Genomic DNA, 72,089 nt, shown 5'->3' with positions numbered 1-72,089 from the left:
CACATTTAAAGTACCATGTTACTAAGGTAAGGATGTTCTGAGACAAGTTTATTACGCATTGGCAGAGTCAAATCTGAGATATGGCATACTTGCTTGGGGAAATGCAGCACCAATACACATCAAGAAACTTCAAAAACTTCAAAATTCAGCTCTAGAAATAATAAAACAAAATAAGAGACACTATACTAAAAACAAATTCCGAGTACTTAAAGTCGAGCAAATTTTCAAGATGACCACAATACTAGAATATCATGGTAAAAATCGATTTATCCCGATTCGATGATTCTGTAATAAGACATGGAAACACTTCTGTAACCATTTAATTTTGGTCACGTTTTGAATTGATATTTTGTACCAGGAACATGGTTTGTCTTTTTGTTTCTAAAGTTTATACGCTTCGATTTTATTTCGTTTAGTTTGATGCTCCATTTTCCGTTCAATCACTAACTGTATTGACTGCGTTTTACTGTAGCTTTGCGGTTTTATTAATATAGTTAACCATGATGGCGTTGATGGCCAGTGGAATATCTCTTGTGTATAGCAGATACAAGATTGGTCCTAGGGCACTTGGTTGTGGTACACCGGTTTCACTATTTCAACGTTCTGAGTAATTTGGTAGTTCCGTATTTTGAAGAAATGGTTCTTAACAATGGTTCTTATTTTCAGTATTTTGCAGTACTGCCTGTTATGATCCCAATATAGTTTGTTCTCAAGTGAAGCAAGTGTCAAACCTTATCAAAGGCTTGAGAAACATTACGAAAATATCCGATCATACATGTTTTCCTCCAAGGGCTTTCTCCACTACAACAGAAAACTTACTTCAAACAATAATGAATTAAAAGAAACCAACACACCCTAGTGATTGTTAAATCATAAATTTCTCCGAAAAAATGAAACAAAATTGTTTAAGTTTTCTTGTTTTGTTGAAACAAAACATTCTTGCCTTATGAACAAATATGTTTTGACTTTCATATTTGATGAGTGTTTTCACCCAGTTTTTGCTGAGCCCTATTTCGCTCAATGTTTTTAGGTATAACATCGCTGTAATTTAAAAGATATCCAAGCGATGACAATATTCAGACTTTCTCATCGGTCTTCGGTCTTCGTTGCCATCATCATCATCATCATCATCCTCATCGTCATCACACATGCAATCAAAGTGATTTGTAAATACATATTTCCATGTCCAATGTCCATATCGTTCTCATTTTAAGCTCCATCACTATCTCCCTGCTGTATACGAGAGTTTATTGCAGGACTAGAGTCTGAATATAGAAACAACGTTTATAGGAATATTGTCACTCGTTTTCGAACGGTATAAGCTTTCCATTTCCATGTTTCAAAATTTTAAATTCCATGACGTAGACTTTGCAATGACTACAAACATATATAGAATCTACAATTGGTTCGTATGTAAGGTGGACTCTTGGAGCATCGCATCGGACAAAATTGGGGAGCATTATCTTTCAACATGCGTCCGGTTGAATGTGAATTGATGCGTTTCCATCGTCCGTCGGCGTCAGAGTCGTCGTCGTCCTGGGACATATGTATATATAGAATCCGATAATACTCATCTCATCTGGTTGTTGTTTCGATTGCACTTGTCTGTTCTAATGGAATTCCTAATCGGGTGGCTCCATATTCTCGTACTTTCCGTATATGAGGACACATGGAGTGATGGAATTGACTCTCTATCGAATCGAATGCGAGCGACATCTAGCTACCCAATTCCCGTTCCAACCTTAATTGCGTCAATAACCGATTTCCGGTGCAATTCAGAATTGTGTGTTCCGAAATTTACTCCATTGAAGGCGATGCGAGACGAGCACTTAACTATCGCATCAAGCATTAAATAGAGGACGACAAAATGAAACGACGACGGACTCAACACATAAATGTGCCTTTATGCATAAAAGTTGCATCAAAATTAGCATCGGCGACGTCGGCGGCGCGGCGGCCAGCGTCGAGTTAATTTGCATATCGCGCGATCGCGCGAATACATCATCTTAATGGGATGGCTTGGGAGTTGCAACACGGATTAAAAATAATGGTTCAGGTTGGGTAATAGAGCCGATAAATCCAAAACTCCAGCAAATCAGTCTGCATAATCTGACATAACAATTCCGATGATTTTATTTTTATTCTTATCGCATCGCAGGCACCAGGAATTGTTTCTTTTTTAACCTTTTTATTAAATTTTAATTTGTATTCCTTTTTTCCTGCTGGTGCTGCTTGGTGCTGCTTGGTGCTGGATGGAGCTTCCCCACTCTGGTTTGACGGTGCTCTGATGGTCCAATGGAATGGAAATTACTCACCACAATTCATGGGCAAATTAACTATGCGATGTTTTGCATAATTATCCACAAAGCCAAGCATATGAAACATCACATCCGAGGCCCCACTCCAGATTTAGATACATTTTACATAACATACTTGTTGGATCTTAGATAGGCTGTCGCATATTAATGGTATAGTCTCATCAAGTGCAGTTTACAGGTGGATAAGCCTGGAAGGGAATAGATAGATGAAAAGATAGTCCGTTTAGGTTTAAGATGATAAATGGAGTAGGAACTACTTAAATGCAAAATTAATTCAGCTTCAGCGAGATTTATGAGCGGGATATCAAATTTTTACCTAAACGTTGATTAAAAAAAAAAACGATTAGACTACACTATTTTAGAATATAGGGTGTTTTTATAGATGCATAATAAGTTATGATGATTTTTGTCTGTGATTTGACAGTTGGGAATATCAAACTGTAGGTTTGGCAATTCATCATGAACCGTTTAATGTCAGAACAACGCTTCAAAATTGTTAAGATATATGTGCTTAAGACAATCCGTTTGCGAAGTTCATAGAGCTGTTCGTGAATTTTACGGTATTTGGTACCATTCAGAAAAATTGCGGTATTTCGAAAGAACACAATCCCTTAGCCGTCAACGAATAAGCATAAATTAACGATAAATTAACAATATAAATAAAAGAAGTAAAAAATATGGCTTAAAAAATGATTAAACTTTTCAACCATTTTCCATTTGGAGTGACAATCGCAATCGTTCAGAGTTCAAGTTCGCCTGGTTTCACTTACATGGAAACCATACCACCAACCAAGGTTACCTGTCATCGAAAAATATGGTTTTCTCCACCGTACTGAGGAGAGAACCGATAATTGGTAAGCCCGCTCTCACGCAGCAAAGTGACAGCTTCCTTCAGCTCAATTGTGAAGGAAAGTGTGTATATATTTTAGAAATAAAATTTCCGCAACACGGCTTAAACGCTGGTGGCATAATCAGACCTTATTTCTTTCTTCCGATAAACTACTTTTTCGCTATGCGTTCTACCTTGTATAATGAGGATGCAAATAAAGTTCCCTGGAGCGTTTTTGCTACAATGTATGTTGAAGAAAACTCAGGGTTGCCCTCCACATGAAAAACAAAGACACTTTTTTAAAAATAAGCACCACGAAGAGATTGCTGTTGATTTGATTCCCTAATCCATTGGTGCATTGATAGTATCCTTTATATTGTTCTTCAACGCTAGCGAAACCACTGCCAAAGCTTTTTTTGTTTTGCTCGCGTTAATGGAAAACAATATTACGTCCCAGTTTTGTAAAGCCCCACAAGAAAAAGTCTAAAGGAGTCAAATCACACGATACTTAAATTATGTCTTGAGCTGTTTGGCACGTAGTACCATCATGTTTGAACTATATGTCTTCAGTGTCCATATCAACCAATTCAGGCCACAAGAAGTAAGTGAACATCTAACCTAAGAGGTTGTCTTTGACGGTGATAACCTGACCAGCTTCATTTTCAAAAAGTACGAACCGATGACACCTCCAGCCCAAAATCCACCCTTTAGATTAACTTTGTTTGGATGCATTGGGATCAATTTCAAACTCTACGAAAATCAAATAAGCGAACATCAAGCAAACATCATGGCCCAGTAGCTGTCAAAATCAACCCATCTCTGTTGGAAAACCATTTCTAAAGTCATTATCTGTCAGAAACCATAATTCAATCCTCATTTTTGAACAGGTGGCCCAGGAACACCCTTGGACCGAATTCAAAAAAAGACTTAAAAAAGGGATGATTGTTGTTTCACTGAAAAATGTATATCTTTTTACCGTCGCAATTTTTAATGTTTATCATTATTTTATCGTTATTTATTTGTCTAAAAAGTGCTCTTTTAAGAAAGCCACTTGAATTCCTCCCCAAAACAATTCCACCGTAAACCTAATACTTTTAGGAACTCCCATCAGTTAACTCTTGAGCAAAACTTCTGACGTACTGTTAAGTTACTTAGTTAGCTAAAGCAATCAGAGTTAAAAAAGATATCTTGAGTTGAGATAACCTAGTCACTCAATATCCATGCCACACCTGAATGACAGACATCGTTGCCTTGGCTCTTGAATCTGTAGTTTGTCGAAGGTAGTACAAATCACCAACTCGGTCAGCTACGAGCTTGACCTGGCCATTGTTGTCGCGTACTATTGCACTGTTTCGATTGGCACTACTTCACATGCTTCATCAGCGATTTTAGCAACTGAAAGGAGGTTTGTGCGAAGATCAGGAACTAATAAGTTATTTTCAAAATGTACTGACCTTCATTCGACTCCAACGATGGCCTGGAGTCTGACAGTTTCTTGAGCCTTCACAAAAGTAGATTGATTACTCGCCAAGTTGAGCTTGCCACTATTAGTTGGCAGCAGTGTTTCGAAAATTTCTTCTTGACGGCACAGGTGGGATGTGCATCCACTATCTAGACACCAGCTTCGTTGCAAATCGACTGGCTCTGCCCTCAAAGTATATTCAACACCTGATTCTATGTAAAATAATTCCTTGACGCAGTAACTTTGTGAATTAGGACGGTTAGTACGACAATTAGCAGCCTTATGAACACGCTTCTTCAAGAATTTTGACCTTGAGCTTTTCGGCGGCAGGTAGAGCATCTTGTGTTTCAATCGCACAACAAAAATTTTCGAAGAATTCTGGTAAGCTGAACAAAAGCATTATGCTTAACAAATCGTACATCCATTGATTCCAGCTTATCAACAGCATCAAAAAACTTCTTCACATGCTCACGAACATCATCCCCTTCATTCATCTTTTGTAGAGTCAGTTTCTATAGTAGAGTTGCCTTCCTGGATGCACCTGACGAGGCATATATGGATTCTAGCTTTTTCCATATTTCTTGAGAAGCTTCACAGCCATGTATTTGCTTAAGCTCAGCTTGTGCTTTCTTGTCTGCTCGCAGCCACGAGTTAATAGCAATTTGATTCATGAAATCGTTAACATCAGGTTTAGGTATTGCGCCAGAAACGAAATCCCATGTGTCATTTTTGACCAGCAGTGCCTCTACTTGAAGGCAACATGTATCGTAATTGTCTTTGGACAATACTTCAAGCCGTGGGGTATAATTTGATGTGCTCGCCATTATTGATACAACCAATCAAAAAAAATTACGCGGGTGCAATGCATATGAATTTAGATTAATATTAAAGAAGAAATATAAATGAAATTTCTGGTCCCCTAACCTGTAAAACAGATTGGTGAAAAGTAAGGGAATCAGGTAGATTATTTAATGAATAAAAAAGAACAGTGATTACTTTTACATTTAAAGATAAATTCAGTTGTTGTATAACTTTACACCTCAAAAGATCAAATTAGAAGAAAGAATACAAAAGTTGAATTGACAGAATTAAAATTGGCGAGCCGAATGAATAAACGTGTGATTGTGAGCAATTTGTAGTACCGTTGGCGAATTGAAAACCGTTGAAGCGATTTAAATGTCATAAAGTTTTCGAAGATTGGTCTCACTCTATTGTCGATATCGAATGTTCGTTGATTTGAGATACATTCGTGTTTGTCGAACGTTCATATTGTGTGAGGAAAGGTCAGAAAATAAAACAATGTAAGTACACAATGTATATTTCATTTCTTTTATAAAATAACAATAATCAATAAATTTTTATTTAACTGCAAAATAACTAATAAAAATCAGTTCGAAAAGCTATTCGAACTGATGGAATCGAGCCCGTATCTAGCGAAAGGTGTTGGAGAGTTTGGTCTTCCAATTTCTACAACCCTGAACTCACCTGGGCCCCTTACTCGCGATGGAAAAGAGCGGCACAAGATAATATGAATTTGAAAAAAAAATTTCCAAATAAAACTTTTATTCATTTAACAGGTTTGGCTGGATTATAAGCTTAAAATCAAAAGAAAACTTGTGATGAATAAAATGGAAGTGGTGCCAACTGGTGCGGGTAAATACTCTCAAGTTTCTTTAACTTCTTTAAAACAAGCTGTGGTTGAACTGTTTCAGAAAGTACGTGCTTTGGTTTATCTAGCCAAATTTTAGAGGACTTTTTTATAATAAACGGGCACTCAAGGGGTTATTAATACCCTTAACATGTTTCAAGTTTAAACACAGTGCTAGTTTTAGGAAAATGGGAAAGGATGAAAGAGGAGGTACCGATGGACATTGGTCTTAAAGTTTTAAAAATCAAAATAAAAGGGGAAAAACAGAGCTGGGTAAAGCATTGCACATTCCCGATGTGCGGTTAAAAAAAGAATCTCTATACTTGACAGTTCGTCCGAAATTGAGCTCAAGTTTAATTTGATGTGCATTCCTAGAAGTACGAGTATTACGGCTGAATTGTTTCAGGGGAATGCAATTGGCTAATTCTACAGAACACTGTTTATAAAAATATCTGTAGATCAAGGAAATTCATAATTGTTTCCGTTGTAGTTCTATCGCCTATTCACATCCGAAGGACAAGGATGAGAATCTAAAAACGATTATAAAAAGCTGAGGGTACTGTCATCTGCGAAACAATTTAGTTGCTTAAAAGTTTCAGACAAAGGATCATTTATAAAAATAAGGAAGAGCGTCGGAGACAAAACGGAGCCCTGGGGCTCTTTCTCCAAAACGATATAAAGATTTGTTTCACTATGTTGTTAGATTAGCCATGAGATCACCAGTGGACCTATTGCTACGAAACCCATACTGCTGGTCATTAAGAAGCTTCCGTTGTTCAAGATATATCTTAAACTAATAATTGATCAGCGTTTCTATGACCTTGGAAAGAAGTGACGTGAGTGCTATTGGACGATAGTTAGAGGGGGAGGATGATTCGCCTTTTTTAGGGACAGGTTGAACAAATGCTGTTTTCCATCCGCTCGGATAGAGACCTGAAGAGTAGGAGGGATGGAAAGTTTACACAGTGGTTTTCCCAGCGTTGAAGCACCCCTCTTTAGAACAATAGGGGGATACTATCCGGACAGCAGATTTGTGTAAGTCAAGGTCTTTCAGTACTATTGCAACTGCACGAGTACGAAAAAAGATTTGTCCCATAAAATCGTTTACGCTCTCAAGAACAGGAGGACTCTAGACACTCTCAGGTAGAGTCGAATTAACAGCAAACTATGCTGTAAGCAAATTGGCTTTATCAATCGAGCTTGCATAGGGAATGTCACTGTGGGCGAGGGTTTGAACCGAGGATGACGTGGTGTTTCGTACGTTTTTTACAAATGACCAGAAATTTGTACTACCTTTTAGGACATTGTAGTAGTTTTTTCCTTAATTTCTGGTCATGCAAAAATTTGGTTCATCGAACGTGACCATTACAGGTCTTTCTAGCTTATTTAAACTTATTCTGGTTCTCCTCAGTAGGATTGGCTTAATAAATCCGGAAAAAAACATCTCTGATCCTAATTACCTCTTTAAAGCTCGAATCAAAACATAAGTTCTCTTTCGGGATAAAATTCTCATTCCACAAAGAATAACATTTCTAACCGTATCTGCACTGGAATCTACGTCACTATCGAGGAAATATAATGACCAGTATGGAACCGGCGGCGTCTCCTAAATTATTATTGAACGACGAAATAAAAATATAAATACTTTCAAGGAACATTGAACGTTCTCCTCTTTGGTACCACGTTTCAAGAAACGACTTAAGATACCTTATCGAACGGGCCTCAGATGCGTTTCTGTCGTACAAGATGTGACCATATTTTTCTAAAAGTATATCAAACTTTTTCCTCAGCAGGGTTCAGCAGGTTGTTCATTTTGAGTTACTATCAGATTTATACTGCAGGTATCCACCAAACTTTCCCATTCCGTCGCCATATGTCCTGCCGCCATAATTGAACATTTCAATATGATTTTCGGTATTCTTGCATCATTCATTTTTAAGACTTTGAAAATATAGTTGAAATGTATGCTAAGAGTTTCCAATATCATGGGAGTCAGCCCTGTTTGCAGATACAGCATGTAGTTTGGGGTATTTCTCGAAAGCCGGAAGATTCTTTTAATACAGTATCGGAGAAACTTTTCGATTGCTTCAAAAGAACAGTAACCCTAAACCTGAGCTCCATACAATAAAATCGAGTAGCTGTGGAGTGGAAAAGTTTGTGTTTTGTACTTTGGTCTATTCATCATCATTTGCAGTCCACCTACCGTCTCTGTAGTTCCTCCAAACACAATTCCGCCTTTGATCACATCTGTTTTGTAGTTTATAAACAATATAAAGAGTACAGCACTCAGTATACAGCCATGCTCGAGACCCATTTTCATGCGAAACTCTGCTGAGACAGACGCTCCATCCCATATGTATTCTGTATTCATTGTGTACAAGGCTTTCAGAATGTTCATTGTTTTACTCGACAGTCCAATGGCATACAGCTTATAGAAAAGCGCTTCATGAACGATAGGGTCGAATACTGCTCGAAAGTCAACAAAGAATACATATAGTTTTCTTTTTCTCCTGATATATAAATCGGCAATGTTGTACAGTGAGAATGTGTGATCCGTTCGGGAATACTTCTTCCTGAAACCGGCCTGATATTCAGAGAGTATACTTTTTCTCCTCACCCATTCGGACATTCTTTATTCTCAATAAGCCCAGCGAAGAGCTTTGCATTTGTATTTAAGAAAGAAATACCTCTATAATTTGATGCTTCATCATAATTTCGTTTTCTGAAACTTTCGGGAACTATAGCATTTTCCAAAAGTCGGTTAAATACGACCATCTCCTGGCGCCTTATTCACTTTAGCTTGCTCAATAACTTCTTTTAATTCATTTATTGAAAACATTGCATCTAGAAAGTTAACTATGATTAAAGAGGCTGCATATAGTAGCAATGGTGATCTTATCGTTGCGTTCAGAAGCTATTCGTGGTTCCATTTAAGGTTTTCACAGCCTTCCAGAATTCGGCAGAGCTACGGGTGCGATTGATAACCGATACTGTCTCTTGCCCAAAGGCAGATTTTTTTACTGCACATTTTCTTTTGAATTCAATATTTGCCTCGGAGTACAGTTTTCTAAAAACAGGCAAGTTTTGTGACCGAAATAGCTTTAAAAATTTGAATGATAGATCTCTAGCTTTTAAGCATTCAGAATCAAACCACTTTTGCTTATATTTGGTTTTTTGTTTTGCTTGTTGGTTTTGTGGGTTCGCCTTTTTGATTATCTGCGTTAAAACCGATATATCTACAAGTTCGTTTAGTTCTTGAAGTTCTCTTATTTCTTTCCTCATATTTCCTTGGAACTTGCTCCTATTTCTTTCATTCCATCGCATTTTCTGGATAAGATTAAATTTTTTTGCGCCGGTTGTTGTTTCGGTTCGCAATGTTTTAAAAGTAACTTCAAGCGGCATGTGATCAGAGAAATTCTGAGTTCCTCATAATATTGTTCGACAATCTAGATACAAAACACTAGTCTATTAAGGAGCTAGCTTGACCTCTTATAAATGTAAGCTCACCCTCTGAATCTCCTGTGCAGATACAATATTCAACACATGACAGTCATATCCATCTAAAAGTTCCAAGATTTGTTCGCCTTTTCGTGTACTCCATTTTTCAAACTCATCGAAATGTGGTGTGTTCATCAATATTTTAGAGAGTTTGTCAAACAGAACTTTTCATCAATATTCATTAAATACCTAAGTTTAAGTTCCAACTTTGTTAATGAGTATAATTCTGTTACGCGTTACTTAATGTGTTTCTTGTTAAATATTATCTCCTAAACTCCTCCCATTTCTGGTTCCCATCGAATTTTTCAAAAGATTGTCCTAAGTTCAAAAAGATATCTACAGGTTTTCCTTCTCCCATCCATCATCTACGACCCATCACGATCTGCCTAATTCCCAAACAGAACTTTCTCCTTTTTGTATATAGAATAAATTGATGAACTCAAATTTACCCCCTAACATAATAACTACCCCAAAAAATAATAATGTCCATTAAATCCTACACCAACTTCCTATTCCTATTCCTATCTGGAATATTCATTCCCTTATAGAACATCAATATTTGCAATAAAGTTACAAATTTCTTTACCAATACATTTCCAACAGGATACAAATTCGTCATTTTTGTGGACTTAACTTTGAAGGTACTTTCTACTTTTAGTATACTCCTGGAACCAATACTCTTATGTATATTATGAACTTTCAATATCTCTGATGGGCTTGGCCTACAAAAATGATGCTGAAGCTGATGATCCCCTAAAGGCCAAATCAAATTCTCGAAAATGAAAATGAAAATGAAAAAGAAGATATTAATTTGGTCATGTCCGGATGATGGAGATAGGAACTTCTTCTTTCCTATCAACATTTATATTATTCTCTTTATAAAAGTAAAACTGGAATGAGGTCCTTTGGGTGCGGTGCGGATATAAGCACGCACTATACTATATACCTCCCCCATTTCCATACTTTTTCCAACCCCTCCCTCCTGCATAAAAAGGCGGAATGTGAGTATTGTATAGAAGTAGAATGGAGGACTTGATAGGTGTGGGGTTTCCTCATTCAATTTCATAGAAAAACAAAAATCAATCATCGGCAACTGTGGTATTCCGCTCTATTGCTTCTTTATTTTCGCTCCGAAAAAGCCGAAATTAAATCAGAGGAATAAGAAAAACAGAAAAGAAAAGAAAAATAACAATCTTAAGGACAATAATTCGAATTGAATTTCGCATTCTAGCGAACGAACGTACCTATATACTCGTATTCCCAATTCCAACTCCAACCCTTATCCCAATTCCAACTCAAACTCCAAGCCAATATACGGCATCATCCTAATCAATCGACAGGACCGGTTGAATTTCAGTACAAAACGCGTTACTTTTACGTGTGCTCGGTTTTCTTATAAGCGTTGTTGGAGTTGGAATTGAATTGGAGTGATGCTGATGTAGCTGTGGCAAAAAGAAAAACCAATAACTTTCATCCCCTAATTCGAAGCTTATTGACACCCTTCAATGTTTATTCATGAATGAATCGGCAATAAAACCGAATAACGAATCAGTAAAGATATATTCTCGCTCCGGCACCCAAGTACCCTCTCTCCCCCTCCCCATCTGAGGAGTGCGTCGTCGTGCGTCTCTGGTTGTACAGTCAGCCTTTTAGCGGGAATAAGACTTCTTCAAGCCCGTTGCCGTCACCGTCACTGCCTTCGTGAATTGTATACAAAATCCTGACATTGATTCCATCGATGCGAAAGCGAATTCCCGTGCTGCCGCCGCTGCTTTTGCTGCAGCTTAGAAAGCGTTTTTTTGTTGTTTGTTGGCTTGATGAAAAGAGGGGGTGGTAAAATCGTAATAACAATAATAATGTAACATTACATCAATTGGGGGGTGGCGCAGTGTTGAATTAATTTTTTTTAAGGATTCATGTTTTTGTTTGAGCCAAGCAACTGACGACGAGGGTGAGGGTGGCAAAACATCACAAGGGAATTACTTTACGCGTATAAGAAACGATACGGCTATAAGGGTGTGATTGTTGGAAGAAGGCGGGCGAGCGCTGCGGCCATTGATACATCTACATCTGTCTACGTCAGTGGAAATTACCAGCAAGACGTCACGTTATAGTCGCGTCGTCGCTCGTTTGCTTAAGATTTGATAAATTGAAATTTTATTGAGTTTTTTCGTTATTACCGTTGGCAAATTGATGACAGCTTGACAGCTAATAAAGTTGATTTTCTTTTCTGTCGGCAAGGTAGATTTGGCAGTCTTATTAGAAAATTAGAAAAATTGTGCTTTGTTATTGGTCAAACATTCGATTGCACATGAATTGAGCTTTGAGAAAAGATAAGCAAGCTTAAATGGTTAAGCAAAGCCAACTTTTTGAATTGAAACTTGTGACCTTAGACCTACTTTTTAAGCAAAAATAATCAATTGCAGAGATGGGAAACCTTATATTGTTGTATTTGTTATTTCGTCATCATACCACGTCATGCTCACATTCCCTATATGTATGTAAGCTACATTGATAAAGACAATTTGCTTGCAGCACAGTTTGCTGTTAATTCGACTCTACCTGAGAGTGTCTTGAGTCCTCCTGTCCTTGAGAGCGTAAACGATTTTATGGGACAAATCTTCTTTCGCACTCGTCGAAAGACCTTGACATACACAAATCTGCTGGCCCGGATAGTATTCCCCATGCTGTTCTGAGAGGTGTTTTTCAACCCTGTACCGATCAGCTTTGTTCTGCATCCATTTTATTTTCCGGAAATTGTCTGAAACACTTTGTTGTTCTCGTTCTTCGAAGTCTGTTTCAACAACAATTGGCCAGTAGCACCTTAAAATCTCTTATTGCATTGCCCCATTCTCCAAACGTTGCACCGATTTTCCATGACCGCTTATAAATGTAAATTCACCCATTCAGCACGAATAGACCACAGTTTTCGAAAAATTTGAAAACTTAATTTTAAGAATTTCTTGTACTCTCGAAATTAAGTTGATTTTGTAAGAAGTGCACAGATGAATTATGATAGTCACCAATTCGAGCATTGAAATCTCCAATTACTTACTTACTTACTTAAGGTGGCGCTACAGTCCGGGCGGACCTAGGCTTCAACCAACATGCGTCTCCAGCCAACTCGGTCCCTAGCTAGCTGTCTCCAGTTTCGCACCCCAAGTTGGTGGAGGTGAGTAGCGGTCTTCCTCTATACTGCGCCGTCCCTCGGGATTGGATTCGAAGACCTTCAGGGCTGGAGCGTTAATGTCCATCCGCTTTACATGACCTTGCCATCTAAGGCGTTGGACTTTTATTCTGCTAACTAGGTCAGTGTCGCTGTACAGCCCGTACAGTTCGTCGTTTTTTCTTCTGCTCCATTCTCCATATATGCGTACGGGAGCAAAAATCAACTGAAAAATTTTTCTCTCGAAGCATCCTAAGACGCTCTCATCTTTCATTTACAGGCTCCAGGCCTCAGCGCCATAAATAAGAACCGGGATGATGAGTGTCTTATTTATGGTGATTGTAGATGCTCGGGAGAGGAAATACTTCTCAATTGTCTTCTAAGTCCAAAGAAGTAGCGATTTGCAAGAGTTATTCTTCGTTTGATCTCAGCGCTGGTGTCGTTGTCTGTATTAATAGCGGTGCCTAGGTAGACAAAGTCCTAAATTACCTCAAAGTTGTAGCTTTCCATGGTGATGTTTTGTCCAAGACGTCGTCTTGCCCTCAGTGATAACTAAGCCCATCTTCTTCGCTTCCGTGCGTCGCAATGCTCAAAAACGCTCCACTTCTGTGCAGCGCCGCGCCGTTTTGTATGCCTCTTGTGTCGCAGCGTGCGCTTGCCGGCATTCGTCGTCAAACCAGGGGTATCGCTGTGGTTGCCGTGTGAAACCTAGCACTTCAGAGGCGGCATCTCTGATGGCTGCAAGGCAATGTTGCCACTGGTTTTTAATGCTTAATGCAGGCAGGATTAGAGACTCGATCGGAAAAGAAAATGGCAATCTCTTGCGATTGTAGCCGTCTAACGTCGAATCTTCTCACAGTACTTCCTTGTTTTGGCTTGGACCGGGATATCCGTAGCCGTACCATGGCTACCACGAGGTAGTGGTTCGAGTCAATGTTGGCCTGTCGGAATGTTCGGATATCAGGTATACTATAGAAGTGTCGTGCGTCGATCGCAATGTGGTCATTATGGTTGACGGTTGATTGATCAGGACATATCATGTCCCCTTGTGGATATTGAGATGTGTGAACTGCGTACTAGCTACCAGAACGTCTCACCCCCCAGCGAAATTGACCAGCCTGAATCCGTTGTCGGAGGTAGTGTCGTGCAGGCTGTATTTCTCGATTGTGCCACCAAAGATATATTCGCTTCCTTAAAACATCCTAAGACAATTTTAATATCATAGCCAGGGCAGTGCTTATAAGGCTTGTCCAAGAGCTCGAAGATTGTGTCTTCGGTGTCTTTATCTTTCTCCTTTGTTGGGGCATTCGTGCATATTAGGCTTATGTTGGCGAATTTAGCCTTTATGCGGATTGTCGTGATGCGCTCCCTTACACTGCTGAAACTCAAGACTTTTTGCCTGACCCTAGTTCCAACAACAAATCCACACCCAAATATCGCAGTCTTTTAGTTTGCGTTTGCCCGGTCCATCCCATCGCACTTTTTGGATGCTTCTGCCTTGCAGCAGTTTAGGGCTTCCGCTAATTGTTCGGCTGCACGTGGTCTGTTAAAACACCTAACATCCCACGTACATATCCGAAGTTCGTTGTCCTTATTTTGTTTGCGTAGGTTATCAACATAGTTATTCCGTCAGTATCCAAGGCTTGTTGGTGCTTCGCAACTAAAGCTTTTGTTTACGTAGGCTGGACGTCACTCCGACGGCAGAACCCCCAACCTGGAGAAGCATAGTATTTTCTAAGAAAGAACTGGTCATGAGGTTACACAAGTTGTCAATTAATCATTTCCAAGTTATTGCAGTTTCAATATCCCGGAATATTATTGTACTTTAAATTGTTACATGTTATATAAACTACCATTGTGCTTTCGGTGTTTTTAAATTCTACAAAATGAGAAATTTTACACTTTCAACCGGAACTAGTTTCACTCCCTCGCTGCTGTCAAAGAACTCAGAAGAACTGTCAACAAGCATATTATTTACAAACGTCATTTCCGTCGCCGATTTGACAAGTAATCCTCGTGAAATTTTATAAACAGAGAGATGATTGATTATTTGTAATTTATCACCTTAAGGTTGATTGTCATTGTATTGACAACAAAATAATTTATAATATTGTTATAAGATGCGGACTTCACTTTAATTAACTATGAAGAATTTCGCAAAATGGTATCAAGGGTGTGTTCGAATATCATGAATCTAAGGGCGAGAACACAATTTATTCAAACAGATTTGAATTATATAAGATAATTTTAAGATAATATAAGATTGATTTATTAAATTCTAGTTCCCATAAAGTCTTTTTTATTTAACAATTAAGAATTGCATTCATTTTTAAATCCGAAAAAGGTAAAATACATGATTTTCATTTCAGTTATAAATAAAATCTAAACGATTACTAACAGAAAAACATACTGCAACTAAAATTATAAATATATAAACGCTGTTGTAAATTTGTTTATATTACACCACGAAATTCGTAATGTTTAACACATTAAAATTCGATCTTATGAATGGAATTTGAATTCGTTCATATAGCCACCGCGGCACTTTTGTAGCGGTAGATTCGTTGGATCCAATCATCAATGACTCGGCCACTCATTTCTGAGGAAATATTGTCTAGCTGGCTCTGAGCTTTTCGAATTTTCATTGTCTAGTTGTTTTAGCCAATGACTTACAATAGCCCCAAAGAAAATACTTTGCAGGTGTCAAATCCCACAAATGAGGTCTCCAACCAACTTGGCCACACATTGGAAATGACAGTTCGATAATTATTGAAATGGTGCGTTCAAAAATTAAAATTGGATAGTGCAATTAAGCAGCGAAAACTGTTCACAAATCTTTCAACTTAAGACCCTGTCTACACTTGAGATTATTTTAGTTAAAAATGCATTGTCTTTGAACACACCCACGAAATTAAAAAAAAGAAGCAATTTGATTGGTGGGATAACCGAATTCAGAATGTGTTTAGTTTGGCTTGATTTTACATATACTTTCCGCAGCTTAAAGGCATACCGAAATGTCAGCCTGGATTTCCCATCTTTGTAATTTAAAGGTTTTGATTTCATGTGACGAAAGAGGTTCCTTGGGGATGTGTGACTGCACCTTCTATGAAACCTTTTTTTCCAAAAATCACTGTTTTCTTTAATATTCTTCGAAAAGGAATTATGCCTAGTTCAATACGATTATTTTGGAATAGATTAGAACTTATCAGTTTAATGAAACATCCGTCAAATTTGTATTTATCATTTAAAACCAATTAACTGAACTTTTCTTCAATTTGAAGTCACAACCTTCTAAGTAACCATTTCATATCGACCTTACCTTTCCGTATAGGTCTCAAAGCCCTTCTTTTCTTTGGTAATTTATGCCTTTGAAGTTTTAAGTAATGTCAAGTTTTAAGTAGAAGAGAAGTTTTGTCAGCCATCATCAGTGCGTATATGTTGTGATGAACGGGCTTCAGATTTTTACCTGCAAGTGGAGTACTATGAACTCTTCCTCAAAACCATCAACGACTCACATTCTTCTTACGGTCACCGAAAATTAAATCACGAGCTTCATCATTACCGAAAATGCTTCTCTGGAGCGGAACAAGGAGCCGGTAGTCGATAGCCAAGAGAATATCATGGACGGACACAAGCGGCAAGAAGCAACTATGTATATTTATATACGAGTACACTGAACCAAAAAGGTACATGATTTTCATGAATATGTGCCTGTTTTTCATGTAAAAATACATAAAAAACGAGCTAAACATCGCGTTCATGTAATTTAGGTATAATTGTATGAATTCATTCCTACGAGTAGGAACGATTCTTACGATGTAGGATTCATTCATAAAATGTAGGTATTTGATATTCCTAAATCCAATGTTTGCATACTTAAGTTACAGGAATTACGTTCATGCAATGTGATTTTTATGCAATTGCTATACATAGAACTTATGAATATGTGCCTAGATTTTATGAATGCATTCCTAAAATCTATGTATAGCAAACATGAAAAATATGTATCTATACATAAAACCCAAAATTCTGTCCCTAGATTTTATGAATGCATTCCTAAAATGTATGTATATCATACATGAAAAATATGAATTTATACATAAAACCCAAAATTCTGTCCCTAGATTTTATGAATGCATTCCTAAAATCTATGTACACCATACATAAAAAATATGAATCTATACATAAAATCCAAAATTCTGTCCCTAGGTTTTATGAATGCATTCCTAAAATCTATGTATAGCATACATGAAAAATATGAATCTATACATAAAACCCAAAATTCTGTCCCTAGATTTTATGAATGCATTCCTAAAATGTATGTATATCATACATGAAAAATATGAATTTATACATAAAACCCGAAATTCTGTCCCTAGATTTTATGAATGCATTCCTAAAATCTATGTACACCATACATGAAAAATATGAATCTATACATAAAACCCAAAATTCTGTCCCTAGATTTTATGAATGCATTCCTAAAATCTGTGTATAGCATACATGAAAAATATGAATCTATACATAAAACCCAAAATTCTGTCCCTAGATTTTATGAATGCATTCCTAAAATGTATGTATATCATACATGAAAAAGATGAATCTATACATAAAACCCGAAATTCTGTCCCTAGATTTTATGAATGCATCCCTAAGAACTATGTATAGCATTCATGAAAAATATGAATCAGTCTTTAATTTTATAAATACCTATTCAGAAAACGCATGAATTTTTCATAAAATTTATGAATCCTTTACATAAAACCCAAAATTATGTCCCTAGATTTTATGACTGCATTCCTTAAAACTATGTGCTGCCTTCATGAAAAATATAAATCGGTCATTATTTTTCTGAATATCTTGTCATAAAATGTTTGCATAAAGCTTAAGTTTTATGACTAAATATTTATGAAAATAAAGAAAGATTATATTATTCATAAAATGCTTACATAGGAATAATGACTGCCGACACAAAAGCTTAGAAAAAATATTTTAGGTTTCATAAAAGTTATAAGTTTCATAAAATTTTTAAAAAATGCATACGTATTATGGCTAAATATTTATAAAAATAAAGCAAAAATTATATTATTCATTCAACTTACATAGCCTCAATGGATGCATCAAATGTTCCTATATCTCCTTAAAGTTTTGTACTCGTATCAAGAAGGAAGCTGAAGTCATCTAAAATTGAAAGCAGAATTTTGTTCCATTTTTAATAAACTATAAAATTATTTCAAAGAGCATTGTCGAAATGTATAATAAATAAATAGCTCAAGGTTTTTGAAATCTAAAGTGGATTTCTTCCAAAACTATACTTACTTTTGTTCCCCAAATAAATATAATTTATACCTTACGTCATTCAGTAGGTATACGTATATAATTGAAATTCGTGCCACACCTGAAACATTTTCTCAAATAAATTTAGTTCAATAAAAAGAATTAATTTAACATTTTAAACTTATACAAGCCCATAATATATTTTATATTAAAATAATTTATAATAGAAAGAAAGTATTTAACACTTAAAATTTAACATTTTAAATAAAATAATTTATAATTGATTCTAATTAAACAATTAACAAAAATTAATATGTGTACATATGTATATAAAACTTAATTAAATATATCCGAGGCCGGCTTCTGAATCTGCAACTTCATCATCTTGAGTCAGAGCGCTGTTATAATGAAAAGAAAAACAAAAGAATTAAATTTGTATTTTAAATAGTTATTTTTTTGAAGTTGTTTTATTTAAATTATCATTAACAAAAAAAGAATTAAAAGCATACATATTACAAATATAAAAAATCGCTCATAATCATGAAGTGAAAAATGAATTTATAAATAAATTAATCACCTTTTTCTTAACGCTTCGATGAGTAAATACATTTTAGGGGATTTTGTTTTAGAAATGTTGAGCTCGTAGAAGTAGTGCTCAATAAATGTCCATAATTGTGAGCACGCTAACGGATACTCCAAATTAAACAAGTTGAAGCACTTGAAACATATATCAATTGCTCTCAAAAAATTTGAAAACACGAACTTAATACCATCAAGGTAAACGTAGTAGTTCGAAAAGTTTTCAAAATCCTTATCCCCAACGGCAAGTATAAATGGTTGTATATTTTCTGACTTGCTTTTCAAAAATGCTATATGGTCATCGAGTTCTTGTACGCTGGACCCAATAAAAAGGAAAGCCTCTTGAGAGCTTTTAATAGTAAACCTTACAGTACTACTTTTTCCAGAGTTATCTTTCCGGCTGCCCTTTTGTGTTGGTATCAAATAGCCGTGGAGACACCAAAATAATTTTACTGCTGCACTATCTATAAGAAAACGAAAAAAACACATTAAATCTTAAACCAAGGGCAAAGATTTTAAGGATTTTATTGAATTAAATTTTAATTTATGAAAACGTTAGTGGTGTGATAAGTAATTATAAAAAATTACTTGAAAAAATATTTCTGAGTTAGAATTCAAAGGAAGGTAAGGTTAGGAACTTTTAATTTACAGAAATGTGCGTATCTATCAGTATCTCAATCCATTATCTGCCAGCTCACCGCAGCTCAGAGAAATGAATTCCTTAGTTACCGGGATTTGATTGGAAATCCCCAAACACATACAGCATTATGTTTCAAACCGAAATATAAAAAAAAAAAACAACTAAAAGATGAAATGTCTCGCTTTACGAAAAAGTAAAACATGAAATTTCAAGTACATACTACCATTGTTGTTAAATACCTATAAAACTCTAAAAATCTTACCAGTTTTAATATCATTTTCGTCAATTTGGTTCACCATATTTCGTAAATTTTTGTCTCGCAGGTGATCTTCATCTAGTAAAAACTTTCTCAGATTGCCAGCCTGCTCTGGATACTTCAAAAGAACTCCTGGGGAATTTCGAAAAACAACCCCAAAATCCTTGTCAATCTTAAGATAATATTTTTTTTAGGTTCATAGTTTCAATATAATTTCTTGAAATTAAAGCTTACCAAACGATAACCTCCTGGCTTCTTGTAATCCGGCCATTCCTCAAAAATGGTGTGTAAAGTTGTCTCTTTATATATTTGATCCAGTCTAAATTGGCTACAAGCTTGCCAACAGCTGTCGAACTCTGAAGTTGACAAGTTATCATATTTGATGCTCCTAATACACTCTTCTGCATCAACTTCCGGAGCTGATGGCAAAATGAAGGTGAAGAAAGATAATTTAAAAAATTGTAAATAATATCTGTTACATTTTAGGCTAGCTTTAAATTTATGTGGAGGTGAAGGTGTAATATTCGATTCCGGTATGATTTTAAAATCATCCCAAAACCTTAAGAGAGTTCCGGAGTTGATACAACTTAAATATACAGTGAAGGACAAAGCCATAAGACCAGTAGGGATACCTTAACAATTAGTCTCTATTTTTTTGGAAATTAAATAATTATAATTTTCAAGAATTCTCAAGAATTAACACAACATATTATGTAGGTCGCAAAGTACATTGTTCCCAAACTTTGAGGAAAACTATCATCAAACTGGTGCTTATGACAATTGTAAAAAAATCTCTGGCTCTGGTGAAAAATCAGAAAATAGAGATGAACTCGTTAAAATAAGTCGTACAATAAAAAAAAAATATGAAAAAATATTTAAAAAATAGTTTTTTTTTTTAAATAATTGAGAACTATAAAAATGTTCCTATTGTTTAATCCATCACTGTATAAGACCGTTTTTAAATTTTTTGAAATGTTAATTTCTTAAAAAGAAATAAAAAAAACTTACTGAATTCCATCAAATGTTTTTTATTTGATTTCTCAGTTACTTCAGCATTTTCAGCTTTAGGAAAGATAGATCTTTTAACAGCCAATCTAGAGGAGGTCTTCGAATTGCAAAACTTGGCATATATTTTACCTCTTTTACCAGTGCGGTAAAACTCAAGCTTTTCCCCTTTGAATCTTTGCAATATTTGTTCCTCTAGCATGTAGCTAGTGTATAAATTCAAATGAAGATGGTTGTCGATAAAATATTCACATATTAATGTGATCAACGCCTGTCGATGTATATCCTGAAGCTTGAAGTTTTGTTCATAGAATTTTTCTATGTCTCTCGCCTTTGGTGAGTTTTTTAAAATTAAAGAAAGAGATATAGCAGGCGCAGATGGATCTTCTCTTATTGACGACGTTGGCGAAGATGAAAATGATGAGCTGCATGAATTTTCCCGCAAGGTAAACATATCAATTTGCTGCTCTCCGATACCTAGAGAGGATCTCCACTCCATTAACTTGTGTTCAAACATTGCCAGATCTCCAACTGAACTGTTTTTGAAAAGCATAGGAAAATGTTTTTCCTTTAAAATTTTAAGCACTTCAACTGTTATGCGCTCAGCTGTTGAAAAATGAATAAGTCATTCAGTTTATTTAAGCATATGCTATTAAAAAATTCAATATGTAATCGAAATTCGACCAAATATTGATGTGCTACATGAAAACACATGTGATTGTGCTACTAGACAACAATAACACAGGTCAATGTACATGGGTCAAAATATTATTTTTTTGTGCCTTTCCATAGCATCTTTTAAATTATATCTTATGCATTGCACAAGATCTATTGAAAAATTGATCAGGATCATAATAAATCAAATAAATGTGAATGTATGTAAGTATTTTTCTTACAATTTCGGATCGAAAAATTGCAAAACTTTTAAGGCCTCCAGTTTATTTAATAGTTCCCAAGGAAAGCCTTTTTGGCATTGGTTATCATATTTATAATATAACGCATAAAACAGATAGAAAATCGGTATTTACAATTTTAGTTTTTTTTGAAAAGGAACTACTAACTAGGCTATAATTGATAATTGAAAAAAATAATTTGACTTACAGATAAACAAATCTGACAGGTGTCCAAGATTCCAACTGCCCAGAAGTTCTTTTATTTCCAACTGGGACTGCGACTCATCTGACATAGTTGCTGTTTCATGAACAATTGTATAAATTATTTGTTCTTCCCCGGCCTCCGCAGAAGTTGAGGGTTGTTCCAATGATATATAATTGTTTGTATCCTTTCTGAAACCTAAAGTTTTTTTTAGAAAATATTCAGAACTAATAATATAGAACTGTATAATTAGTGTATATCCCCTTTTTTTGTAGTTCAATTAATCTTCGTAGAATTGCATTAAATTTGAAAACATTCTCTATTTTTTTATTTATTTTTTTTATTTAAAAGAACAACTAAGCAGGGGAATATACATATCGTCACCTGAATGCAAGAACCAGTTAACTTGATTTTCGTAATTTAAAAAAAAATGCAAAAAACATATTCACATTTTTCTCAGACTTCCTTTTTTCCAGAAAACCCAGTTATCTCAAATTAAGAAAATGGAGTCAGCTGGTCCTTGCATTTAGGTGGCATACATATCACGATATGTTATATTAAGTTTAAAGTGGTACCACTGATAAGCATCCTTACAGTTTGATATTCATGTAGAGTGCTTCCGAACCTTTTGAAAATGATTGGCTTGTATGCACAATAGAATTGTTGTTCTAAAAAGATTCAACTGCATCTGGATTTAATTTCAGTATCAAACTCGTCAGTTGCTTTATATTTGTCTATCTCTTGTAAAGTGTAATCTTTTATTCGAATCATAATTCTACCTTTAGCTGTTTTTATAGCTGTTATTGGCGGCCCAACAATTTCATCGGGATCAATAATAGAATATTTTCCTAATATAGAAGGATTTATATCATATGCAGTAAAATGGGGATCATAGAGTACTTCACTTACTTCCTGACAAAAAAGAACAATTTTTTTTAGATGTTGGACTAAAGCTACTATGACGAAAATTTTATAATCATTTAAGAGTTTGGATACGTAATAACCAGTTTGAAATTTATAGCCATTGATTTCAGTCTTACTTAAATATTCTAAGTTTTCTTCCTGGATACCCATTTTTTTGCTTATTAAAGAAGAAAAACCAGTTTTAATTTTGTTTTCTTTAAAAAATTCATGTTTGTCGTCATCATCATTAGAATTTAAAATCTTGTTTGCAAAACCTAGTTGAAATTTTTTGGCCAATGTTAGACAAATATTTTTTCTGGAAGTAATAGCACGTGAGTAAATTTTGAAATTTTTATGTTTGGCCTCATATTTAAAGCACCAAAAATTTCTAGGTGGACCTGATTTTTTTAAAATCGTAGGATAATGAGTGAGAATATGAAACTTAGGTTTTAAACTATCTTTGAAAAGTAAAAGGTACTGCTCATGGTGTAGTTGTATTTTGTTCTTTAAAGAAGAAATAGAAAAGTCATTTATTTCAAAGCATAACGTTAAATCAATTATTTCTATTAAATTCAACAAAAAATGCCAAACATCATCATCTATTGGAACTAGATCACCATCATGATTGGAAGGTATTGAATAAAACAAAGCATTTCCCTTGCAGACATGCGTAAATGTCGCTTTTGGAGATGTGTCTGTGATATTTCATTTGATATATTGCCTATTTCATGAGGACCATATTCAAACGTTTGTTTCCGTTTGTTTAAAACTTGCAACGAAAAGTATTTCTTTATTTGTATAAAATTTAATAAGATATGGCAAAGATCATAGTGGCATATACCCTCAAACAAGTCATGCATTACATCAACACTGTAGTTTTCAATGGCATGAAATGAAGGGATTGCATTAAATGGACAAAAGCTTGATATGCCAGTTAATTGGTTATTATTTTGTAGGACATCTTCATTATAATTAAGTATATTTCGCATTTTATTGGGATCCTCAAAACACATTGTTTTACATTTATCTTTATCTAATCGACAAAACCTGCAAAATACGCCAGAGAACGATTTGTTAAAACCCATTATTGAGTTAAGTCCTAAGTTATCACCTAAAACCAAGCCTAAAATAAAATGAATGCGATATACTTGACCATCAGATGCCTCAATAGAAAGCCCTTCTTGTTCAAGAAATTTCAACTCATTTACTAAAGGGACTAAGCATTTACTATTACCAAATTTTTTCATATCTCTTGTTCTTATTACAGCAGCTAAAAATACATTATCCAATTTAGACTCTCTAATAGGCATACACGGAAAGGAATAATAAAAGTTACATACTGAATGAACTGAAGAATGGGATCCAAGAGGATTATTAATTTCAAAATCATCCCCATATAAGAAGTAAGGAACTAATAACTTATTTGGGTACATTTTGACCTTTTCTTTCCATAACTCCCCATTGATAAAGCTTCTAATTCTATCACTTTTTTCCAACATTTCCATGTACTGTAACATGGCTTTAAGAAAATTGTTTGTCTCAAACAAAAGTTTAAACTGGGATCTTAATGGAAGAACGACGCCTTTAGTTAAGTTTTCGTCCAAAGATAACTCTCCGCAATGAAAAACCGTTTCCATTTCGTTATTTATAACAAACTCTTCAACATCATTCATGTATCCACTCTTTTTAAGTTTTTGTAATAAGAGATAATCGGATGCACAGTCATCAAACAGGTGTTTACAAGAACTAATTAAAGTTGAAATTTCATTTAAAGCCTCATGGTCATGACAAATTCTAGTTTTAGAAAAGCTATCAAAGATTTGGAGCAAGGGTGCGACAATTTGAGTGGATACACTTTTTTGAATGTTTACTACATCTTTTCTAGAGAAATTGTCATTTGTATGTAATGATAAAGAAAATTTAAACGCACTTTCGCGCATATTTTTTATTTCTTCGTCGAAATTCTCTTTTTTGGACTTTTGACATGATGACAATGAGGATGGAAGAACTAGTTTCTCTTCGACGCTTATACCTTTTACGTTGATACAACTAGATTGTTCTGAGGAAGTAGTTACTCTATTTGAATCTTCCGGTTTAATACTACACGCCTGTGCTTGAAATTCGTTAGAATTTGAAATGTTTAAAGTGGAATGTAATCGTAGCATATGTCTTTTATAACTTGAGGAGTTATCAAACAATAAATTACATTCAAGGCAACGATAAGTACTAGAGCAATTAAGATTATGTCTCTTTTTAAGGTGATGCATGAGTAATGAAAAATTTGTACACTTATTGTTGCAGACCAAACAAAGCATTTTGGCGAAGAAGCTAAAGAAATATAATATTATGAATATAAACTAAAAGATAAAAAGATTCCTGAAGTTTCTGACGGTTTGATATAGCTAATGAACTTAATTGAAGTTCCCAACTAATTAAAGCCACAACCTGTTAGAATAGAGAAAATATAAGCGAATTTTAAAGCATCTCTATTTTTTAAGGTTATTGATTTTTTTGGAAAATATATCCATGCATATGTACATACGTGTGCAATTTACCTTAAATTAATCAACAGCTCCCAACTAACAAAAACAACAGCCTGGTAGAACCTTAAAGTTACCAATAATTAAAGCAACAACCTGTTAAAAAAGGGAAAATGTAAGGGTATTTTGGAACATCAGCATTTTGTTTTATGAATAATTGTTACCTACTCTAAATGCATTAAAATATCTGTTTTCAAAATAATTATCACAAAATACAATATTTCAAATAAATTGTATTCTGTTTCGCAAAATCTCCTTTTGTGGAGCCCTAGATTCTGATTAGCAAATTCAAGCAAATTCTAAATGAAGTAAAAAAATTCCAGTTCACAATTCACAATTAACTTTTAATTCCAAATGAAGTAAGAAAAATTCAAATATGAATATTTGTAACCTACTCTAAATGCCATAAAATATCTGCTTTCAAAATAATGATCACAAAATACAATATTTCAAATAAATTGTATTCTGTTTCGCATAATCTCCTTTTGTGGAGCCCTAGATTCTGATTAGTAAATTCAAACAAATTCAAAATGAAGTAAAAAAATTGAAATATGAATATTTGTAACCTACTCTAAATGCATTAAAATATCTGTTTTCAAAATAATGATCACAAAATACAATATTTCAAATAAATTGTATTCTGTTTCGCATAATCTCCTTTTTTGGAGCCCTAGATTCTGATTAGTAAATTCAAACAAATTCTAAATGAAGTAAGAAAAATTGAAAAATGAATATTTGTAACCTACTCTAAATGCCATAAAATATCTGTTTTCAAAATAATGATCACAAAATACAATATTTCAAATAAATTGTATTCTGTTTCGCAAAATCTCCTTTTGTGGAGCCCTAGATTCTGATTAGCAAATTCAAGCAAATTCTAAATGAAGTAAAAAAATTCCAATTCACAATTAACTTTTAATTCCAAATGAAGTAAGAAAAATTCAAATATGAATATTTGTAACCTACTCTAAATGCATTAAAATATCTGTTTTCAAAATAATGATCACAAAATACAATATTTCAAATAAATTGTATTCTGTTTCGCATAATCTCCTTTTGTGGAGCCCTAGATTCTGATTAGTAAATTCAAACAAATTCAAAATGAAGTAAAAAAATTGAAATATGAATATTTGTTACCTACTCTAAATGCATTAAAATATCTGTTTTCAAAATAATGATCACAAAATACAATATTTCAAATAAATTGTATTCTGTTTCGCATAATCTCCTTTTGTGGAGCCCTAGATTCTGATAAGTAAATTCAAACAAATTCAAAATGAAGTAAGAAAAATTGAAAAATGAATATTTGTAACCTACTCTAAATGCATTAAAATATCTCTTTTCAAAATAATGATCACAAAATACAATATTTCAAATAAATTGTATTCTGTTTCGCAAAATCTCCTTTTGTGGAGCCCTAGATTCTGATTAGCAAATTCAAGCAAATTCTAAATGAAGTAAAAAAATTCCAGTTCACAATTCACAATTAACTTTTAATTCCAAATGAAGTAAGAAAAATTCAAATATGAATATTTGTAACCTACTCTAAATGCCATAAAATATCTGTTTTCAAAATAATGATCACAAAATACAATATTTCAAATAAATTGTATTCTGTTTCGCATAATCTCCTTTTGTGGAGCCCTAGATTCTGATTAGTAAATTCAAACAAATTCAAAATGAAGTAAAAAAATTGAAATATGAATATTTGTAACCTACTCTAAATGCAATAAAATATGTTTTTTTAATTAACTTACATGAATATATTAATTCCGCTTACTTATTTGGGGAGCTCCTTTTTCTAATTTTGATTTTCCAGTTCACAATTTCTTATTTGGGGAGTTCCTTTTTCTAATTTTGATTTTCCAGTTCACAATTCACAATTTATTTTTCGTTCTAAATGAAGTAAAAAAAATGAAATATGAATATTTGTTACCTACTCTAAATGCAATAAAATATCTGTTTTTTCTAAATAAATTACCTGAATATATTAATTCCGCCTTGTTAATTTCTTTTCTTATTTTAATTTTCGTTTCTAATTCACAATTCACAATTAATTTTTAAATCCACGAAGTCGACACGCAAACGAACCACTTTCTACTCTTGACCAAATGAAAATGCCAAGCTAATGCTACATTGCTACCGAAATATATATCCGACGCGATTGAAGAAAATAAAACGGTAAATTGGAACAATCTGGAAATAATTCGATGGCGTTACCTAAAAACAACGGTAGTTTCATAATAATACATGTAAAATATGCACGTATTCCTACAAAGTATGTATCCATACATACACGAAATTTTTTCTATGTATGCATTCCTACACTCAATGTTCTATTCCTATGGTTTAAGACTGGAACATAAGAGTGTAGGTATGCGATCTTACGTTCTATGTATGAGATACATACTCTTCACACAAATTCTAAACTCACCACAGGGAATTGGGCCTGTTCAGAAACATTAATTTTTTTGTTTATTGGACTCTGTTTAAATGGTGGCTACTCACTAAAAATGTCCAATCCATTAAACAATCATGATTTGAGTAATTTTACTACTTGGGCATGAGTATTTTTCCAAGATGTTCATAAATCGAGCAATATAACATTCATTTTTACTTTCATAGGGAAAATTATGTGCTCCCGAGGCACTTCATCAAATTGAATATGAGAATAAATATCAATAGATATCATAATTTTATACCTTGAATCATGAAAACAGCTCCTGTTACTGAGACTGCATATTAAAACTAATAAATATAACTCATTTCCAATATTGTACTAGAAATGTTATAGTTATGTATTTTCCTAAAAAAAAAATAATGTTTATAAAGTAAATTGTATTTTCTTCTCATAATCTTGTTCACATTAATTTGTTGATCAAATCCATAGAAAATATGAAGGCATTCTGATATTATATGATTAAGGGTTTGATTTTATGAAGAATTCCATTCACGCATAATTTTTTCATAATTAATAAGAAACCTTACGCATTTTGCCTTACGATTTACATATTTTTAGAAGTTTATAAAAGAGAAAAGTAAAATGGTATTTTTGATTTCTTGAATCTTTAAGGCCCCATTCACATAGAGTCCACAATTATATTCGTGAAAAATGTAATAATCCTTCCTTTTCCTGTGTTTTGCAATTTTCCAACACGTCAACGAAATGCTTACCTGGGGTCTCCATTGGACATTTCCGATGACAGGACTATCGGCCAATGGAGACCAACAATCCAACATCCAGTCCATGAACCGGTCATCGCATTTTGGATTTTTCGAGCGGATCAAAATCTTGTCATACAACCCACCGTCATTTCATAACTACTCTCTTGATTGGGATGGTTCAAACGGTTCGGAGTTTTAATTTATGTCTGCTAACTGATTCCGTAAACTCTATTAAATTCAAAAAATTATTTCAAAAAATTTCCTTCTAAAAATTGTTCGATTTTTTTTTTTAAACAAAATATTTTATAAACACTTTTACATGAGAATTTTTTGAAATAATTCTTTAAATTGAAAATGGTTTTAAGAAACACTTAGGTGACATAAATTAGAACTCAGAACCGTTTTAACCATCCCAATCAAGAGAGTAGTTTTGAAATGACAGTGGTTTGTATGTAACACTTCCAAGAATTTCGAGAGAAAATCATACAAAATTCTTAAAAGTGTTACATACAACCCACCGTCATTTCATAACTACTCTCTTGATTGGGATGGTTCAAACGGTTCGGAGTTTTAATTTATGTCTGCTAACTGATTCCGTAAACTCTATTAAATTCAAAAAATTATTTCAAAAAATTTCCATCTAAAAATTGTTCGATTTTTTTTTTTGAGAATCAAAAAATTTTATAAACACTTTTACATGGGAATTTTTTGAAATAATTCTTTAAATTGAAAATGGTTTTAAGAAACACTTAGGTGACATAAATTAGAACTCAGAACCGTTTGAACCATCCCAATCAAGAGAGTAGTTTTGAAATGACAGTGGTTTGTATGTAACACTTCCAAGAATTTCGAGAGAAAATCATACAAAATTCTTAAAAGTGTTACATACAACCCACCGTCATTTCATAACTACTCTCTTGATTGGGATGGTTCAAACGGTTCGGAGTTTTAATTTATGTCTGCTAACTGATTCCGTAAACTCTATTAAATTCAAAAAATTATTTCAAAAAATTTCCATCTAAAAATTGTTCGATTTTTTTTTTTGAGAATCAAAAAATTTTATAAACACTTTTACATGGGAATTTTTTGAAATAATTCTTTAAATTGAAAATGGTTTTAAGAAACACTTAGGTGACATAAATTAAAACTCCGAACCGTTTGAACCATCCCAATCAAGAGAGTAGTTATGAAATGACGGTGGGTTGTATGTAACACTTTTAAGAATTTTGTATGATTTTCTCTCGAAATTCTTGGAAGTGTTACATACAAACCACTGTCATTTCAAAACTGCTAACTGATTCCGTAAACTCTATTAAATTCAAAAAATTATTTCAAAAAATTTCCATCTAAAAATTGCTTCAACTTTTATATAATTTGTTTGAAATTTAAATTTTTAAAAAACCACAACTACCGACAAAAAAGTAAACAACAGATTAACCGTTGTGTCAAATGTGACACTTGAGGTTGCTCATGGCAAGACATAATATGCCCAGTCAAAAAAAAAACACTGGATTGCGGATGAGATTGCGGAAGAGAAGTTGGATTGGATTTTATTCTTGTGGAGCCTCAGGGTTATGGAAACCACAGTGAAAAAACTATATTGACAGTTTCTTAAACACACAAAAAAAAAACCACATAATATACACATATATTATAAATTTTACATACGTTATTATTATTTTTGTGTACATTTTAGCGTTATTTACATTTTCCAAATAAGAATCTTTCTGCTACGCGTCACGCAGTACTTATTTCCTTTTCTATTTAATTTCACTTATTCATGCGTGCATGTGAAAGTGGCCTTCATTTTCAGACTTGTTCGTTAGTAATTCATACATAAATCGTAGGAATGAATACATATAGTGCATGTATCTTGGAACTAGAAAATTAAATTCATGCAAAATATGTATTTCATACATAAACTAAACGATAAAAACCATTTATTTCTTGAATGCATATATTTAGCATTCATATAATGTATGTTCTCGATCTTTCGATTTATGTATGAAATACATATTATACATGAATTTAATTTTCTAGTTCTAAGATACATGCACTATACGTATTCATTCCTACGATTTATGTATGAATTACTAACGAACAAGTCTGAAAATTAAGGCCACTTTCACATGCACGAATTGTGGTGTGCAAATAAACGCTCCCCAATCAACACCAAACGAAAAATCCCATACAAAAATTACAATGAAATCGTAAAAGAGCAATGTGGATTATTAGCGATGGTTAAAACGACTTACTATATTGTCCAAAAAAGTGAAAAAGTTCAAAAATTAACATTTTCACACTTATTTTGGGATAGTGATTCTGACTTTAAAAGTTCTAAAAATGATAGAAAGGTTATATTTTGATTAAAAAATGAATATTTTACTTTTGTAATTTAGAAAAAATGCGCCAGTGCAGTAAAAGCTTTACAATCGTGAAAAAAAGCAAAACATATTTACCTATTTCATAAAAATTAAACGAAAAGCGATTCCTTCCCTTTTCAGTAACGCACTGATAAAATTTATAATTTATTGCCTTTGGAGTCAGAACGTAAACAGACCTTTTGTTTTGTTGAATTCACCTAAACATGCATTTCATTTGGTGTATTTTTTGTGAAGTGGTGAAGGTGAAATTGTTCTTAATGCAGAAACATCATGGGCTAGGTGTTAAGGGTTTTGTCTTTTGTTACATTCAGGATAAAACAAAAATATTCTTTTTAATTAAGTGAGTATTGTAAATTAACAAGACAAAATGAATTAATAAATTATTTCTTTAACAGCTTTATTCAGGTTCAGGTTGAAACCTTGTTAAAACATTATTCGCCTGATGTTCGTTTCTGTGTCTGTGACGTCTGCTGCTCATCTGCTCTGCGCTGCCCTTCAACATTTATTATATCATATTGTTAAATCTGTGTCAAAAAGGAATAACAAAATAAGTGACTTTTTGTAGTTTTTATAAAGACGACTTATGTTTTTGTTCGCTTTAATAAAAAAATGAATATTTTGTCCATTAGTACCTATAATAAATTAAATTTCGACATAGGTCCGATTTATGTTGTTATTCCTTTTTGCCACAGAAATCATTTGTTTATAGTTCATTTGGGTAAAAGATATTTTATCGTTTGAGGAACAACACCATCGTCTCAACCCAGAAAATCACCTTCATGCAGTACATTTGCTGCTTCATCTTGCACTTCAGCTGGTCACAGCAATACAAGTCCAACATCTGTATTGAGAGTGACGATGGTGTTGTTCCTGAAACGATAAAATATCTTTTACCCAAATGAACTATAAACAAATGATTTCTGTGGCAAAAAGGAATAACAACATAAATCGGACCTATGTCGAAATTTAATTTATTATACTAATGGACAAAATATTCATTTTTTAATGCCATATCCATACATTCTTTTAAACTTTTAAAACGGATACATCATAATTAGGGCAACAAAAAATATGTCCTAAAAAACTAGTTTTAAGCGCTTATAATATACCCTTAAAAATCAAATATATGCTCAATAAATGTAAAAGATGTTTATAAGAAGCGTTTTTGCTTTAGGAAATTAATTAATAAGAACAATACCAATCAAATACAGAAAAACCAAAACTCTTCTTCTTCACTCCAACTTTTTGAAGATTAATAAAACATCCAAAAAATTTGTTTAATGGCGAATAGTTCAACTTCGCAACATACAGACATATATTATTTAAGAAAAAAAAAAAAACAAAGTTAACAAAGCAAATTATTTTTTAATAAAAGAAATTCGGTCGTGTCCTTGGTACAATAATGTACCTACAGGAATGTTTTATACCTTCCTGGAATCCTTGAAGTGTGAGTAAGAAAGTGGCATTCACACTTTTTAGTTACAATCAAAAAAACTAATAAGAACACGTCCAAGTGAGTTCCAAAATTTTTATTTTTCTATCAAAAATGTTTAAAAATGCAAACATTCGAACTCATTCGGTCGTGTCCTTGGTACAATAATGTACCTACAGGAATGGTTTATACCTTCCTGGAATCCTTGAAGTGTGAGTAAGAAAGTGGCATTCACACTTTTTAGTTACAATCAAAAAAACTTATAAGAACACGTCCAAGTGAGTTCCAAAATTTGTATTTTTCTATCAAAAATGTTTAAAAATGCAAACATTCGAACTCATTCGGTCGTGTCCTTGGTACAATAATGTACCTACAGGAATGTTTTATACCTTCCTGGAATCCTTGAAGTGTGAGTAAGAAAGTGGCATTCACACTTTTTAGTTACAATCAAAAAAACTAATAAGAACACGTCCAAGTGAGTTCCAAAATTTGTATTTTTCTATCAAAAATGTTTAAAAATGCAAACATTCGAATTCATTCGGTCGTGTCCTTGGTACAATAATGTACCTACAGGAATGTTTTATACCTTCCTGGAATCCTTGAAGTGTGAGTAAGAAAGTGGCATTCACACTTTTTAGTTACAATCAAAAAAACTAATAAGAACACGTCCAAGTGAGTTCCAAAATTTGTATTTTTCTATCAAAAATGTTTAAAAATGCAAACATTCGAACTCATTCGGTCGTGTCCTTGGTACAATAATGTACCTACAGGAATGGTTTATACCTTCCTGGAATCCTTGAAGTGTGAGTAAGAAAGTGGCATTCACACTTTTTAGTTACAATCAAAAAAACTAATAAGAACACGTCCAAGTGAGTTCCAAAATTTGTATTTTTCTATCAAAAATGTTTAAAAATGCAAACATTCGAACTCATTCGGTCGTGTCCTTGGTACAATAATGTACCTACAGGAATGGTTTATACCTTCCTGGAATCCTTGAAGTGTGAGTAAGAAAGTGGCATTCACACTTTTTAGTTACAATCAAAAAAACTTATAAGAACACGTCCAAGTGAGTTCCAAAATTTGTATTTTTCTATCAAAAATGTTTAAAAATGCAAACATTCGAGCTCATTCGGTCGTGTGCTTGGTACAATAATGTACCTACAGGAATGGTTTATACCTTCCTGGAATCCTTGAAGTGTGAGTAAGAACGTTACATTCACACTTTTTAGAAAAAATCAAAAAAACTTATAAGAACACGTTTTTATGGTGTGTCTATGGATTGAGATTGTGTTCATCCATATCCATACTAATATTATAAATGCGAAAGTGAGTCCGTCTTTTCACTGCAAAAGGATCTCGATTCATACAAAAATTGTACCCAAGAACTTTGTTCAAGTCTGGTGGTCATAATTTTCATGAACGGTTCATGTTACCGATTTCATGTATTTTATATTCATAGAAATTAGGAATAAGTATACACAATTTATAGAATTGGTGTTGGAAAATTTTAAAAATCCAGGTTCATGAGTCATAAGATATAGGAATAGACATTAAATTCATGAATATATGCATACAAAATAAAAAATCCAAGTTTTGTAAGAACTATCCCTACAACTTAGGATTTTGTTCCTAAATTATATGTATTATTCATAAGAAAGTGCAAATGTTAAAGCAGGAACCGTTCATGCTCGTATGTAAAAATACATGAAATCTAGGATCAATGATTTTAAACGAAATTCTTCCATACAAATTTTTTTAGGAATTGAGATACATAAAAACAACACCCATACATGAACTTTATGACCGTTTTTTCATACATTTTCGGAAAAAATGTGCCATTTTGGCTCTAAGAACGCCGTTCCTAGATATTATGTACAATTTTTTTTTCAGTGTATACTCGTCCTCGTATGCTGCGTGCTACAGCAGCTTGGTAACCCATAAATCATCGAACGATTTTCATTATTTATGATCCCGAAAAATGCCCGGATTTGTTTTTATCAACTCGGATAATCGATAAATCTCCAAGGAGCTTGCGACTATAGCATTCGATTGCATTGGATTGGCAATCGTCTCTAAGATGGTCCGGGCAATACATACAACTTCAACAACGACGACGACGACGGACGTGCAGACATCCAACGAGAATCCAAAAATCCAGATCCGCGTACTCATCCCAAAACGTCGAGCGTAATGAAATATAAAAATAAAATTTCCACAATAATTTACGTTCTCCGTTGACTCGTTCGTTGTTGGTCACCATCACTACAGTCCGTCTGTCGTTGTCCGTCGTCGTTCATCGTTGGTCTTTGGTTGTCGAATGCCCTTGTTGCACTCTTGGATGTCAGAAGGAGGAGTCTCGAGAGCATCACTGCACTGGGAACAGAAGCAGGAGCAACCATCAGCAATTTGGGAAAATTGAAAATCGCATATAAATTGCATTCGGTCAAATTGAATTTGCTCTAAAAATGGCCACAGAGTCGAACTTGGAGCCAGACCAGTCACCATCAACCGCCAGCCATCCAGCATCATCATCCAACAGCAGCAGCAGCGGTGGCCGGTGCGGTGGCAGCAGAAATATACGAAGGAACAGAAGCAGCATCAACTTGACTCCTTGGCGGCCAACTACAAAAGGCTCGAAAAGGGCCATTGGCGGCACACAACAATGGCCAAGTAGATAACAGGTAACACAGAGCACCAGCGATCACGTCACAATGGCGGCGAGGCGTTGGAAAGGCAAGGACAGGGAGACGATTGAGGCAGTGATGGTGCAGGACGCACACTGGACACTCGAGTGATGTGCTGGACATAGAGCTGTGGTGCCGACAAACGCAGTAGCATCTTGGATCCACAAAGCTAAGAAGTCTGTCCAGTGCATCGGTGTCGACCTGTGACGAGGTCAGCCAGTGCATCAGTGCAAAGTTTTTTATCTTTTTGTTCCTTTTCCTCTGCTGACTGTACTGCGTCCGTGACGCTTCGTCGTCGCTCGTCTGTGATTGCCGGGGCTTTGTTTTTGGACCACTTCCATTCTGACAGAATCCTTCAATTAGCGGACATCGTCTGTCAGTCAGTTTCATTGTCCGAAATGTTTATTTGAGAGTGTTTTCGTTTTGTTGTTTTCTTTTTTTGATTTTTTATTTTAAGTCACTGGAATTGGGAACTGGGACTCGGGACCTGGGACCTGGGATCCTCTAATGTCATTCGAGAGATGGATGGATGTGTTTTTGCACATCAGATGAATATGTATCTTTTAAGTAATTTTGCATTGGAATCGATGTCGTGTTTGCATCTATACTTTACTCCAAAAGCGACTGCGACTTCGATGGTGCGGATGTCTGCCTCTGATGTTTGATGTCTGACGTCGTCAGCTTGGTTCATCCGTCGCGTCGGTGTAACGAATGTGGTGATGATGATGCTACTGATGCAGTATAGAGTATGCAAGTGAGCTCAAATGAGAGACTCGATGGTCAGGCTGGAATGTAATTTAGTTCGAAATTGGTCAAGCAATCAACGAAAACGAACTGCCGCCACCACCACCACCGCTGCCGCCACTTTATTAACTTGTAGGTACCAAAGGGAAGAATACCTTTTAAATGAAATCGTATCAATTTGGAGATTCTTTTTTGATCTGCATATCTGTTTTTATGGCTGAAAATGAGATTCCTTGGATAAGGACACGAAGTGATTTCTTTTAAATTAAGGTTAAAGAGGATTTTTTTTTTTGAAAAGCGAATTTTGATTGTGCTACTAGCCGGTAGGACATTGGAGCTTGAGAAAGGTCTCTCTCAATTAGGTTTCGAATAATGTTTGTTTCAAATTTTACTTTGTAACTTTTTTACCAGCAGTACACAGTTTCAAATGGCTTCGCCTTTATGGCCTACAAAATGTTTGATATCTTTAAAGTTTGTCAATTCCTAAAGCTCTACAAACCAAAGCCCTTTTTTCAACAGGAGCAATACGAACTCAACTTTAGTGGATCGTAAATGATAACTATTTGATTAATATTCCGACACTTCAAATGACAGTTGAGTTTGACAGATCAAATGTCAGTGCTGCCAATTTACGATACCACGATAAAAATGACCTTTACCTCGATCGGTAATCAATAAAATAAAAATCGATTCTTTTTCCTAAAATTAAAAATGGGGCTTTATTTATTTCTAAATGTTGAAATAAGGCTCAACTTTAGTTTAACTGTCATCTGTAGACATTATCAGGGCAATAAGTATTGGCTTTAAATTTTTAAGTAGATCAATAATTTATGATCATAATTCTTGTTAGACAAAAAATGCAACTATAGGCAATGTCTTCATAAACCATATCTATAACTTCTGTATCATGCAACAAAACACAAACAAGACGCCTTCGAAAAACAAGGCTTCATAGTTTCATATATGGTACATTGGAGTACTCTTAAATAAATTTTAGTAATAAATCAAGAACAGTAAATTATAGCTCCTGTTACTTGTCCAAATATGAATCTAAAAGCTGTCATGAGCATTTTTGATTTTATTGCCGATAAAGCTCCGAATAAACTACAAATATAATAAATGTTGTGTTTTGAATTTCAAATGTATCTAAATATTGTGAAAAATATTTAAAAAAAAAATAAAAAGCGAATTAAATTTTCTGTCTAATAAAACAATCACATACTCGTATATCTATGAAACAAGACACCTACAGCGAAGGCCAAAGTAATAGGCATACATAACTTAATGTTTGGTAATTATGCTTTTAGTACTTGCTTGAGTCAATAAATACAAGATTAAAACCATTTAATTTAAATGATTAATATTTTTAAACGTTTCTTAATTTTTGATATTCAAAAGGCCTATTAATTGGCGAAATTTTGTAGTCCATTTGCTGCAGATTATATAGAGCTGGCCAAAAAATTACGAACACTTGGTTTAAACTTAAAAACCAATAGGCTTTAGTGTAATATCATTTAAATGGTTTTGTGTAGATAAACGTTTTTTACTATGGCGATGCTCGGGGATACAAACATGATCTGTTCCTGTTTCAAGTGCAGCGTATAGTTGGGTGGTGTACTCGGCAGCCTTAGTTTTTTTTTATTAACTTCCCATAGAAAGTTATTGTAATGGGTCCGATTTGTCAAATTGAAAATTTTGACATTTCTCGACGTTTCAAGGTCACTAGAGTCGTTAGTTAACCCTAAATATCTTACGAACAAAAAACGCTAGAGACTTGAATTAAATTTTATATAATATATTGCAACGTGATATCAAAGAAGTATATTTTTTTGAAAAAAATCTATTAAGCTGTTTTTTTTTTATAAATCAAAAAAACTGAAAAAAAAATTTGTCACCTCCAAAATTTTACGACTTAAATATGATTTCATCTCCAAAACAATTTTGCGCAACGGAGAATAATGTTTTTGATATCTGATTATGAGAAAAATCGAATTAACAGTTATTTTTTTATACAAATCTAAAAAAACATTACTCAAAGTTGGTAAAAATTGAATATCGATTCAAATATCTTTTCAAAAACTTAAAATTAAGGCTTCAAACTTTTTTTATCTTATAAGAAATATTGTTTTTAAGATTCTGAACAATGTTGAGAAAAATCGAACTAACATTTTTTTTTACAAAAAATTAAACCAACAAAAATTTAATAAAAGTTGGTAAAAATTGATTTTCGACTCAAATATCTTTTCAAAACTTTGAGATATTGGCTTAAATTTGCTTTTATCTTTCAAAAAATATTGTTGTCAACATGCAGTCAAATTTCGAAAAAAAATCGAATTGACAGTTTTTTTACAAAAATTTAGAACCGAAAAAAAATTAACAAAAGTTGGTAAAAAATGACTTTTGACTCAAATATCTTTTCGAAAATTTGAGATTATAGCTTCTAACTAATTTTTTCTTATAAGAAATGTTTTTTTTTAACATTCGATAAAATTTTGAGAAAAATTGAATTGACAGTTTTTTTAACAAAAAATAAAACTCTAAAAAAAAACAATACTAAAACTTGGTAAAAATTTACTTTCGACTCAAACAGCTTTTCAAAAATTATTTTATTTCTCAGAAAATGTTGTTTTCGATATATGTATATTAATTTTTATATAAAAATCCAACAGTCCGTTTTTTCATAAAAAATAAAATCTACAAGAAATAGTACTCAAATTTGGTAAAAATTGATACGAGTACATATAGACAAACTTTTAAGCAAGACAAATCGACGGGATGGAAAGTTATCAGTGTGAGAAGTTATCAGTGTGAGTCGCATCCCAGCCTATTTTTTTTATAAAAAATTAGGTTATTAAAACTATGAAACGACTCCATGATTTTTTTTACTCAAGTGGAAAAATCCTAGAACTGTGGGTGGCACCAATACCAGACCTACTGTGCTTAACTGGTTTGTATGTGAAGGAGAATTATCCCAAGTAGTGTCCAATCATTTCTGACTTGATTTCAACCTGACTGAAATCTTTGCCATTGTATACACCATTTAGGAATCCGGTCATCTCTGGAACAATGATAATGTTCCTCAAGTGGGTCTTGACGTTGTCGGGTTTCTCAATTGGTGGTGCCTCCTTTTTGGCCTCTGCGAGCACGGCTGTGTAAGAATTTGACAAGTTGGTTGTTTGGTATGTCCAATACCTGGTCCAAGTCAACACCTCGGTAGGTAAACTTTTTGAACGCACGGTTCTTTTTAAGAGTTTCATCTACCTAAGCCATCTTGATGTTTGGAAATTGCAGAAGGAATATTAACTGATATGTTCCAGGCTTTGCAATAGCACTGAAGTCTATTAATCATCAGCTGCATTCCGTCTATAGATTCAGTCAGGAAGACTTTATTGTCAGCACAAATGAGATAAGAAATGGATTTTCCACTAAGATTCGATACTAAAAATACTGTCAAATAGTGTTTGAATAGCCAACCCCAGCATTTCTGAGTAAAACAGTGAAAGAATTGTTCCCATAAATATTTTAAGTAGTTATTTCTAGCTCGTTTAAACATAAATAATGCCAAAAACAATCGACTATTTGGAGTACGGTACGATTAAACTTACTTGGAACTTGAAGAAAGTGAAGCTGGTGTACCACAAGGAAGTGTTCAAGCGGTTGATGATAAACTGCAATATTGGTGTCAGAACAAAAGAATGAAAAACGTAACAACCTTTAATGAAATTTAAAAAAAAACAGTCCGTAAAGAAAAAGGTCCTTGGGGCTTACAACTCTCAACCATCCCTGTCTACGAGTCAATTATTCCAGTTTTTATAAATATTACAGAATTACCTTACTCCAATACTGCCAAATATCTTGAAATAAAAAAAATTGGGTCGCTCAACAGTCCGTTGAGAACTAGTGCCTAGTGACTTACAACTTTCAACTGTTCCTCTGTGCGAGTACTGTTGTCAGGGATGGAGGGGACCTATAGTTTTAAGCCGAATTCGAACAGCAAATTTAAGAAAGTACTTTTCATGACAAGAATTACTCTTGGAGACTTTATCAATTCCTCGCAAGACGCAGTATCCGTGTAAAAACTTTAGGTGGCATAGACAGGGATCGAACCCAAGACCTCTGGCATGACAGTCCAACGTACTAACCATCATGCCACTATAATAGCTTTTAATTACTTTGGATTTAAAACTTAAATAAAAAGAGCACATGTGAAAAAAAGAAGGGCAATGCAGGGAAATGTTCTGGTAACTAGGAAAGAACCTTCACTTGCAGGGAAATGTTCTGGTAACTAGGAAAGAACCTCACTTATCTATCCATAACAATTTAATGTTCAGTAGTAACATTCCAACATGTAGCATGATTTTAAGGAGCTGTGCAAAGAAAAGAAATACTGAACCCAAAAACAAAAATGCCATAACAAACTTCTTCGTCGAATTATAAATGCCCTTGCCTTTTCTTGTGAGCCAATATCGAAGCATTCAAATTGAAACGGTTACAGAAGTGCGGATTATAAAAAACACTTTATCACACAATCAGAGTCTTCAAAGTGATGTTTGAAGATTAAGAATAACCAAGCTCTTATGAGCTGAAGGTCTAACAGATAAGGAAAGTTATTATAACCTTAAACTTCAATTATTGTAATTTATAAATTATCAAAGAGAAATAATTTGTCGATCTGTTTTGAGAATGCTCCTGATTAATCGTTGCTTTAAGTGTGTAAATACTACTCAATACCAATTCTTCTACGTTCGATTTGAAACTATCTGTCTAATATTCAAACTCAAATTGATTTCTAGGGTTTCAAGTCTAAAATTCATAAAAAAAAGCTGGTGTTCCACAGGGTTCTGTTTTCTCTCCGGCTATCTTCTTTACATTCATAATCAATCTCTTGTCTGCAACCTGCTTTTAATCCATTGAACTATTTCGCTGGTGACAGACCATTAGTTTTCAAATTCATTTATAAATACACTCACTTTTCTTTGGGATGTGGAAAATCAATGCCAATCTTAACAGCAGTCCTGTTGCTGACTCCGGTTGTTAGCTTTATGTTCTTGAGCTAAGAAAAAGAAACAGTTAAATTAAAAATAACGAAATGTTCCTTTTATGTTGGCCATAGCTGTACATAGCTTTTAGGCGAATTCCAAAAACACAGTCATATCGTATCAAGCAAGACTCCAACTTCTATAACTCAGTATCTGTACAAAGTATTTTTGTTGTGTGTTTCATATTTCGTTAATTGCGTAATTATCACGTATAGATTACGAGCAATAAATCAGACCATGCTTCTGTCTGTTGTCCGTCCAAAATATACTTAAGTGATATATTGCTTTGGTTGTGTGATCATACCTTTATGTTTATACCTACCTACTTTACCTACCTACCTACGTTACCTACCTTTTATCTACCATACCTACTCCTATAACTTGGCCTGATTTTGGCCTGAATTCGAGCCGTTAATTATTCTTTAAGACTTTTTTTGTTGTTGTTTGGAATTGCTCTTGTTTCATATACCTACCTGTCTTGTTCCTGGGTTATCAAAGATATTTCTATTCATTTGAATTAAGTCGTTCGGTCGTTCCGCTGCTAGCCCGGTCGGTGTATAGGAGCTTGTTCGTTCGGAAATGTAAATGAGAGCAAATAAGTTTAAAAAAATCAAATACAATCCAGGTCCACAGAGCAATGCGCATTCATGACAAATCAACTTAAGCCGAATAGCATGTGCCTGTGCCTGCGTCTAGCGTCTAGTTAACGTATAGTTTTGGTGGTGAGTAAACGGGTAATCGTACGAGAGTAGGTATATGAGGCTTTAGACGACGACGACGGACAAGTATGCCAACAACAAGCGTGCATGTTAAGCTGGTTCTAGTGCCATGCCAGTGCGAGATAAGTAAGATAATCGCATTCACCTTAAACACGAGGCACCTGCACCGTTTGCTGTCACAATCGCATAAGTAAAAGTCCTATTGGTTATCATTGGGACGTTGGGGTTCCGATCGGAATTATTTTCCTCTTTCTTTCTTTTTTTTTAAAGGAAGGCTTCAGCCTTAGCCTCAGCCTCAAATTCATCGTCTGTCTGGTCTGGAAGTTGCTTGTGGCCGAGTTTTTTTACTTTTTAACGTGCAACGAACGCAACGGTTGCAATTAAACACAAATTGAATGATTTGCTGCATAAACGAATCCGTTAAGTCGTCGTTTGTCATCCGGATCGGTGCGAGTTTAAGGCTCATATACACGAGTCGAGTATACAGGATTATCGATGGCATTCAAGTTCTGTTTGTACATACAATTTAAAGTTTGTTGAATGGCTGAAGCATGTTTCTGGTATCTGGTTTATCTCTCTCAAGACGTGTTCTGAAAAATGTGAGGAAACAAATAAGAGGACACCTTCATTACGTACGTTATAGAGGTACAAAATTGACTCAATCTAGGTATAGGGAAATATCAATCAGATTCAAGGAAATTAACAGAAGATTTGAATTGTCCACCATTCTTGTAGTAAAATGTCTCAATCTAAACAAAACGAAAAATTTGACAGCTGATAGTTACATGTTAATAAAATTGAAGTGCGAAGAAAACATTAACATTGCTGAAAAATATTAGAAATAATTTGGCAACCACAGTCGGAAATTCATAGTGTTCAAGTATCAGAAAAGTCAAGGCCAATTTACTAAAATTTTGATATTATAGTTAAAAGACGTCATTTGGATTTGGATTTCAAAATAAAAGTTAAAATTAATTTATAAATGTAACGACTTGAAATCGATTAAGGAAGTCAATTAAGTCAAATTTAGTTGGACTGCAGCTTCTTTGAATTTAAAAGCTATTAAAGTAATTTGAAAATGGATTTTGAAAGGCAGTAAGACATTTGAATGCAGTCTTTAAACTTAAGTTCATGAATAAATAAAAGGTTACTATTTCTATTCCAAAGAGTAGTATTTAAATTGAGTTTTTAATTGGACTGAACTTTATTAATCTAACGTTTATCAGTTTAATTTAACTTGCTAACATTCAAAATGGGCTCAAATTTAAAATTAACGTTTAAAGGACTGTTTAGACCTTAAAACTTCAAATGCACTTTAAATTGACTTTAAGTCATGACTTATAAAAAGAACCTTTATTTTTTTTTAAGGATTAAGTTATTTTAGAAGACAAAATATAAGCACTTAAAGCTTTGGTCTTTGGAACAATAAACATTAGGGCCCAGAACTTTACTAGTTACTAAATATTGAACAACTTTATAGCATTTTTAATTAAATTGTGTTAAGCTAATGATAGTTCGTAAAAAATGGGCTGGATCCACACTGGCAATTTCCAGTTGATGCACTTTGAAAAGATTATGTTTTTAGCAATAAGCTAAATTGTCATTTAAGTTAAATTGTCAAACTTCAAAAAGTATCATACTTTGAAGTTAAAACTATTTTTGTCAAGATAATATAATCACTCACTTAAACCAATTTAGCGGTATTGTTGGTAGGTTTTTATTCTTTAACTTTAATTTTAAATTTTTCCAAGTGTGAAGAACAATATTTTATATAATTTTAAATTAGTTTTCAACTCAATGTCTTCATTTTTTTGTCAAGATATTCAAATCAAAAATGAATGTTAGCAACTTTTAACAGAATTTTTTTTTTTTGAACTTTCAATACTGTTCTCACAAAATTTTTCGTTGCCTTAAATATGAATAGTAAACAAATTATGGAGTTAAGAAAGACTGGAAGCTTTTGAGGTTTAAAATGTAGCAGGAAGTTCAGGATTTCCGGAATTAAAAGTCACTATGAGTCACTGATCGAAAGCACATCGCGGGTTAACAGTGCAGCAATTTTTTAAGTGTGGTGAATCATTGGTTTATCATTTTTTTTATATTTTACAGGCACTCAAGGGGTAATTAATACCCTTTGTATGTTTATATTTAAACACATTGCGAGCCTTAAGAAAAAGTGAAGGATTTAAGAGGATATACCGGTGCACGTTGGTCTTAAAGTTCTGAACATCAAAATGGGAGGGAAAAACAGAGTTATGCAAAGCATTCTACATTCTCGATGTGCGATTTAAGAAAGAAACTCTATACTTGACAGTACGCCCGAAATTGAGCTCAAGTTTAAACTGATGAGTATTCCTGGAAGTGCGGGTTTTGCGGCTGAATTGTTTAAGGGGAATGCAACTACTTAATTCTATGCTTTTTGTGTTTAATTTAATATTCGACTACTAAGTTATGGGCCGAGCACGCAACTTATCTGGTCATGGGTAAATATAAAGACTAGAAGACATAACGGCCAAAATACCAACTCCTGGACTATCAACATCAGAACATGCATTGCAAGCTCGAAAAGAAATTATTTAAAATTCACGTAAGTCGATAAGGAAGATTATCGCCTCCACAGGAACAAAAAAATGAATGCTTTACCCGTACAAAATATATAAATGAATTCTTCACAAGAACGATTAGGGAACGTTTTCGGACAGCTTTTACGTTTTAAACAATTTCATTTAGTGACGAAGCTGATATCTATATTAGTGGATTTGTTAACTAACAAAATAATTGATATTGGTCAAAACGACAGTTTGGCCAATTTAGCGAGCGTAGTAATTGACCCTAAGCTTTTTAACCAAGGTTAGACAATTACTGGCACTGATGCTCCGGTGCATTTTCAAATGATAACTGAGTTTCTGTTACAGCAATTGTAGATGTATTAAGGGTGCAACAACCAATCACAATTTCAACAGCTAAGGTGTCAATGGAAAGGCTTAGAAGAATATTCCTCAATAAATTGATCCTCAAGTCCAGAGATGTTTATTTCATGGCCGCAACTTTTAGTAACCGTGGCATGATGGTTAGTGCGTTGGACTAAAGTTTTTTTTTCACGGGTACTGAATCTTTAGAAGATTTCACAAATTCTCCAAGAGTAATTCCTGTCAGGAAAAGTGCTTTCTCAAATTAGCGGTTCGGATTCGGCTTAAAACTGTAGGTCCAATCCATCCCTGACAACTGTACTCACACACAGGAACGGTTGAAAGTTGTAAGTCACTAGTCCCTAGTTCTCAACGGATTGTCGTCAGTCACGTAATCGCAAATGTAAGGGTCCAAATACAAGATTCCATTGAAAAAAACGTCATTTATTTATCCATTTTTCTCGCTTTTAGACCATTCAACTTGGTCAAGAGACTGCTGTTTGTTTTAGCCATTAAAAAAAAACGATCGTGCGAATCTACTCGATACCATAACTTTCAAATTTTAACTCAATTCACATAGACAGGCTGATGGAATGGCCGGACCAACTTCTTCCGACTCATATTCGATCATAAAGCCATTTTCGAGTTAGGAATTAGTACAAATGCTCTACCGATGGCTTAGTACATGCCGCAAGTAAAAATACCAATAACTAAGTTTAACAAGTTCAGTTCTCTAAAACAAAATAACACTTGGTTGTTTGGAAAATAACGAGTTTGCTTAAAGTACTTTTAATTTAGAAAAAAACAACTTTCTTCCAGATTCTTATATTAAGTAGTTAACCAATTCCGTTTTTCGATGACTGATCTTACTTACTTAAGGTTAAGTTAAGGGCTACAATTCTGTGTGAAGCATTGCCTCACCCAACAAACTTCTAGATGTCTCCAGTTTGGGTGAGTTCATTTTCCACTTGTGCGCGTGACCTGATCCACGGTCTTTCTCTACTGCGCTGTCCTGTGGGTGTGGATTCAAAGTCTTTCCGGACCGGACTTTTACCCTTCTGGCTAAGTCTACGTCGTTGTATAGCCCGTACAGCTCGTCGTTCCATCTTCTCCTCCACTCCCCTTCGATTTATATGGGACCATAGATCACAAGAAAAACTTTTCTCTCGAACCGATCCAAGGTGCTTCATGCGCTTTTGTCATAGTCCATGCTTCTGCACCGTAAAGCAGGACGGTGATGACAAGGGTCTTATATAGCGACACTTTGGTCCCTCAAGAGCCGACTTTACGACTCAATTGCTTTCTTAGTCCAAAGAAATAGTGGTAAGCAGGAGTTATTCTGCATTTGATCTCAGCGTTGGTGTTGTTATCTTCGTATACCACGGAGCCTAGGTAGACGAAGTCCTTGACTACCTCAAAGTTACGTCTGTCGATGGTGACGTTTTGACCAAGACGTCAGTGTTGTATGTCCTTTCTTGACGACAGCAGATACTTTGTTTTGCCCTGATTAACCGTTAAACCCTTTATTCCGCCTCTGCCTCAATACTCACAAAAGTCCCATTGACATCACGCTGAGTTCTTCCCATTATGTCAATGTCATCAGTATATGCTAGTAATTGGACAGACTTTTAAGAGATATTGCCTCTAGTATTGACGTGTGAGCTCTGCACTATTCTTTCATGGACGATGTTAAAAAACCGCATTACAGCACATCACCTTGTCTTAAACCTTTTTTGATATCGAAAGGTTCTGTTAAGTTGTTCCCAACCTTTATGGAGTAGCGCTAATTCTCCATGGTCATCCTGCACAAACGGACGAGTTTGGCAGGAATGCCGAAACTAGACATGTCTCTATACAGCTCGTCCCTGTAGATGCTGTCATATGCGGCCTTGAAATCGATGAAAAGATGGTGGGTGTCGATTTGGTGTTCTTGTTTTTTTTTCCAGGATTTGCCGTAATGTGAATTTTTGATCGACTGTGAACTTTCCTGGTCTTAAACCACACTGATAAGGACCTATCAGGTTGTTGACGATGGGCTTTAGACGTTCACATATAGTAGACTGATTCGTCTATAGTTGGTGCAGCTTAGAAGGTCTCCTAAACAATACTGAGATTCCATTCATCGCTCATGCTTTCTTACGACCATACTTTGCAAATAAGTTGGTGCATGCTCCTAACCAACTTATCTTCCGCTGCTTTAATGAGCTCCGCATTCAAGCCATCCGCTACAGCTGCTTTATTAGACTTCAGCTTAGATATGGCAATCTTTACTTCGTCTAAGTTGGGAGGACGGGATTGTTGGCTTTCGTCGTCTATGTTGAATGGAACATCCTGCCTGACAGCGGAATTCGGTTCGTCGTCGTCGTTATAAAGGCTGCAGAAGTGGTCCTTCCATATCCTCAGCATTGACTGCGGTTCCGCTATCATGTTTCCACTTTCGTCGGTGCAGCCTTCGGTTTTAGGTTTATGTACCTGTTAATTTCGTTTCACCTGTTCATAAAACTTTCGAACTTCATTCCTGCTTTTAATCCTCTTAACATCTTGGAGCGTACGCTTTTCTTGTCCTCTCTTTTTCCCTCTGAGAAGTCGGTGTTCCTCTGATACATTGTGTTAGCGGCGGAGAATTTAGAGAAAGGTTACTTGTAGCTCGATAGAATTTGGCGATCTGTGGCGATTGTAGCCATTCGACGTTGTATCTTCTCCCAGCATCTCCCTGTTTTGCCTTGGGTCTGGAAACCTTGAGGTTGTGGTGCGTGTCGAAAAGTTCGGACATCCATGATGCTAGAAGCCTGTTTAGCGTCTATCGCAACGTGGTCAATCTAGTTGACGTTAAATTGATCTATAGAACTCCAAGTTCATTTGTGAATGTTGAGGTGTGGAAAACGCGTATTGGCTACCATGACTGATCTGTCTAGTATTTTTATAAGAACTTGAGAACTTGAAATATTAATACAGGACAGAACTATTGTTGAGATGAAGTTTTGTTTATTTTAATCTGGTAGACCATTTTACACACAGTCAATTCATTCATACCATCTTTTTTCATTACTTTATCCAATAAATCTGGCTTGAATATTGGATTCTTATTTTTCAAAATTTGCTATTATGTTTGGATTATAATGAAAATTCACCGTAATGGCAGCTTCTTACTCATTTCGAAAGAAATAGGGACACGCTATAGTGGTTTAAATTGCAGGAAATGTTCAATACCAATAGCTATAATTGTAAGTCGCTAATCTGGCTTGAGTATTGTCTTGACTACAAAAACGATAAATTTTCTTATTGAAGAAGGAATTTAAATAAAAATGACCTTTAACGCTAAATACAATTCTTCACACGAAATGCTTTGGGAATTTGACATTTCCAACTGTCAAACCATAGACAACAACCATCAACCATTTCATAACGCTTAAAAAAAACACATTAAATTTTGTTCTGTGATGAATTCGAAGAAGTAACAATTATCAATTCTATTTTTGACGATTTCACTGAACGAGTATCTAATATCTTAAAATTCTCACTACTCAGAAATACCTTTTAAATATATTTTATTTCTATGTGAACCTTACAAGGTTTGATTTTCAACCTTGGGGATATTTTTCATTCCAATAAATAAACAAGCCGTGCACCGTCCTGCGCCGTCCGCCACCGTTTTCGACCGTACCGCTTTTAAGAAATTCAAATTCAAACCCAATCTAGATATAATGGGAATCAAAAACAATTTCTTTAAGTCATTTAAGCCATTATTTTCAAGTAATTGCCTTTTAATTCTATGTAACTGAATATCACCTTTATTGTATAAAGTATAAAGTAAAACAAACAACAAAGAACAAGAAACCTCATAAACACACATCCATTATAAAAGCTTTATAAACGTGGACAAAGTTATAAGGTACCTTCTTTTATAGATAGGTATGTATAGGTTTATAGGTACCCATAAAGCATCTTTATACTCATCACACCGACCCTTTTTACTAAAATCTATTTAAAATCACAAAATCTCAATCTCAATCTTTGGGTAATCTCCTTCAATTACCTGCCCACTCAGCCTTCAATTTTCTAAAGAATTATATCCTTTCATGCCAAGGGTTATTGTTGTAAACAAGAGTCCTTATATGAATTAAAGTAATATAAGGGACTCTTTTCATAATATTTTCCCATCAGTAATGGATTAAAATCCAAAACAATCTGGCAAAACTTTTATCGATCCTTGATTTCTCCTTAGGATATATACAAACATCTATATAGATGTATCTATGTATTGTGCGTTTGTGTATATGTGTGTAGGTATCATCACCCATCAAAAGTCCTTTTCCCGATGTCTTGTCTATACTTAGACTCACCTACATACCTATCAGAGAATTCATCAGGATGTGTTTTCTTTTCATGTTTTATGCGTGTATTTGTAAGTATCTATGTATACCTATATTTGTTATGCTATAGAGGTTATATATTAGTTGTAGCTATATTCGAAAAAGTCATCCACATAAATTGGCAATTATAACCCTTGGGTGTGTTACAAAACGAAAGTAACATCCATTGGAAAGGCAGGATGAAGGAAGAGGACTTAAGAAGGATTCACCTCAACCACTTGACCCAAAAAATTTGTATTTATGTATGTATCTACGCAAAAGAAAAGCAGAACAATAAATAATGTTGTTTGATCCTTAGCTTCCATCAGGTCCTTCCGCAGGATTTTACCAAAACTCAAACAAGCAAACAATCATTACAAGTTTCAAAAGGATTTTTTTTTCTGTTTCATTTTTGTTGTTGTTATTGAAAAGAGGTTTTCTATCTCACACATGGTTGCCCTACCACTGACTGTTGCTACTCCTTATAGACCCGTAGGGTTTAGTATTTTGTTTTTAAGGATTTATTTTTCTTAAAGTGGGAGGCTTACTTACACCAGCTGAGCTTCAGTTTAGAATCGTTTAAATGGATCCCAATAACACCAAAGGTTGGATGAAGTTTGGTATTTCGGAAATCAAACGATTGAAGAGAAAAGAGGAACTTTTGTCCATTTAGAAAATGTTTAGACTTTTTCCTGTAAATAACGATAACTGCGCACAAAAATATGCTTTTTACCCCAACTTGTTAATAGAATTCTTCAACATTGATATTTACTTGTCTTATAAGTTCAGTATTTTCTTTTTGTTCTTAGATAATCATTATTTAAGCTCAAAATGTTTCAGGTTCTTTCCTCACCTACTGGCACAACATTTTGAACCACTAAGTAAAATGTTAACAGCCATTTTAGTAAGTTTCTAAGTTAAGATCGTAGAACCTTTATGTCAAATGTGCATAATGTATGTCTGATTTTAAAAGTTTAAAAGTTGTTACGAGTTGTTTTCAGCCCTTATTTCTCCAAATCTATAAACTGTCCGAAAAAAGAGTTTGGATCTTGTTTGCATGGAATTAGATATGCTGCAATGTGTAAGACTTAATCAAAATAAGTCTGTAGTTTTGCAGCAATTTGCAATAAAGTGTACTTGGTCCTCATTTATCAACCCATTTAAAATAATTTGCTCTGGTTAACAATGAGAAGACTTTTAAGGAAATTTTAAGCACTTCTAAGTTGAGCTTTGAGGGTGAGCTCAGCCTTTTCGGAATTTTTTCCGGTAGTAAGGGAGTTTTAGTTCCGTGGTGTGATGGGTAACGCGTTGGACTGATGACTTTTATATAATTGAAGAGCGAAAAAGTGGAGAAGGTGGGAGCTGCTTTCCAGCAAGTGTACAAGGTGAATGTTTGCATTCGCCCCAACCACGACCTGGAAAACAGAGCCCTACTTAATCACTTTTACCTTCGAAATGATATAACACAATGGTGATCTGAGAACTGCGGTTTCATGCGGTTCAATTACGATTCCTTGGCAAATGCCATAATCGCCGAGCAAGCGGGACCAACTCCCTTGTTAGTGACGAAGGTTGAGCTTCAGCTCATCTTCAACTCAAAAAATAAACAAAAAGTCAGCAAGTGTCGATGATATATCCAACGTTGTACTAAGCTTTTTACCGATGGAAGCATTTGACATTTACATCACACTCTTCAATAATGCATATTATCCAGTGCATTGGAAGACCGTTGTGGTCCATCCTCTCCCGAAAAAGGGAAAAGACAACTCCAACCCGTCAAATCTTCGATCGATAAGTCTTCTTCCGGGCATCAACAAAGTTTTTGAAAAGATCATCAATAGGTGGGCTAAGTGGGCTGCGAAACAAAAAATAATTCCGGATAAAGAGTTCGGTTTCAAGTCGGGTTTTGACACAATTCATGCGTCTAAACTCGTTTCGGATACCCAATAGAATAAATCAAAACAAGAATGCGCCAGGTTCTGTTCTTGTTGATTTGGAAAAGGCCTTTGACACCGTATGGCTTAAAATGAGGAGGCTTGTCATAAGCAAACCATTGTAGTATATACTTTATGATATGCTTAAAAGTAGAAAGTTTGTTGTCAAAAGTGGCAATGTAACTTCTACCACAACATTTTCAATTAAAAATGGTCTTCAACAGAGAGCGGTGTATTCGCCGATTCTCTTCAGCATTTACACCAGCGATCTGATAGGTAGTCTTACAAAGGCAATTGCGTACGCCGACTACCTAATTGTGTAGAGAACGGCCCGAAAGGTTGAGGCTATTAGAATTCTCTTGCAGTGTGATTTCGACAAGATTCAGCGATATTGCGACGACTGGAAACTGAGACTGGAAGAAGAATTCGCGCAAGATGGTCATCGTTTATCTTTACGGGCAGCCATTAGCAAGGAAAAGTGTAGTGAAGTACCTAGGTATCGGGTTTGATTAGTATTTATATTTCGACAAACATGTAAATGCTGCTTTGACCGGGGCCAGATGAGCCTTTGCTCTGACGAAACGGCTGTCGTACAATAGTTGGCTTGACCCCAGAGTGAAGGTAATTTGCTACATGACCCTCATACGGCCGATGATCGTTTATAATTATCCTGTGTGGTTCAACGTTACCTCTTCCCAGATGGAGAAGTTTCGGGTGTTCAAGCAGCAGTGGTTACGACGCTGTACCGGCTTCTTACGTGCATTATTATTCTTACGGGGTGAGGGGGCTCGAATCAACAGAATTGATAATTTCGTGATAAAACTCGTTCGAGGTCACATTGCAAGAGCTTTGTCTTCGACCAAATCAAAAAAATCAAATGGGGTGGCGCAACAGTCCGTTGTGAACCAGGGCCTAGTGACTTACAACTCTCAACCATTCCTGTTTGAAAGTGCTGTTGTCAGGAATGGAAGGAACCTACAATTTTAGGCCGAATCCGAACGGCTAGTTTGAGAAAGCACTTTTTAATGACAAGAATTGCTCTTGAAGGATTTGTCAATTTTTTTTTTTTTTTATTAAGGTGGCAAAAGCAGGGATTGAACCCAAGACCCCTTGCATGACAGCCCAACGCACTAGCCGTCATGCTACTTGTACTACTATGTCTTCGACCAACAATTTTAATTATCGGGGCGTTCTATCCTAACGATGAGTATTTTGAGAATGCTCATTTGAGCGTCTTCATTCCACCTCTTTTTAGATAGATGCGGTTTAATACCTTGTCTTGAAACTCTTTCCCTATTCCTTTTGACATTCGTTTTGTACATTTCATACTGATTTCTTAAGAGGACATGGCCCAAGTGGAGTGATATAAGCAGGATTTGTAAGTGCAAATTACTATAGACCTGATATTATTATTACTATTTTAGTAAAAAAAGTCTGCACTGGCCTTTAACTTTTGTGCATATATTTGCGGTAGACCAGACTTTAGTAAGCGTAGTTGGGAGTGATACGCGGTAACCGGAAAATACGGTTAAAAAAGTATCTTTAAATAGCTTTCATACTCTCTAGAAATTTGTATCCAAATATATATTTAATTCCCATTACAGTAGAAGCTGTTCAAAAACTTTAAATTTTGATGATGTGTCTTTAAAGGTTCTTGAAAAAAATCATCAGCGTAGAGCAAGATTTCCGCGTCAAATTGGTCTCAATACCATTGATAAAAAGAGCAGCATAAAAGGTCTCAAAAAACAACCTTAAGGAATACCTCTTTCAGTTTAAAGGGATCTTGACATAAATAACCTGAAAAATTAATTTAAAAAAAGTGATTTTCTGATAATATTTTTTAAAGCCGAGCTGAGCCAACAGTTTTCTTAGTGAACTCAGAATTGAAATGCATCTGCAACGTTCTGGTGAACTCGGATTAATATTTTGAAATGTTGGAAGTATTGTCGCCAAACGAAAGTTTTTGACTCTTGAAAACATTTTGTTTAATAAAACACGTTAAGTGAATTCAGGGGTTGAATTCTTGTACAATTCAATAGAGATGTCATCCAAACCCGCAGTTTTGCCAACATTTCAACATCGCAAACATTGTAAAATAAGAGTCTTACTCAGCGATTGAAATATTTTGCTAATCAAAAATGATGGAGTTCTGGTTAGTATCTGGCAGTAATAGACCTTTAAAGTATTTGGCCATGTAATCGATGACTTGTTATGACCTCCTAAAATCCGTTCATTGGACCAGAATGTCTCGGAGTCCTTACAGTCTACAAGGTTCTCAGCCACTTGATTTTGCCTGCAAAAATGTTAATATATGTATATCTTATCATGTTCAAGGCAAAGTGTTGTGTCGACTCCGTTGTCAGAGTGCTTAAATTACCCGGTGTCTTATTATTTCAAGGCTAACAGTTGCAGATTCTATACATTTCCTATAACTGAGCATCGGCATAGCGTTTAAACTCAATAAGGCCAAAGCTTGAGTATAATTTCCATCTCTGGACTGAGCTTCCAGTACCTTAATAAAAATTCTTAAACAAATTTTAATGAAAAGCATTCCAAATGAATGGCGACATAAAATTATTTATTTGTGTATGTCTATTAACCTCCGTTGCAATGTTTTTGTTTCACAATATTGCCTCAAACCAAATATCAGTCGTATTGTCAAGTGCAGAGATTCGTTCTTTTGCCGTACTATGTGAATGTGGAATGCCTTACCACACTTTGCCTTTTTTTGTTATTGAACAAAACAAATTAGTGGAGCAACAGTTCGTAGAGAATTAGGACCTAATGACTTATAACTCTCAACCATTCGTATGTGTGAGTACTGATGTCAAGGATGGAGCAAACCTACAGTTTTAAGCCAAATCCAACAGGCTTATTTGAGAAAGCACTTTTCATGCAAAGAATTACTCTTGGAGAATTTGTCAATTCCTCGTTTGTCGAAGACAAAGCTTTTGCAATGTGACCTCGAAAGAGTTTTAACACGCAATTGTCAATTCTGTTGATTCGAGCCTCGTTGTATAGGACCTCGTTGGAATAGTAATGCACGTAAGAATATTCGGCCGTTCGATATTAGCCACTACAGCATCGTAAACGCTGGCACTCGAACACCCGAAAATTCTATACCTGGGAAGGGGCAACGTTGAACCACTCTGGACAATTATAAACGATCATCGGCCGTATGAGGGCAATGTAGCAAATTACCTTCACTCTGGGGTGAAACCGACTGCTGTGAAACAGTTGTTTTGTCAGATCAAAGGCTCCTCTGGCCCTGGCAGAGCTGTCCTAATACTCTAAATGTGCAAAAGTGAATACTATTGAAAGTTGCCACAAACCTTAAGGTCAGTAAGAAGATTTAAAAACATAGTGCAAAATGTAGATACATATATTGATTGTTATTTAACTTTACAATCAACAAATTTTACTGGTAGGCGAAATCTGCTAGAAAATAGCAGCCAAAAAACTGGTACAATAGTCCAGATTTCGTGGTAAATAACTCCAGATTTTCTAGTAAAAAGAGATCTGGTGTTATTTACCAGAAATCTGGTTTAATGGCAAAATTTTCCGGTCCTGGTAGAAAGTATTTTTTTTACTGGTAAAATGAAGATTATCTGGAATCTGATAAATAGAACAAGGAAATTTATTTTCTGGTATATTTTTTCTTGGTAGATAGATTTAGTACCAGAAATTATTTGAGTAAACATTTTTTTTTTCTGGTAAATAAAACAAGGAATTTTATTGTCTATTATATATTTTCCTCTTAGGTAAAAAAAGCCTTCTGAAACATTTCACCAGCAAATTTTATTACAGAGGAAAAATATTGCTGGTATACCTATCAAGACCTTCCCGCCAAATTATTGTAAACTACATGGCGCTTCCGATAATTTAGTTTAGAGAAAAATCTGTATTCGGTTTTTCTTGGACATATTAGAGACGATGTTGATGTGAATCTTTTCTTTAGGAATATTACCTACATCTTATGCGATCTTCTAAGTAGGAATAATACAATTACATATATGCTATACATAATTCATAAGGGGCTCACTATAATTTGGCGGAAGAGTTTAATATTCTACCAGAATTTTTACTAGGATAAAAAATTATTTCTGAAATATTCTACCAGAATACTGGTGTATTTTACCAGGAATTCTTTGAAAAATCTTCTGGTAAAATTAACCAGGATTTTCTGGAAAATTTTACCAAGACGCCTAATGCATGACGCTATGAAGAAGGTGAACACCAGGTGGAACAACATAACCACGTGTCAGGTCACGAAAAACATCTGGCCAACACTAGATTTAAAGCGATCAAGGTGCTTACTATCTCTCAGGATATAAACTCGATAATAAGTGTTATTACCGGACACTGTCTAATAGGAAAGCTCGAAACAGTTCTTCACCTTCTCTGTACATACCCCGCTCTAGCTCCAAAACGCAAGAATTACCTAGGAGAATTCTTCTTTAACAATCTAAACGATCTAAATCATATCAGCATAATCAGCCTCTCACGTTTCGTAAGGAACTCAAACTGGTTCCATTGAGCTTAGGAGGAAGGCTCAAGATTCATGTGGTATTAAACTGACCTTATTCCATCATGGGCAACAACTTTAATCTTTCCTAACCTTAGTTACCAAGACGCCTGGTAGCAATCTAAAAAACCTGGTAACCGGTACCAGTATTTTTTTTAGTGTAGTTTGATCACTAGACGTTTGAAAAGGTTATTTTTAACGATGATTTAGTCTTCCTAAATTTGCCTATTGTTTTTTTTTCACATTAAAAGTATTTTGAAAATTCACTCAAAGCAATAAACTTAGAGTTTTGGAACTATGATCACTAAACTCCAATTGTTTTTGACAGATCGTTAAGCAATGACAATGACTAGGGTTTCCAAAGGTTCAGTTCATTCATTTTAGACGTCAAATGTGTTTTTCGGAGTGTTCATAAACACCCCAACCCCAACGACTGTTTTCAAATTTAATCAAAATCGATGTTTTGTTTGATTATTTACTTTATCCATTTAAATCCAATTATTATTCCATTTATAGTCGTATTCAAAAATCAATTATTCGACTGCAACATTATATCCTTTATACAAAATAGTTAAGTACACTCACATATATAAAGGTAAATTACATATTCTACATATATATTTACCCCCTTTAACATTGCAAGTGATTTCCATTATTCAAGGAGATATTAACCTAATTCCACAGTAGTGGCATCGACGCGCGGTAGTGGTGGCAGTGGCGGGAAAATTAAAACAGAAGCACCTGAAGGGTGTGATTTATGTATGTTGCGCTATAAACCCTCACGTTGAACGTTTATACTGACACATATAGCTGTATGCTATGCCTTAACGATATACCATGTTTACACCGGATATATGTTCCAGTTGAAGTCAAAGTGAAACACAGAATGTAGGGGGATGAAACACCAGTTTCCTACCATCACCATAAAGGCTCGTTGCCCTATGCTCCTCTGTCCCATTAAGTGTTGGCGTTCAACAACGAACGGTGCTTATTGCGAAACGCTTTCGATGTCTCGATTTATTACATCGCGAATACACCTGCTTTCCTGGTTTGGTTGGGTTCGTTTCGTCTATAGATCCATAGAAGAGGTATGTACACGTTACTTCAGTTTTTGGGAAAGAGTCATAGAGCTCCTGTTCGAATATACAAATGTCCATGCATAAGTCAGCACAAGGGATTTGCCCGACTCCGCCGCCGCCTCCGCCTTTGCATTCAACATCAGTTGGATTCAGAGTCAGAGTCGATAGCGATTTTCGTTTAAAGAAGGTGGCAACGGCAGGTTGTGAGTGATGTGAAGCAGTCGATAACGTTCCAAGCAACACGATTTCCATTTAAATTCCATTGCTGATAGGTGGGTGGTTCCTTTTTGGTTTGGTTTGGTTTTGGATCGAAAAGGATAAAGGATAGGATCGCGATACCCAAGAGGAGATAGCTCACAAGGATTCACCCTTCTCACGAACGACGAACAAGAGGAACATCAGACAAAAGAGAAAAAAAGAAAAACACACTGACATGACAGTGAGAAACGGCGGCACCCGCAATTTCGGAAATTCCGCGGAAGCCTATTTATTTCGCCATTCTCAGCTGGCGAAACTGAATTAAATGTCAGTCGACGAATGACATACGTCACTTGGGGGTACGAGCATAAAATCTCCCATGCAAAAACATCCTTGGAGAGATATATATGTATTTTTTTCTGTTCGTTTTGTCTTCGTTTTCTTCTTCTTGTTCAGCTGAATTGTACTGTAGTACATTGTGCAATCAATTTAACGGAATCCTCCTCCTTTGGAAACTTGACACTACCACAACTAACACAAACACACACAGCGAAATAGTGCTCAACAATGCGACTTTGAATCCTAACACTGGCGCTGCCGGGGCTGTCACTGCCAGAAAGGGGGACCGAGCTGCAAACGCCACAAGGAAGTCATATGTTTGTTGTGCACGATTGAGGTCCTTTTGTGTCATGTCAGCACCCCCTCTTGCGTCGTCAAACTAAACGCATTAAACCCCAACTTTCCATCCACCTTCTACCCACATGCTTCTTTAACCAAAATCACCATTGCATTCCGTTGCTGGAAGTCGTCGTCGTCGTTGTCGTCATTCTGGCATACCTTTGAAAAGGAAAAGAAAGAAGACGACGACTACGACTCCAACGACGAAAGAACGCAATCACAGCACAACAAGGACTCACATCCTTGATATGTCGCGCAAATACAATAATGGCGCACACAAAATCGGATTAGCTTAAGTGGATTGCAATGGAAGAAGGCATGTCCTTGTCGCTGAAGAAAACCTCGTAGTCGTATATTCGTCCTCCTTCATCCTCGTCTTCAGAGTGTGTTGTGTGTAAGCTTAAGGATTTGAAATTTTTGCAAGGAGCACACACATTGTTGTTGAATCATTGTTACTTTTATTTCTACTCCCTTTTACCTTCCTTCCGAGATGGGGTTCTCTTATATTTACGTCCCTATACCTTTATCTACCTTACCGACATATATGCGAAAAAATACGCACTGACGAATTCAAACAAATGAAAAAGATTGCTTGCAAGGACATTGACGAATATGAAGCTGATATTTGCTGAGACGCGTTGAGTAAATTTATTCCTAAGTTATCTTCAATTTCGATGAAGAAGAAATATCGAAGGACAAAAAATTGAAACGAAGCATCCTTTAACTAATCACCCGGAATCAGACAAAGCTTCGATTAATAATTGGATACATTCGTCTTGAGAGATCATACCCACCAGGTTGGTTCTTCGAGCACTAAGTCTCGAGGTGAGTTAGAATTGGAAGTTGTTTTTCTGAAGAAACAACTAAATGAAGAAGAAGAACTTCGTATTGGATTGGATGTATGGATGATGTGTATAGGACGACAACGATAAGGGATGACATTGATGAATGGAACATAAGCGATTAGGATTCCCACCGCTTCTTTGCCTGCTGTGACACACGTCGTCGTTGTAGTCGCAGTCGTAGTCGCATCCTGCGTCGTTCTTTGTTGTGGAAAGGTGGTGTCAATAATGAGCTAATAAATTCAGCAGATTATCAATTGAACATTTTTCTTTAATAGAAGAAGATGTGGGAAGCCAGAGATGAAATCAAGTCATATAAATGGAATAAAGGTATATGGAAACAGGGAAGTACAGTACATTACTGATAGAGCTCTGAATGAAATGTCTTTTTTCCTCAGGACTATTAATAAAATCGGAGCATCGAAAGGTGTAGTAGTTTTAGTTTTTTGACACAGCAAATCAGGGATTGATGAAGCTTATGGAAGAACATCAAGCAGGGCTGTTTATAGATAGATGATAGCAAAGAACAAGATATTTCGGTGAATTATTGCATTCCTGAATTGTAGGATGATTTAAACGGATCTTCTTAAAAAACGTCTTCATGTAGCTTTAAGATAACGCAAGGAAATTTCAAAGATCTTGTTTGATAAAACAAAAGACTGTTTGAAATTTGTCGGATCAAATTTTACTCTATCGATCCTCTTATCACAGAACAAGTTTGGAGAACAGAAATGAGATATTCTCACAAAGTTTCCTTGTATGAAGTTTATATCACCTTCAAATGTAAAATGAAAGCGATCATCAGTTAACTAACTTAACTAAAGTATAGAATAGAATATTGTTTAAATGGCTTCAACCACTGCCTTCATAGTATTTCAACGAATTCTTAGAATTTTTGAATGAGCACTTACTGCAAGGTAAGTTTTCAGCTGATAAATGTCTAGCTTACCTAATTAATTCTTTCGCCACTTATAAAGCATGTAGTGCACTCTTTTTTAAAACCCCAAACAATTCCAATCTTCATTATCTTCTAACGATTTACCGATTGTTATGTAAATGATAATTGGTTGATCAGCTGAATAAATATTTCGAAGACCGGAGGGTACTTAATGACTGGCAATATGACTTTCACAGCATTTACTTCGACTGGATATCTAATGGTTTATTTTACCAATCAGTACAACAGACCCTAGCAATATTTTGGAGAAAGTAAGATTACTGAGCTTAATATTTCAAAGGCATTTGATAAAGTTCCATATCAAGAACACTTAAAGGAAATGAGTGTATCCAATATATCCAATATTTGATAAATGCCTCATTTGTTGGATTATAAAATAGTTATTGGTTCATTCAATACAAAAGGTATTGAATGAGTTTATGTCTGAAGCCACAAAATAAATACTGGTATGCCTCAGGGCTCGGTTTTGTCTACGAAACTCTTCTTATTTTTACTAACAATCTACTGGCTGACTAGAAATGCACTTATCTGCTTCTCTGATGACAGTAGCCTTAGCTTTTGAAATGTTCTTCTAGATTTACAAACATGCTCTTTGGATGCATTTCTTTAACAGCAATATATGTTAAGGTTATTTCATTCTGATTTGGAAAGCATTGTTAAATAAGGAACGGAAAATCGATTAGAATTTATTGCGTTTAAAAAATGAATGCTTCCTATTTCAACAAACGTAATTCACCACCTCAAGCACAGATTAAATTAAACATCTCAAAATTCTTCGCATGTTTATTAAACTAACCATTCATGCAGGCTCTTCACTAATATTGACGATTGCTTCTCGACTATTCTCCTCCACTTGCTTCTAGCTCTTTCGACATTTCTTCTTGAATGAGTGATTCCGACCTTATAAGCTTTCCTTCTTCATCGAAGCGTATGACCAACATACTTCCTCTTTTGCCTTTGTATAACAAAGTCAATGGATTCTTGACAAGCTTTCCTAAATAGTTCTTCGTTTAATTCGATAAGAAAAAAAAATTGGTAAGACGTTTCGTAGACACTAAGTCATTATTTCTGCTATTTTTCAGGAGTTGCATCCGTAAAACATTACTAATTCTAGCGGAAAAATTGTATCATTCTGTTCAATATTAGAAAGCATTCTAAACGAATCCTTTGGCTTTCCATTACAGGTTTTGCCTTTAGTAGAGAAATTACTATTGAGGTACTTAAAACTCTTCACTGGTTGTTGAGCAATATTTTTAGAGAACATAATATAACATTTTTATTTTCACCCTCTAAATACTTCCTCTCTGGATTTTTGTCGTCATTTAAGAAAGATCCATGATATTTTAATATAGAAGCATTAATCGTTTCTGTAATCTAGTCGTTTCAGATAAGAAGCCAGAAGCTGCTGCCCTAGGAAAATCACTGATACATCAATAAAAACAGACTTGGTAACAGTATTCAGCCTTGTCTGACTCCACTTTAGACTTCAAAATCTCTTTCCACAGTTCGAAAAAAAACGATCCAAGTAGACAATGTACGTCATAGCAATATTTGTGTTCGCTGCGAAATTGATTCCATACATTCTTAACTCAGTTTTGAATTTGAGATGAGTTTTTGAATCTTTGACCAACATTTCCAGTGTCATTTTATCGCAATGGTAATGATATCGGGCTATAAAGGAGCTACTCTGAAATAAATTGAGTTTTTTGTGCTGATACGCAATTGATTGTCATTAAATTGTGATTTTTGGAATTTTTGTGTACGCTTGTTTTGGGGTTTTCAAGTACAAACTTTTTTTTTTAAATAAGACAAAAAGGATTTTGGTTATCAATTAAATTCTTTATTCCTGAGAAGGTACGTTCGATGCCATTATGTACGGAAATGGATTTTTTTGCATGGCACGCTTGGATAAATCCAGACGCTGAACCCCATTTTCGACAGTTTTTGAGTATACTCGTAAATCGGCCGATATTGCTGCAATTTTACGTTTGATATTCGTACAAAGTTCATCAATCGTCACTGGTTTGTTGGCATAGACCATAGAATTGACGTAGCCCTACAGGAAATAGTCTAACGGAGTCAAATCGCTCGACCGGGGCCGCCAAGCGACTGAACCATTTCGTAAGATAATTCTTCATTCACAGTAACGTATTGGTATTGGTATTGATCATCACGTAAGAAGTACGGCCCAATGACGCCACCGGCCCTTAAACCATACCAAACCGTAATTTTTTTTGGGATGCAATGATGACTCATGAAATATGTGTGGATTGCTGCCTGACCAATACCGCACATATTTTATTTATTGACGAAGCCATTAATCCAGCAATGAGCCTCATGGCTGAAGATGATTTTTCGATGAAAATCCGAAATTCAAGAACATACGACGCTTCTGATGGTCAAGCGGCTGTGGATTCAAATTTGTCTACGAGACGCTTCATTGTTGATCTGCTAGGACGATTATGACGACCATAAATTGGACGTAACGCTATTAATATTGAGGCCACTGACTCCGAATTTCGTATATCTTTCCATCATGAATTGGCAAACCTTACTGAAGAGAATTATCAAAAGAGCGGCTAGAAATATGGCGTCGTTTGCTATCCCTGTGGCTCTACTTTTTTTAGCATTCCTGTTGAAAAACCCTGTGCTATGATTTCCTATACTAACAGTTCAAGTAACACTCTAATTCGTAATTATAAGTTAGAAGATTCTACTTCAATTAAGTTTTTGTTTAAAAATTCTGCAGCAAATTTCAACAACAACAAAACTGTTGTAAACATTAACATCTCCAACTTAATGATTCTAACTTCATCAATTAATCTACTGATTTCTTCCTTGGATTGAATTGACACAATTTCTTCCAGTTGCTGTTAACGACGGTGGAATGGCCTATGCTGACTCACTTGAGCACTATTTAGCGCTATTGCTACATTTGCTGGCGAGCGAATGTTCTTGTAATAGGCTGCTTCCAGTTTTTACAACAGAGCCAATTTTCTCAATCCTTAACATGTTAACTTTTAAGGACAGTGTGAGTATTAGGAAAATATTGAAGGAAATTGGTCCTAAAATTTTAAAAGTGAAATGGGACAAAACAAAATTGGATAAAGCATTCCACATTCTTGATGTGTGGTAAAACAAGAATATCTATATTTGACATTACGTTCGAAATTAATATCAAGGCTAAACTGCTGAGCATTCCTGAAAGTGCTAGCATTATACGGCTCAGATGGAAAGTTTGTAAAGGATGAGAAAGGTAAGAAAAACATTTTGAAAGTGCTGCCAACCCACAAACAAAAAATTGCCGGGGATTTTTTACAATTAATTGTTGGTCAAGGCCTTTTGTTACCCTCAAAAGTCAAAACAATTGGTTGGTCGTCGATGACGCGTGTGTACGATTCGTTATATTTTATTGTTAAAATGTACTTATACCATTACAGCCTTCCGCAGGACATTAAATCCTTTTCATAAATTCATAGGGCATATGATCTTCGCATTCCATATGTATAACCACCTTCCATTCCAACCACTCAAACCATAAACTTTCTAGTACCTACTGCGAACATGGTACTCGATGTCTTGCCTTGTTAAACCGCAATTGAATTTGCCCTCAAGACTTGATTCAGTTGAAGTTGGTTTTGGCCAAAACGAGAAGAAGTTATGGTGTGTCTTCGAATAATATATAGAACAGAGTATAACACATCCGAACATATGGATTTATCCTCTTTGATAGGAGTGGAAATTGCGTAGATTCATAATTTGTGCGTGTTGTATATGAGGTGTGAATGGAAGATGGGATGGTGAAGATAGGGGGTGGATAATGTAATGTACCCCCATATAATGTAATGTACCAAAAGCTGCCTTCATATTATGTACAGTGATTCTTAATTGATTTTCTTCCTTTTCCTCAGCCGGAAGTCAATTGACAGGCTATTATTACACACAAAATGGATGACAACACGGCCAAAGAGGTCGACAACAACTTCTACAACGACAACGCACCATGAGAACAAGTTAACATGGGTACACATGACATGTAATATATAGAAATATGGCTCCTGGCCTGCTCTAGAGGAGCATATTCGTTAGAAGCAGCCACCTCCACAGCAGTAGCAGCAGCAGCAGCAGAAGCATATCATCGCAGCATAAAGTCATGTTTCTGTAGATTCCCAATTTAATAGGTTGCATGAAATTTAATATAAACACAGTTATTAGTTGCATCCCCAAAGTTAAAGGTTACCTCCACATTCCATTCTCTCCATATGTGTCTGTCTGTATCGGATATTTATATAGGTACCTATTCCTTTAAGCCTGTAATGCAATGCAAACAGGAAGGATCAGTTTGAGGTTACAATCGAAGCATGTAATGTGTGGCAAAATTGAAATGGTTTTGTGCTGCTTATTCAGTATAGGCTAGGTGCATAGTTATGGTATGGTTTGGTTTGGTTAAATTGGTACGAGTTATGAACAAGTCGACCAACCAATGAATTTCTCTAGACCCACACACTTTACATACGTACATAGTTGCAGAGCCTATATGGAACATTTGTACAAAGATGATGGGTCTTTTTTGATTTAATTATACCTATCTTACTTTATTGAAAGGAGTTTTACCATCTGAGGCTTTTCCTTAGAAATCATTTAAATCTAACCAATAGAATAATGCATTTCTTCAGGAATTGTACAACTGACATTTTGATACGGGACCACGGATGTGTCTATGGTTTTGAATAAAAATCAATAAATGGAAATGAAACTGATTCAAAACAAAAATACATGTGGAAGTACATGCTTCTTTCTCTTTATACACTGTGGCGTATACGTAATATTTGTTATAATTGATTTTATTATTCATATTTTCCGGGATTTTACTTTTGAACGTTTGGTTTAGATAAAATTATTTTAATTTTAATTTTACTTCAATGTTATTATACTCATATATGGTATTCAAAATTGTCGAAATACATTTCACTTGGAAGTTCCACAAGGTTCGGGACTGGGTCCAATTCTCTTTATTAGTTTTTAAAAACTCTTTGCTAAAACTGCCTTCTAATAATTTTTTTTCAGTACTTCTTTTATTTAATGATAAGCTCACATTTTAAATAAAATATTTTATTAATTATACGTAAAAATAGCTACGTTAATGATTTCAAAAACTGGTTGTTTTATAGAAGCAAAAATACAATAATAAAATTAGTTTAAAGTTGTGTTCAAATATATTAAAAGTTCTTTTAAAATATTTAATAAATTCCTTTCCTATCTTTTTCGTGTAATTCAAATTTGTAATTTCTAGTGGAAGTGAATTCTAAATTCGGACAGAACTTTCAAAAAACGTTTGAATTTGTTGAATTTAAGACCGAAATCAGGACAATTAACGAAAGGATAGAATTTAAAAATTCGATTTCATTATAAAGACCGACAGTTTGACAGGAGAACAAGTTTATTGAACCATATTTCTAAAAGTTTACAAAGGCATTACTCGGAATTTGGGAGAATTTATCAAAACGACGAAGGCATTAGATGTAATGCACTCGATTTTTGAATACTGCTTTCATAACTTAAAATACAACAAGTTTCAAAGCCATAGGTAAGGAGAAGGAAAAACCACGTTTTAACTAAAAGATTCGTAACTTTCAGTGGAATAATTTGCTGTATAGACCAAACCATTCGAAGTTCGCAGTAAGCTTTAACAACCTCGTTATTTACATGACGATCCCAAGTAAAAGTGTAACTCTTAAATTTGTAGATGATTTATCAAACTCAATGGGATATTTCTGGAGCAATATTCGAATGTATGATATGGTTTTGATTAAGCCATCGATCAATTATTTCTAAGTCTTACTTAAACCATACTGCCGAGTGTTTGATTAACCCTTGAAGGATAGATATGTTTTAACTGAGTTTCGAGTGAACCGAACATAGTGTAGCTAACTCAGGCAATTCGTTAACGCTCATTAAAAAAGTAAAGGGCAAAGAACAAACTGTTGTGGTACACCACTAATTCAACAGTTTCCTTATTTGCTAGATGTGCAGACAATAGTTTTACTGCAATTCTGATTTAAGAGTTATAAGCAAAGAATGGCATGGTTTAGTGTTAATTCTTTTCTAATTTCCTCTGAAAAACTTAATATTGCAGTGGAGAAGCTTTTTTCTATGGAACTTCAGCTTGTTTGGGTGTAAATAGTTCAACACTTGTAAGAAATCTCTTATAAATGTTACAACTGTGGGAAAATAATTTTCAGAAAAGAAGAGTGGATGTTATAAAGTCCTATGATATTTAAGGCAGGGCGAGATTGAGCTTCTATTTTAAGAAGGACTCCTGAAAATAGTTCGTGGTTTGGCGAATTTGTGGTAGTTGTTGAATTTAAAACGTGAGCGTTTTTATCTAAATCTCCAAGTACTTCTCCACGAAAACTTTTAACACTTATTTGTTCTAAGTTCTTACATTTAAAACATTTTCCGAGTTGAATACATTTGAACCTGAGCTTTTCATATATATCAAATAGTTTCGTTACGGAGAACTTCATAATTACTATGAAATACTTTGCAACGGGTGGTTGAATTTTAAGGGCTGATGTTAATTTTGAATGAAAAAATAATTTATTTAAGAAATTACTATCATTTCTTTTTATTATGAAAATATTACTATGGTTCAATTCAGCTAAACGGCCACCAAGACCTCTGCGGCAAACCTCTATCCGATATTCCAAATTAATATTCGAATTTTCTCATCCTCTAACTCTTGAATTATTGCTGGCTTATCGAAGTACACCTTTTACTTTCGAATAAGGCCATATCAAGAAGTCCAACGGTGTCAAATTTAAAGGATCTTGGCGGTCAATTGACATCGCCTCCACATGAGGTAAGATAGCCATTGAATTTGTTTCGTTAGCTGTGTTGCAAGCGGCGCTGTCCTGTTGAAACCACATATTGTCCACATCCATATCTTTCAATTCGGTTCATAAAAACTTCGTTTTTCGACAGTCACTTTTTGATTATCAATCACCCGAATGCGACAATTCAGCTTATTGACAAATCCACTTAGGCGAAAACGTGCTTCATCATCTTCAAAAATCCACTGTTGCCATTTCTTGCCACCATTCTGACCATTGACGACTTGAAAATGGTCAAGAGGCTTTAGTTGTTAACATGTTTAAGTGCGAGCCTTAGGAAGATAGAGAAGGATTAAAGAGGAGATACCGATGCACATTGGTCTTAAAGTTTTGAATATCAAAATGATGGGGAAGAACAGAGCTGGGTAAAGCATTCCACATTCTCGATGTGCGGTTAAAAAAGAATCTCTATGCTTGACAGAACGTCCAAAATTGAGCTCAAGGTTAAACTGATGTGCATTATTAAAAGTGGAGTATAACGGTTTGAGGCGGAATGCAACTGGCTAATTCGACAGAACACTGTTTATAAAAATAGCATGTTATGCAAGTCCTTATGCATAAAGTTCATTAACGACGAGCGTGAGAGATGCAGTTGTTGGGCACAACGACGAGTTGAGGTGGATTGCTCTTCAGCCACACTATCGCGAACAGCAGCAATATTTTCTCTCTCTCCTACAGACCCGGTTATTAAAAATGTTTGCACGATTTTTCCGATTGCGCTATTAAATTGACTAATTGAGCTTGAAGTACCGTTTTTATAGTAAGTCTGAATAATTTTAACGCGTACCTCTAGGCTGTGGAAAGCCATGGTTCGAATTAAAATTAAGAAATGTAAAATAAAATGCAAACAAAACTTGAGGTTAGGTGTGGCTTACATTCAACATCGGCCCTTAAAATTTGCTGAAATTTTATATATGCTAGATCCCGTTTCTTTTGTAATTTTTAAAGGCATGTGTCTATTGAAGAAATTTTTAAAGTATCTGTTAAGGAATTAAAGTTGACCAGAGGAAAATGCAGTTTTTGAAATAGAACTCAAGTTAACGTTTATAAGCTTAGACCATTTTCCAGAGCACTATATTTGATATTTTTAAGGTATCTGTACTCGATTTTAACTTAAAAGTATAAAACTAAAAAGATCTAATCAATTTAAAAAAAAAACCTGTAACAGAAAGTTTTTCGTAATGAATAATCTTCTTATATATCAAAATGAATCGCAAAATGTGTTGGTTACCACACTATTCAACAATGCCTAGACTTATTTACCCAATTTTTTTTTAAATGTTCGTTGAAGTTCAAGGATAGTTTAAACGGCGAGAAAACTAAAACGTAGTCGGCTTAGAGAATTTGAAGAAATTTATGTAGAATTTATGTGGCCGATCCTATTTATTTTAGTTTCGTCACTCCACACTATGTACTTCCATTCGCTTGTTGTCCAGTTAGCGTGTGATCTTGCGAACTCTATTCTAAGTCCAAGTTACCTTACGGTTACTAATGGTTTCTTTCGAGAAACACGACCATGCAACCCAACTTCCACCAATCTTCGTCTGATTGTGCGTGGCCCAATCGGGACATCGAATGCAACCGAGAGTTGGGGTTGTATCTCTGTGGAGCTTGTTTTTGGGTAATTTTTGGCCAGCCTACTAATTGCTCGATCTATTTGGCAGCTTGTCTTACGGGCCCTTTTTTACGAGGTACATTTTCAGCAGTCCCGAAGTTTTGAAAATGCTTATTTGCATTGAAAATTTTCTTTACAGAACAGTTTATTTGATATGCAATTGCTCTATAAGATATTTTAAGCTTCCAAAGCTCAAGAATCGCTTTCCTTGTGGGAGGATCACAACTCTTTACTTTTTCAAATTGTAACTACCTCCAAGATATAAAATTTATTCTTTAAAAACGTTTGCAGACAATTCAGAATGTTCTACTTACCAATGCAAAATAAAAAGATTACTTTTATTTCACCCAAATCAATTGTAATTTAACTGTTTCTAATAAGGTGACATGTGCATTCAAGGGGACACAAGCGTCCACAGGTTTTTCTCAAAACCCACCTCTGTCTACATCTGGTGCCTAGTACCTCAACTGGAGATTGGGTTCCATCCCTAGTGGAAAGTTGTTGGGGGCAGCAAACGAGAGAGGGGGGGAGAGGTGTTTCCACTAAGGCACCTCTCCTTATCCAGGCGGCAGCGGACGAATTCTCGAGATAGAATCAACGGTGGCGTCTACAGTTCCAGTAAGGTCGAACTACTTATTGAACACCTTATAGGGCTTCTTCGACATATTCGAAGCCCAGGCCTATAAGGAGCGGTTCATCCGGCTCCCCTTCCTTGGAGTTATACTAAGGATCTGGCCTTCCAGGTTGGGGGTTGTGCCGTCGGGGTGACTTCCTGGCCACGTAAGAACATCATAGTTTCGAAGCAACAACAAGCCTCGGATACGGACGGATTCACTGTTGACAACCCACGCAAACGAAATAAGGACAACGAACTTCGGATATGTACGTGGAATGTTAGGTCCCTTAACAGACCACGTGCAGCCAAACAATTAGAAAACCTAAACTGATGCAAGGCAGATATTACAGCCATCCAAGAAGTGCGATGGGATGGACCGGGCAAACGCAAACTAAAAGACTCCGATATCTACTACGGCGACTGCTACCGAGAACAAAGACAGCGTCTATTTGGGTGTGGATTTGTTGTTGGAACTAGGCTCAGGCAAAAAGTCTTGAGTTTCAATAGTGTGAGCGAGCGCTCACGACAATCCGCATTAAGCAAAAATTCGCCAACATAAGCCCAATATGCGCGCATGCCCCAACAGAGGAGAAAGATGAAGACACCAAAGACATATTTTTCGAGCTCTTGGACTAGACATATGAGCAGTGCCCTGGCTATGACATTAAAATTGTCTTAGGAGATTTTAATGCCAAGCTAGGAAGAGAAGACATCTTTGGTGGCATAATCGGTAGATACAGCCTGCACGACACTACTTCCGACAACGGATTCAGGCTGGTCGATTTCGCTGCGGGGCGAGACGTTCTGGTAGCTAGTACGCAGTTCACGCATCTTAATATCCACAAGGGGACATGGAAATCTCCTGATCAATCAACCGTCAACCAGATTGACCACATTGCGATCGACGCACGACACTTCTCCAGTATCCAGGATATCCGAACATTCCGAGAGTCCAACATTGACTCGGACCACTACCTCGTTGTAGCCAAGGTACGGCTAAGGATATCCCGATCCAAGCCAAAACAAGGAAGTACTGTGAGAAGATTCGACGTTAGACGGCTACAATCGCAAGAGACTGCCATGTCCTTTTCCGAACGAGTCTCTAATAACCTCCTGAGGAGTCCTATGCTTCCTGCATTAAGCATTGAAAACCAGTGGCAACATTGCCTTGCAGCCATCAGAGATGCCGCCTCTGAAGTGTTAGGTTTCGCACGTCCAGCACAGCGAAACCCCTGGTTTGACGACGAATGCCGGCAAGCTCACGCAGCGAAACAAGAGGCATACAAAACGGCGCTGCACAAAAGGACTAGAGCTGCCCGCGAGCTCTACGAGCAGAAGAGGAGAGGGGAAGGGTACCAGCCACGAACCGAAGCCTGTAAAGACGATCAAGGGAACATCGTAGTAGAACCACAGTCGATGCTGAGAATATGGAAAGATCACTTCTCCAAATTATATAACGGCGACGACGAACCGAATTCCGCTGTAAGAGAGATAGAACCACTCAACCTCGGCGACGCAGATCAACAATTCCGCCTACCCGACCTTGACGAAGTGAAGATAGCTATATCTAAACTTAAGTCAAACAAAGCTGCTGGAGCTGACGGCATCACCGCCGACCTATTCAAAGCAGCAGGTGATGACTTGGTAGGAGCATGCACCAACTCATCTGCAAAATATGGTCGGAAGAAAGCATGCCCTATAAGTGGAATCTCAGCATAGTGTACCCGATACATAAGAAAGGAGACCCTCTAAACTGCGCCAACTACAGAGGCATCAGTCTCCTTAACATTGCCTATAAGATCCTCTCTGCCGTATTATGTGAACGTCTGAAGCCATTCGTCAACAACCTGATTGGTCCTTATCAGTGTGGCTTCAGACCAGGAAAGTCCACTATCGACCAAATATTCACACTACGGCAGATCTAGAAAGAATTGTGCAAAACTCAACCGTCAACACTAGAGGCACAATCTTCCATAGATCCATCCAATTACTCGGATACGCAGATGATATTGACATAATTGGAAGATCAAAGCGTGATGTCAGTGGAGCGTTTTTGAGGATTGCGACGGAAGCGAAGAAGATGGGTTTAGTGGTCAATGAGGGCAAGACCAAGTATATGCTGTCATCAAAAAAGGACACTGAACGACGACGTATTGGACAAAACGTCACCATGGACAGCTATAACTTTGAGGTAGTTAAGGACTTTGTCTACCTAAGCACCGCTATTAATGCAGACAACAACACCAGCGCTGAAATCAAACGAAGAATAACTCTTGCAAATCGCTGCTTCTTTGGACTTAGAAGGCAATTGAGAAGTAAAGTCCCCTCTCGAGCATGTAAAATCACCATCTATAAGACACTCATCATCCCGGTTCTCATTTATGGCGCTGAGGCCTGGACCCTGTCAAAGAAAGATGAGAGCGTCTTAGGATGCTTCGAGAGAAAAATTCTTCGGGTGATTTTTGGTCCCGTACGCATAGATGGAGAATGGAGGAGAAGATATAACGACGAACTGTACGGGCTGTACAGCGACACTGACCTAGTTAGCAGAATTAAAGTCCAACGGCTTAGATGGCTAGGTCATGTAGAGTGGATGGACATCAACGCTCCAGCCCGGAAGGTCTTCGAATCCAATCCCGAGGGACGGTGCAGTAGAGGAAGACCGCGGCTCAGGTGGCGCACCCAGGTGGGAGAGGACCTCTACCAACTTGGCGTGCGAAACTGGAGACAGCTAGCTAGGGATCGAGCTGGCTGGATACGCTTGTTGGTTGAGGCCCTGGTCCGCCCCTGACTGTAGCGCCACCTTAAGTAAGTAAGTAAGTAAATTAGGTGACCAGTTAAAACGAACACTTTTTACACTCTATCTTGATTTTATTTTGTACTTTGCAAAGACTTATGCACAAATGATGCTTTTTCAAACAATTATGTAATAACGCATGCATTACACCGTTTTTGGATACCGCTATTCTAGTCACACTTGATAAAGTGGACGTGGAAATGAGAAGCAAGTAATGTTTTTAATTAGTTGTCCACAGCTGTACATAGGTTTCAACAATTAAAATCAGCAGAGAAAGGTTTAATTCAAAACATAAAATGCAAAGGCAAACGACTTTTTCATAACTCCTGAAAATATAATTTTAACAACATCTTTTATTTGTTGTGGCATAAATTGTAAAAATTTTAAATAAGTTCCCAGTTTCTTACATTTCCTTCCATATGTTGAGTCAGCTGTTCTGGCAACTTTTGATTTCTTTTTTGACAGCTCTGCTGTTTTGGGTCATCTGTTTTCTTACACGTAAAACACTAAGAAAAAGTTATCCGGATAGCTAATCTCTATAAAATTTATAGCAGCCATTCAGTAGAGAACAAAAAGACAGCCCATCTGTCAAAAAGTGTCGTGATTTTGACATCGAGCTGTCAGATCCCAATATTTTGTACGGTGCTAGGGTTAGTCTTACAATATTTCTGAGTCTTTTAATGATTTTAAGCTGCTTACCACTGTTTGCTGACTTGACACTACTACCAAGACATGTATATGTATGTTACATTTTTTTTAAAATAAACAGAGTAAAAAGAGATTTGTTGAATATTTAAAAACCCTTCCGTTTCACTTTTTAACCAGTAGAAAAAGGAGTAAGCTTCTGTGAAAATGAATGTTTAATGCAACAAATATTTCTAATACGCCTAGCTCTAGGCCAAGCTCACACAGACTACACCCAACAACAAGAGAAACAGATGCAATACAAGATTGTTGCCAAATCCATCAATGATAAATGCAGGATGCTTCCGAGTGATTGCATTCGTGTAGATCCAAAATAATGAATTCTTGTTGAAGCCATACACCAGCGTAGAGAGTGTGTTTTTCCACCCAAAAATATTCCGACTGAGCGAACTTGCTAAAGTAGGAATTTCCGATGTTACATCGGATAGGACCAGAGCATCACATCAGATATAAGGCCCCACACAAATGCACACAATCCGTTCACTTGGTCCATCATAGTCCATCCTTTCAACGACAAAACGGACGAACCATCAAAATTTCAAACGAATCCTGCATTTTTAGTTTCATCATTTCGTCGCCGCCGTCGTCGTCGTTGCTATACCAAC

At 35.4% G+C, this 72,089-nt stretch overlaps 1 protein-coding gene and 1 pseudogene across 4 annotated transcripts; both read right to left on the bottom strand.

Moving 5' to 3' along the window:
• Positions 1-18,378: 18,378 nt before the first annotated feature.
• LOC129948202 (uncharacterized) lies at positions 18,379-21,950 on the bottom strand. 4 transcript variants are annotated; one of them, XM_056059087.1, is made up of 6 exons: positions 21,780-21,950; positions 20,682-21,284; positions 19,908-20,092; positions 19,680-19,845; positions 18,776-19,241; positions 18,379-18,596 (listed from the first exon to the last, which is right to left on the bottom strand). In XM_056059087.1, the coding sequence occupies exons 1-6, from the start codon at positions 21,862-21,864 to the stop codon at positions 18,539-18,541; spliced, it is 1,563 nt and encodes a 520-aa protein (XP_055915062.1). In that variant the 5' UTR covers positions 21,865-21,950; the 3' UTR covers positions 18,379-18,538. The 4 variants fall into 4 exon arrangements, with proteins under 4 accessions (XP_055915062.1, XP_055915063.1, XP_055915065.1 ...); XM_056059088.1 differs by having other exon boundaries at positions 20,682-21,214; positions 21,780-21,899; XM_056059090.1 differs by lacking the exon at positions 20,682-21,284.
• A 16,557-nt stretch (positions 21,951-38,507) lies between these two features.
• Positions 38,508-38,895, bottom strand: LOC129947711 (40S ribosomal protein S15-like; annotated as a pseudogene).
• Between the last annotated feature and the right edge of the window lie 33,194 nt (positions 38,896-72,089).

This window comes from Eupeodes corollae, chromosome 2 (genome assembly GCF_945859685.1).
Source record: "Eupeodes corollae chromosome 2, idEupCoro1.1, whole genome shotgun sequence".
In the NCBI taxonomy this organism is placed as follows: domain Eukaryota; kingdom Metazoa; phylum Arthropoda; class Insecta; order Diptera; family Syrphidae; genus Eupeodes; species Eupeodes corollae.
The sequence above is the reverse complement of the archived record's forward strand: the minus strand, read 5'-3'. Positions and strand labels throughout refer to the sequence as shown.

Excerpts from the sequence above, each read along its gene's own strand:
- LOC129948202 (XM_056059087.1), bottom strand. The coding sequence starts at position 21,864 with ATGTCAGATGAGTCGCAGTCCCAGTTGGAAATAAAAGAACTTCTGGGC. Across the intron at positions 20,093-20,681 it reads AAAACATTTGATGGAATTCA|CTCCGGAAGTTGATGCAGAA; the intron begins GTAAGTTTTTTT and ends TTTTGCCATCAG. Across the intron at positions 19,242-19,679 it reads CGAAAATGATATTAAAACTG|ATAGTGCAGCAGTAAAATTA; the intron begins GTAAGATTTTTA and ends GTTTTCTTATAG.